At 52.1% G+C, this 68,554-nt stretch overlaps 4 protein-coding genes across 10 annotated transcripts in view; 2 read left to right on the forward strand and 2 right to left on the reverse strand.

Moving 5' to 3' along the window:
* The first annotated feature begins 3,158 nt into the window (after positions 1 to 3,158).
* TMEM151B (transmembrane protein 151B) lies at positions 3,159 to 23,120 on the forward strand. Of its 5 annotated transcripts, none has more exons than XR_007202185.1 (3): positions 3,159 to 3,313; positions 10,571 to 13,026; positions 17,915 to 23,120. XR_007202185.1 is itself a non-coding variant. In XM_048296714.1 (2 exons), exons 1-2 carry the CDS (start codon positions 3,221 to 3,223, stop codon positions 12,005 to 12,007), a joined length of 1,530 nt encoding a protein of 509 aa, XP_048152671.1. In that variant the 5' UTR covers positions 3,159 to 3,220; the 3' UTR covers positions 12,008 to 23,120. The 5 variants fall into 5 exon arrangements, 1 of the variants encoding a protein (XP_048152671.1); XR_007202187.1 differs by having other exon boundaries at positions 10,571 to 12,746; XR_007202186.1 differs by having other exon boundaries at positions 10,571 to 12,727.
* Positions 23,121 to 23,589: 469 nt separating this feature from the next.
* Positions 23,590 to 35,344, reverse strand: TCTE1 (t-complex-associated-testis-expressed 1). Its single transcript, XM_048296715.1, has 5 exons — positions 35,126 to 35,344; positions 30,799 to 31,057; positions 27,727 to 28,295; positions 26,205 to 26,654; positions 23,590 to 24,312 (listed from the first exon to the last, which is right to left on the reverse strand). Exons 2-5 carry the CDS (start codon positions 30,980 to 30,982, stop codon positions 24,136 to 24,138), a joined length of 1,380 nt encoding a protein of 459 aa, XP_048152672.1. The 5' UTR covers positions 30,983 to 31,057; positions 35,126 to 35,344; the 3' UTR covers positions 23,590 to 24,135.
* Positions 35,345 to 49,125: 13,781 nt separating this feature from the next.
* AARS2 (alanyl-tRNA synthetase 2, mitochondrial) lies at positions 49,126 to 67,625 on the reverse strand. 2 transcript variants are annotated; one of them, XM_048296710.1, is made up of 22 exons: positions 67,383 to 67,625; positions 66,815 to 67,003; positions 66,019 to 66,164; positions 65,058 to 65,252; positions 64,052 to 64,196; positions 63,472 to 63,617; positions 63,063 to 63,171; positions 62,720 to 62,758; positions 61,952 to 62,063; positions 60,913 to 61,040; positions 60,018 to 60,168; positions 58,046 to 58,215; positions 56,955 to 57,068; positions 56,423 to 56,563; positions 55,656 to 55,793; positions 55,141 to 55,250; positions 53,948 to 54,056; positions 52,334 to 52,456; positions 51,881 to 51,991; positions 50,273 to 50,356; positions 50,023 to 50,133; positions 49,126 to 49,647 (listed from the first exon to the last, which is right to left on the reverse strand). In XM_048296710.1, exons 1-22 carry the CDS (start codon positions 67,605 to 67,607, stop codon positions 49,483 to 49,485), a joined length of 2,961 nt encoding a protein of 986 aa, XP_048152667.1. In that variant the 5' UTR covers positions 67,608 to 67,625; the 3' UTR covers positions 49,126 to 49,482. The 2 variants fall into 2 exon arrangements, with proteins under 2 accessions (XP_048152667.1, XP_048152668.1); XM_048296711.1 differs by having other exon boundaries at positions 66,815 to 67,068; positions 67,383 to 67,465.
* The window catches only part of RNF8 (ring finger protein 8), a 12,538-nt gene continuing 11,601 nt past the window's right edge, over positions 67,618 to 68,554 (forward strand). For both annotated transcript variants that reach the window (XM_048296713.1, XM_048296712.1), the window contains exon 1: positions 67,618 to 67,970. In XM_048296713.1, coding sequence (XP_048152670.1) covers positions 67,623 to 67,970 — 348 coding nt within the window. In that variant the 5' untranslated portion in view covers positions 67,618 to 67,622. The remainder of the gene's footprint in view (positions 67,971 to 68,554) is intronic.

Here is a 68,554-nt window from a genome sequence, read left to right on the forward strand (position 1 = left end):
AATTTAATTGGAGTGACACATTCTGGAAGGCTCAGGCAGCCAGCACAAAGTATCCTTGAAATTTTTAAATTGAATAGGCATTAATTTCTGAGCGTAGAAAATCCTGCATCCTAACACGAGGGGATTCTCTGCGACACATCTTTTAAAGAGACAAAAAGCAGCACACCGCTAGGAATCATTGATTGCTTTGGAACAAAAGACTGAGTTTTGATCACACTTGGTCTACTGGAAAAAATAAAGCTAAACACAATGATATATGTATCTATATGATGCTGCAAAATCCTTTTTTATATTTAGGCTACAAATACCAGCACAAGGATAGGTTATCTGTGGCCATCTGGTTTAAAATGCAGCCTCCGTCAACATTTTTCTCGAAATTAAATGCAAATTTGCTGCATGGGTGAGAACTAAAACCATATTTAAGCAAGAACTAAAAGGCTATTTTCTGTAACTACCAGAGACAGAAGAGTGAGACCTTTTGCGGTTTGATGCATTATGGAAAGTGAACGAATCCTGCTAATATGATGTCATGCTTTATGCCTGCTTGGAACAGATATGAATGTCTCTGCAGGGTGGCAGATACAGGGTTTCTGGAGAACAAACCTATTGATATCCTGGTAAGGGCACCACCTCTACTTCTGTTGCTGTGTCTTCTTTAAAAGCCTCCCTGCTTCCTTCAACCATTTTGTCACATCAGAAAGGCCTCCATTCCAGAAATGTCCTGCTCTCCAACATGATTTTCCAGTAGAGCATCCTGAAACCTACAGGAATAACTGGAGAGAAATCTCACATATTTTTGTCTCTTGCTGCCAAGAGAAGGAGGGTTGAGTGGATTGGGCAGTGTGTTGTAGTTACAACTGCTGGGTTCTCCTTCTGATGATGACACAGAACACAATCTTGGATGCTGGCCATCTTGCTTTAGTTTCTGAAAGGCCTAAGCATCACGCAGTCTTATTTCTCCCATTCCTGGGAATCCTGTGCCCTTTGTAACACATTTTCAGCCATCCCTTTGGGTTACGACCCAAGGGTCGAAGTCTGCCACATGCCTGTTTTCCCCAGAAAGTGGCTGAGAACTTATACAACTTCAATTCAGACAAAGCAGAGCACATGACCTCTTTTGTGCCACCTCATCTCAAAAATAGCACAGCTGGTGATGTGTTTGGCAGTGTTGTCTCCAAGATATGCTGCCAGGACCAGTATCAAAGATGCCTGACACAAAAAACTCTTCCTCTGGTTCACCAGTTCGCCAGTGGACGATAAATTGCATTGTGGGTAGCTCCATAGGGATGGCAGCAGTCTGCTTTCCCAAGGGTTAATCCTAGTGGATAAAAAGCCCAAAATGGGCACACCAAAGGAAGCTCCTTGAGTCCATGGGTGTGCTGTGAAACTCCTTGCCACAGAATGCATGAAGCATCTACAAGTCCAAAATAAAAAAAAATTCAAAAGTGAATGGACAAATTCCTTGGATAAAGACACCATGGGCTATTATATGCAGAGACATAAACTTGTATCACCTTCCCCCCCCCCCCCCCCTTCACCCTTCTGCTTTGCTCTTTTTGTGTGATATTCACATATTTGAGGTAAAACCAGGGCTGTTCCTGGAGGGTGATCATCCCTCAGGCGCCTTTTGGTCTAGCTGAGGTCACATCCTATAAAAAGCAGAAATGCATATAGGAATGCAAATCATTTACAACTGTCTATTAGTGTGCGTGGAATAGCAGGCAGAGCTGCTACAGGAATTCTGGCAGCTCTGGGCTTGTGCCTCTTTGCCTTGCTCTGCCATGACACACATGCATCGGTGAGCTCTCCTTGGAGGCATGGGATCCATCACTTGAGGATGGGTCTGAAACCCTCAAGAACCAAAGTCTGCCGGGATAATTGGATAGGGGGTGTCTGAGTGGTAGGCAGCGAAATTCCAAGCAGGCTGCTCCTGCTTGCTGCTGTTCCCATGGAAACAGGGGAAAGGCGAGAGGAAACACATCCCCAGACTCTTTTGAAGATGAGCTCCTTCAGCAGCACCCCCGGCCATCACATCTATTCCCACAAGAAGCAGGGGTTGGCAATTCCCCTCGGATGCATCTCCTTGAGTGAGACCATCAAGCCTACACACTGTTTCTTCCTCATCCCAGGCAACAGTGAACAAGGGCATGCCAATCATCCCATCGCCAAGGCTGAGCCTCAGAACTCAGGAAAAGTGAAGCAGTTTCCAGCAAATTCTGCTGCTTATGTTTCTCTCCAGTTTGGATCTAGGGAAGCACCTGCAGAGACACCTGATTTCCTGACTGTCAAGGGAGCTGGGCCGTACCCGCAATATCTGGACCTCAGCAAATATGGAGCCTTCCCAAACTTTGTGTGTGTCCCTCCAGTGAGTTTAGATTGAGGGTCTGAAGAGACTTTTCCACTCATCCCTGTAACCAAGCGGGTTAGCTCTGTAGGTGAAATACGCTGCAGCTGGCTCTACAATAGCTAGCTGAGAACCTTTGAGTCCGGTGGAGACCATAGCAGGGAAGATCCTGCCAGCCTAAGGTTTTCCCTGAGTGCCAGCATCAGCACTGACGGTCACCACTACCCCACTTCCCCCGACCAGCTGGGGTGCCCGCAGATTAGAAAAGCGGGACACATGCAAAGTGCTCCTGGTTCTCCGGCTTCATCCCGAGGGAAGGAAAACCCACGGGACCCCTCGCCTCTCCATCAGCTGTCCGGCTGGGACTGAAGCCAGCCCGACGACCCCTCGGCGCGGCTGGGAGCAGGAGCTTTCCCCGACAGCGCCGGGCGGCAGCTCCGCTCCCGGTGGGGCGCGGGAGGGGCGGCTACACCGGGCTCCCTCCCTCCCTGCCTGCCTCCCTTTCTGCTGCCGGCCGGCGCTTCAAGGTCACCCACCGCTCCGCTCGGGCGGCCGCGGATCCCGCCGTACCTCCATCATCCCCATCCCCATCCCCATCCCCGCGCAGTTCCCCCCGCCTCCGCCGCGGCCCTCCCACCGCGGCTCTGCCCGCCCTCCGCCGCGTGTAGCGGCGCTGCGCTGCGGCGGGGCCGGGGCCGGGGCCGGCGGGCGGCCAGCGCTGCCGCCGAGCCGCGGCTGGGGGCGATGCCGCCGCGCCGCCCGCCCGCCGCGCCGCCCCGCCGCCCGCCCGGCGACCGGCGAGGCAGCGCCCGGCGGCGGGCGGGATAATGCGGCTGCCCAGCCCGCAGGCACCGCCAGCGGGGCGCCCCCGCCGCCATGTCCCCCCCGGCCTCGGCGGCCGCCGCCAGCGAGGGAGGCAGCAGCACGCCGGTGCCTCCGGAGGAGGAGGCGGAGGGGGCCCGAGAGGAGGTGAGGAGAGCGGCCGCACCCCCGCCCGGGGCTGCCCCCTACCACCCTCCCTCCCCGCCCGCTTTGCATGGCGCGTTCATTGACCGCCCCGCCGCGGGCCGGGCCGGGCTTTGCCCGCACAGGTACGGACCCGCTCGCTGAGAGCCCCTCTCGCCCCCCTCCGGCCCCGGGGATGCGGTGCGGGCCGGCGGGGCGGGGCGGGGGGGAGCTTTGGGGGGCGAGGATACCCTCCCGTCGGTCTCCGCAGCCGATGGGCTGCCCCGGCGCTTCTCCATCGCTCGCCCGTCACCTGGGCATCGCCGCGGAGCCTCCGGGGCTGGAAGGGAAGCAGCAGCCAGCGCCGTCCGGAGCGGGGGCCGGGGCCGGAGTGGCCGGGATGGAGGAGGAAGGGAGAAAATCACAAACGGGAAGCGCGGGGCACCGTTTGGGCTTACTGCCACGGGCAGAGCCTGTTATGCCTGGGAGAAGTGGACGTGGAGACCCCCTCCTTGCTGTGTGCTGGCTTCTGGGGGCATCCGGGATGTGGCACAGCTGCCTGGGGCACTGTGAGGGAAGACTCGGTGGGCAGCAGGGTAGAGGGCTTGGGGACATGGCAAAGTCAAGGGCTGTTGCTGGTGGCTGCTCCCACCTGGAGGTTATCTAGGGAAACTGGAAGGTGCAGGTTGGGGCAGGCCAGGTACAGCGCAGCCTGGCCTCCAGGTGTGCTGCAGTCTCCCTCACCAGATGACTTTTCTGGAGTCTAGGCAGTAGATGCCATACAGGGTCACGAGTGGGGTGTCCTGTGCCTCGGGAGCAGCACCGGGAGGCAGGTGTGCCAGCCCTTTTGTCTGCCTCTACAGCTCCTGCTTACAGCTAGGGCTTCCCAAGAAGAGAGCAACTGCACTGACTAGTGAGACTCACCTTATGCCATGGGGCTGCTGACCCATGGAGAGCAGCTAGGCAGTGTAGGAAGGGCAGCGTTCTCCTGGTGTGGTGGGCTGTCCTGTCTGGTGAGACCACAGCTCAAAGGGCAGCTTGGGGGGTACTCAGAAGCTGGTGCATCACTTCCCCTTCTGCTGTTGGGGAGCTGCAGTTTGTGAGTGCTGCATAATCCTGGTATTCTCTGCCTCCTTGGCTTGGGCAGAACATGCATACCCATGCACAGTTATTCTATATATACAGATTTATATTTAGATATAAATAATTGCATGAGAGGAATGCTGAAGTTCAAGGACTGTGAAGCTGTACAAATACTGTATACTCTGCTCTGTGTCTGTTCCTCTCTTCCTGCTTCCTTTCAACAACTGCTGATGACCTGAGCCCAGCTCTCCAAACAGATCCTGATGAGGGTAGCTAAACTGTGAGGTGCTTTTTTAGCACAAGGATATGCTTGTGCCATGCTGTGATGGGGTCTCTTACTGCTGCTGCTCTGGCAGTGCTGGTGCTACTTTGAAGACAGCACAGACTTTTCAGGGTGCCAGAGCAAGAGCCAGTTTGGGTGAAAGAAGTGTAGCACGGATAGCACCCAGATGAGTTTCCCTCACCTACAGTGCCCCATGGCTTGCAGGGATTATGAGATTGTCCAGGCTTCGGTTGGTCCGCGGTGGCTGCCCACTATGGTGTCAGTGTAATACTCCATGGGAGCAGGCAGAAAGGCTGTAGTCCATGACCTGCTCTGTTGAGGCTAAGGCCATCCTTCCTGTGGCCAGAAGCTATTGCAGACTTGCATGTAGCAGCTGACGGAGGAGAGGGAAGCTGCAGCCTCTCCTGACAGTGCCATGCTTGCTGGCATCTCATCTGATGCAATGAGGAGAGATTTTAGTGGCGAGCTCGGATTCATGGACTGACTAGTGCAATCCTCTTGTCTTCAGAACTATCAGGAGGGGAGAATGTTCCTCCTCCCCTCTAGTTCCTATGTAATGCCATACAGGCTGTGCAATGTCCTCATTTCCATCAGAACCAACTGCTGGTGCCAGCATTGCTGAATGTCCCTGCAGTGTGGCTGAATCCCACATGTCAGGGTCCATTGGCCAGGGTGAGTGGGAAGCCAGAAGAGATGTCTGGAAAATGGGAAATGTGCTCTGTCCTGTTTGAAGGTGCCTCATCTTGATATCTCAGGTTGCTGTGTCTAGGAGCCAGGAAGCCAGGCAGGGCTTCAGGTGCTCCTCAGCTTGTCCCAGCAAGGCAAGTAGCAAGAGCTACTAGCCAGAGGTGACTGAGCCCTTGTTCCCTCTTGGCATCACACGCCTACACCTACATTTAGTGGTGGTGAACTGAATTTTACTCATCAATTCGTACTTGGAGGGTAGGAAATGTCAAGGGACAAGGTCTTCAGCCTGGGAACAAGCAAAAATATGTCCTTGTCCTGCTGCTCAGGTGGGATCTGATAGAAGGAAGCAGTCCTCCTCCAAGTTGCTGTGTAAAATGGAGACCTTGGTACCACTGCAGGAGCTGACTGCTGGCAGGATTCCCTGGCTTGTAGATGCTCAGCCTTCCTCTGTCCTCTGCAGTTGGCAACACTGCCAGCCTGAGACTGAGCCACTTCTTTCTTCTAGGCAGGTAGTTCCTGAACCGGGGCTGTAGGCATGGGGTATGTGATGTGGGTATTTGCTGGGACCATCCTGGCCAGGAGTTGCCAGTGTTTGTCCAGAGCCTTGGAAGACAGTGGTAATTCCTAGAAATGACTGGATCCTCCCTACCTCCCTTATTCTGGGGATTTGAGGTCAAAGGGATCAGGGCTTACTCATTTCTTGTATGATGTAAGTGAATCCTAGGGAAGAGCCATGGAAACTGATGCTCAGGAGTCCCTCTGGAGTCCCCTGCAAGCTGCTGCCACCACCTGGCACTCGGGAGCTACCTGGGCCTTTGGGCTGCTGCTCTGGGGCTTTTTTTGGTTGTTTTTTCAGCCCTCTAGAGGGGCTGTCTCTAGGACACCTAACCCTCTGAACCCTAGGCCATCTCGGGAAATGAAGGATTAGCATTATGGGGATGAATCGGAGATTTCATGGAGGTCTCTGCAGGAAGAGGCGGGTGAGAGGCATGGGAGGTGATAGCATGGAAACACATGTTAAAAAAGGGGACAGTGGATGGGACCTGGGCCAGGCTGATGATACAGAGAGGAGCTTGAAGAACTTGAAGGGTTTCAGTATTCAAAGTTGCAGGGTCAAGGTTGCAGGGGTGATTAAGGGATTTTGACCCATGAGCTTGACCACTGGTGTGCTGGGCATGTTGGTCCCCTTGAGGCTGTTTTTTAAGAAGAGGATCCCCCATATCTCAAAGGAGTTTAGCACAAGCAATCATGAGGGTCCCCTCTTCTACCACCTCTGCCCTGTGCATTGAGAGTGTCTCCTTTTGCTTCACAGCTGGTTGTGAGTCGTCCCCTCCATCCCCTCCATCCCTCCCCATGCATCTCAAGCAGCAACTGCAGGTGTGAGCCTCCATCTCCATTCTCCTCAGGGGCAATGTCAGAGGCCAGTGCCAGGCAGGAGGGAGGGGAGGCCCTAGCAGCAGCCTACTTGCCTTTCCCGAGATGTGTCACAGTTAGCGCCTGCTAAGGGTTGCCCCGTGCATTCTGTGTGGTGAACTGAAGCACAGAGAAGGGAGCCGATTGAGATCCCACGACAGGTTCAGCCAAGCTATGGCCAGCTTTACCCCCTAGCACTGCAGGGATGTTTCAGTGCACCTGCAGTAGCAGATTTGCTTACCACTCTCCACTGCTGGAGCCTGAGCAGTGAGGGAGGCTCCGGTGATGGAGGGAAACCCTGTTTGCGGTGAAGTAGGACAAGTCTTTTGCCTCATTCCATCAGACTGCAGCAATGGCAAATGACGATGGCATTTATATCAGTGCCTGCTCTCTTCCTAGTGACACTGTTCTGAGACAGATTTCTCTTTCCTCAGCTTTTTCATCTGCTTGTTTGCTATGCTGGACTTATCCGAGGCTGGTTAAGAGCTCAAGGAGACAACCTTATTCAGCTGCTTCTGCGGGGGAATCTGTGGAGCTGGTTGTTTGCTCCTGTGAGCCCTATGCAGCCTGGGAGAGGAGCAGGGATGCTGCAGTTCCTATTGGGATTAGACTCTGCATCTGGCTCCTCCTCCGTCTCTGCTGTGGTTATATCCCGTCATTGGCACTTGATCAGCTTTTGGAAACCCCACCAGTGTCGCTGAGGTGTATGTGTTTCACCTCAAAAGCCTAGGACAAAACCGGGTTGTAAACAGTTTACAGCAGGGGTTAGTGTGACCCCGTAAAAGCACCGCAGTATCTAAGTACTGCGTAGTCCTAGGAGGAGACTAATGCGTGGACTAGAGCCCTGCTAACACAGTTCCTGGAACCAAGCCTGGGCTGCATCGTGCTCCCTGCCCTGGGTGGGTAACCGCAATGGGGCTTGCCTACATCTCTGCAGGGTGACAGCCAGCATCGCCCTTCTCCCGCAACACAGGCAGTGCGGAATGTGAAGGGCTGGGGAGTGACTGTGAGGTGGAATTTGCTTTTCTGAGACAGACGTGTCCAAAGACTTGTCATTCCGGTGCCCCTTCCTCAGCTGGAAAATGAATGAGCTGGATGCTTTGCTTTATTCCTTGTGCTCCGTTTGCAGAGCTGCGTCCTGAACAAGGTGCTGTTTCTCAGCATTTACACCCCACAGACACCCTGGGTTTGGTGTGTACCACTCCAAGGCCCCTGTTCAGACCCTCCCCACGCTCCTCCTTTGGCTGAGCAGCTCCTTTAGATCCTCACAGTCAGAGCTGCCGCTGCCAGGGAAAGCCTGCAACGCAGAAGGCAGCAGTGAGAGAGGAAACCTTTAGCTGCCTGGGTAGTGGTACAGTATTCCAGCATGGGAGAGCTGTGCTGCAACCAAGCAAAGACAGAGGGATCTGAGCTCGCTCCTGTAACTGCAGCATTGACCTCAGGAGGGAGAGCACAGCTCAGCTGGCTGGCTCTGTCTCCTGAAAGGCCCCCTCTTTTTCTCCTCACTCCTTTTTCTCTTAGCTGGGGTTCCCTTCTTGCCCCATGACTGTGAGGCTGCTGCAGTGGTCAGTTGCACTGGGAAGACTGGGCTGCACGTGTGTTCATTCCAGCACTGCCAGCAGAGCCACCCTGCACCTCTCTGAGTTGCCTGCAGACCAGCATGACCCCGTGTGCCAGCCCTGGGCTCTGTCTGTCTCCAGCTCTTGCTCTCAGCTGGTGGCTTCAAAGAGGGGAGCTCAGCTGATGCTCGGGACTGCCAGTGGGATGTACCACCGTTCCCCTTGCCAACAGTGGTTTCTCTGGATGTGCCACCTGCTTTTCTCATCACAGGCTGGCTGTTGGGTTGGGCAGGCAGGGGAGCTCCATGCTTCTAGGAGAGAAACCTCTGCTAGAGATTTGGGCTGGATCCAGCCCTGCTGAGTGCAGTGACAGAAGTCCCACTGGCAGGCTTTGACAAGGACAGGGAGGAAAGATTGGCCTGTGGGGCTCTAGAGCACCAAGCCAGGAATGAGGGGCTCTTCAGGAGAGCAAGATGCATTTCTTAAAGGAAAGAAGAGGCCCAGATCTGTCCCTAGACCTGCTGGTGGCCTTGTGATCTCTGGTTCTTGCTTTAATTTTCCTTTTCATGCCAGAGTGAAAGTGCCCCTCCCACTTTCTAACAGTGTGAGCCCATTCAGTTGTTTGGGATTCCTGGATGAGAGACCTCTCCAGCCCAGCGTGCTCAGGAGTGGAGAATAATGGAGCCAGGCTTGGACTGTAGCACCTTGAGTGGTGTCATTACAGCTGGTGTTGGCCCCTGCCACGGTGGAGGTGATCTCAGGAGCTGCTGCTGCCTGCAGGTGCAGAGGGAGAGCAAAGCTCAAAGCCTCTGAGTGAGTTTTGTGGCATCTGTGCAAGGCTGGGGTTCTTGACCCCCTCTCTCAGGTTGCACTTTTGGAGATTGCTGGATGAAATCTTTTGTGTAAGAAAGCAAATAGTTTCTTTGCTTCTTCTTTCTTTGGGTGAGATAATGTTACGTCTCACAGACAAAGCTGGGTCAATACTTGAGACTCAGAGTGTTGCAGAGAGACAGAGGTTTCCTTAACCAAGTTTTTTCGTGGATTTGTGTGAAACTCTGCACTGTTCCTATGGTAAAGGCACCAGTGCAATCCCTTTAAAAAGTCCTGTTGCTGAAGTTTTGCTTTTTCTTCACCATGAAAGACCTGAGAGCAGTTTTTTCAGAAGTGTGGGCTGTCACAGCTGAATCCCAGTGCAAGCAGGGATATTTGCCAGCAGCTGTGAGTGGCCTCTTGCCCTCCTTGCTGCTGCAGATTGGTATGATGCTCCTCTCTTCCAGCCTGGACACTTTTTAGGATGTTACTCCATATTTGCTTTCTCTCCTACCAGAGGTGACTGCATTTCAATCATGGAAAAGTACTTTCTCATTGGTGTGGTTTATGAAGCACTTGAGAAGCACTTCAGAGCTCCTTAGGCTGCCAAGTGTTGTAGTGGGAATTGTCATTACCAAACACAGACGTTCCCAGCTGCAGAAGGTCTGTTTCTCCATCTTACAAGCACCCCAGGCAGCTTGTGCTGCCCCGGTGGGAGAAATTGGAATGTTGCTGTTGGTCATTACTGGGAAGCAGGGGAGACACTTGTGCAGTGGGATGAGCTGTGGTGAGGGGTTTAGGTGGGATGACATCAGTTAGAGCTGGAGCCTCTGACATTGCCCCTGAGGAGAACGGAAATGGAGGCTCACACCTGCAGTTGCTGCTTGGGATGCATGGGGAGGGATGGAGGGGACGACTCATAACCAGCTGTGAAGCAAAAGGAGACATTCTCAATGCACAGGGCAGAGGCAGTAGAAGAGGGGACCCCCGTCACCCTGTGCTGGTGGGGTGGGTGCAAAAGCTGAGGAATGTGGAGGAGATCACCCAGGCTCTTTTCTTGTGCTCCATGACCTCTCCCTGGGAAGTGGCGATGGTAGGGGCTACTCCCTGTTGAAGAAGGGGGATGCCCAGGGTGTGGCTGACAGAGCTGTCCTCTGCCACTCTCCCCCATGTCCATCTGGGCTCCTTCTGTCTCCCAGGGAGGGGCAGAGCACCACAAAGGGAAGTGGGGGTGACAGTTGCCTGCACTGCATGACTGTCATCCTGTGAGAGATCTGGGCCTCTGCCCTGCCCGCCGAGGCCGGGAGCCCCACGGCATCTGCTGTTTGTTTGCAGAGCTATAGGTGCTACCTCAGCACCCTGCTGCCTGCTCCCCTTCCCCTGCCGCTGCAGCCTACTGACTCCTCTCTTGTTTTCTTTCTCCTTCTCCCTGGTCCCCCGGAGCAGCAGCGGCCGGTGAAGCAGTCTCTCAGCAAGTCCCTGTGCCGAGAGTCCCACTGGAAATGCCTGCTGCTGTCCCTCCTCATGTATGGCTGCATGGGAGCCATGACCTGGTGCCACGTCACCAAGGTGACCCGGCTGACCTTTGACAGTGCTTACAAGGGCAAGTCCATGATGTACCACGACAGCCCCTGTTCCAACGGCTACGTCTACATCCCCTTGGCTTTCCTGGTGATGCTCTATGTGGTGTACCTGGTGGAGTGCTGGCACTGCTACACACGCAACGAGCTGCAGTACAAGGTAGACGTGGAGAGTGTGCACGAGCGTGTGCAGCGGATGCAGCAGGCAACCCCCTGCATCTGGTGGAAGGCCATCAGCTACCACTACGTGCGCAGAACTCGGCAGGTTACCCGCTACCGCAACGGGGACGCCTACACCACCACCCAAGTGTACCACGAGCGGGTCAACACCCACGTGGCAGAGGCTGAGTTTGATTATTCCAACTGTGGAGTTAAGGACATCTCCAAGGACCTCATTGACCTGGAGAGCTACCCAGCCACACGGCTCCGCTTCACCAAGTGTTTCAGTTTTGCCAATGTGGAGTCCGAGAACTCCTATCTGACCCAGCGGGCCCGCTTCTTCACGGAAAACGAGGGCCTAGACGACTACATGGAGGCCAGGGAGGGGATGCACCTCAAAAATGTGGACTTCAAGGAATACATGGTGGCCTTTTCCGACCCAGACAACCTGCCTTGGTACGTATCTCACTACGTCTTCTGGGTGGCAGCTCTGCTGACCCTATCCTGGCCCCTGCGGGTGCTAAATGAGTACCGCACTTCCTATGTCCATTACCACGTGGAAAAACTCTTTGGGTTCGACTACGTGGCAGTGACACCGGCCGAGGAGCGCTCCTTCTGCCGGAGGATGCCCCGTGTCAACACGGTGGACAGCACCGAGCTGGAGTGGCACATACGATCCAACCAGCAGCTGGTGCCCAGCTACTCGGAAGCAGTCCTGATGGACTTGGTGGGGCTCTCCAGCTGCACCAGCTACTCTGCTTGCCGCTACGGGGGCTACCGGCAGAACTGCGAGCAGTGCCACAGGACTATAAGCAGCTCCTCCATCTTCTCCCGCAGTGCTCTGAGCATCTGCAATGGCAGTCCCAGGATTCCCTTCAGCAGCAGCCGCTTCTCCCTGGGCCGCCTGTACGGCTCGCGCCGCAGCTGCCTCTGGCAGAGCCGGAGTGGCAGCCTGAACGAGCAGAGCTGCCCCACCGAGCAGACACGCCTCTCCAGCCAGGTGACTGTGGAGGAGGAAGACCCCCCTCCTTATCAGGATGCCCTCTACTTCCCCGTCCTCATTGTACACCGCAACGAAGGCTGCCTGAACCACGACCACCGTCACCTCCATCGCAATGGGTCCTGCGTGGAGACCTCACTGTGAAAGCAGAAGGCGGTGAGATCTCATTGTCCATTGCCTGGCCTGAGCCAGTGCAGGATTTGGGGAGCAGAGCACAGGGGTGTAGCCTAGGAGGACATCAGGATGGAGTGGACATGGCATCCTGCTCCAGCAGCCAGCAAAAGCTTCTCCTGCTGTGGCTCTGACCTCCCAGAGGGCTGGATGCTGATGCTTCCCCTGACACGGCACAGAACTCTAGACCACATGCAAAAAAAAAAAAAATTTCAACCAAACCGACCGCAGAACCGTAATTCATGGTATCAAGACCCAAAGGGGGGAATAAAATGACAGGCCCGATGCAGGGAGGGGGTTGGCTTTGGCTCCCAGCCCTGGCTCCAGGCTGGCTCGTGCTCCAAGGAACCAGCAGCCACCAAAAAGCACCCCGCTGCACCTCTGCCCACCCTGCTTCCCACACTGGAGCAAGACCCCTCACAGAGGGGAGGAGAACGGGTCCCTGGGAGCAGGGTGTCGCTGCCTGTGACGGAAGGTCAGGGGTACCCAGGCGCATGGAGCTGAGCGGCAGGTTAGAGCAAAGGCTGAAAGCCACAAATCCAGCTCTTCCCCTTCCCCCCTGACCATTCCCCACCCTCCCCACTTTTTTTTTTAGACCATGCTCCGACTGTTACTTTGTTCTCACTGCTGGGAATGGCATTGCCTCCAGAGGATCCCAGGCTCAGCTCCTTAGGAAGCTTCGGCGTGCCAGCTGTGAGTCAGCATCCCCTCGGTAAAGGGTTTTGTGTTTGGGCATGCAGCACTGGGGAAGGGATGAATGTGCAAATCCAGATGGAGCAAAGAGCAAAGATCTGCAGTGCTGCTGGTGTGTTTGCTGGAGAAGGGCTCAGCTGGAAAGAGAAAATGGGAGGCCCCTGGTGAGCTGGGGAAGGGGAAGAGGATGGCACTGGGACAGACATCGTGGTATCAGGTGGCACATCAAGTGGCTGGGGACCCTTCCTGGCTTTGAAGTGAGTGCTAATTGGTTCAGCCAAGCATCAAGGAAGTCTCTGGTAGGTTCAGCTGCAGTTCACCTATTGATAATGGAGCAGCATGTTGGTGCATGTCTGCAGGAGTGAATTTTGCATGAGATCCAGCTGGGCCTGTGGCTGGGGTCTCTGAGCTGTAGGCTCCTGGAAGCCTCATTTTGGCAGAGAGTTCTGAGGGGATAGGAGGGACAAATGCAAAAGCATGCTGGAGCATTGGGAACCTGGGCTTGGGAAAGGAGGAGCAGCACAAGGATTCCCTTTCTGTGGGACCCCGCTATTGGTGCAGGACCTGTGCGGGAGGCATCTGCCAAGAGGGCTGCTCTGTAGAGCAGAGGCCAGGGATACATTAGAGGAGAACCTGATTAAAACTCAACATTTTGCATGACAGAGGTTTTTGCAGGGAGGTGTCAGGCTGTGAGAAGTGAGGTGACTTCTGTGTAGCTCATTAGCTACTGGATTCTTCTGCCTTGCTCTTGTCAGGGCAGGTTGCTCTGAGCTTTGTGCTGTCCCTTCCACCCTGCTGGAAAGGATCTCAGTGACATTGGGCAAAGAGCCCTTGTGTCACTGAAGCTGCATCAGTGTCTGCAGCATGCAGACACCCAGCTTTTCCTCCTTCAGCAACACATCCCCAGGTCTCGTGTCCTTGTTCTCAGAAAAGCTGTCTCCTTTCCAGTCAGCTCTTTGGGGGAGTGCATGCCAAATCGGGCAGCGATTTCTCCAGACAGCACTACTCCTCAGCCTCACCCCGCTTCCCTCATCAGCTGGGGCGAACAACAGCTAAGAGCAGCAGGTCTTGGGTGACAAGGGCAAGTCCATTGGCACCTGGGCATTTGAGCTTGGTGTCTGCCTCCCCATCTGTCGCAGAAGGGCAAACAGTGAGGCACTGTATTTTGTCCAGCCGTCTTCCTCCTGCCAGCTATTAATGAGGAGTCTGTCTCTCTCATCGTGCTGCTGTACTGCTTTGCCTCCCAGGTCTTGAGGAGGCTGCAAATGCACCCATGTACCACACTGGTCCTCTTCTGAAAGTCATGTCTTGCTGGCAAGCCTGGAGTGGTCAGCACCTGTGGGCGTTGTAGGGCTCCACTTGTCTTTTCCCCAGAGCAGTCTGTTCTGCTCTTCATGCCCTGCATATCCTGGTTAGTGTCTCTTGCCCTCCGAGTCACCTTGTCCTCCTGGATCTCAGGTGCTGAACTACAAACAGTGGTGGTTTGAAGTTCCTTAAAATCTCACTGTGTTTATGATTCTGTCTTAGCATCTGCCCGTACTTTCACTACCAGAGCTAGATGCTGGCTTAAAGAAGAGGGTCCCTTGGAGGACAGAGAAGCATAAGGTCTCTGGTGTGGGCACATCCCTCTCTGCGTTTTGTTCTCATTATTTTTGGCACAGATTCAGACTGGGCGAAAGCAGCCCTGGGATTTCCATGCTTAGTAATGACATTTGGCTTGCTGTGCACTCATGCTTCTCTCTCCAAGGGCCTAATGTAAGCCAAGGCCAATGCTCAGTGTTCTCGTGACTCTGGGGAGATAATGGCGTGTGCCTGTATGTCCCAGTGAATTGAGACAGTGGAGCTGCAACGGGTCATTAGTGAGGAATGAGATCCCCACATGTCCTTCCTGATGTGTTCTCTTTGAAGTCTCCTGCACATTGCTTAAATTAGGCTGTAATGGCTCATCTTTCTATCTCCAGCCTCCAAGGTGCCATGGACAGATGGATTTATCTAAGTTTTGGCAGGTCTTTTAGTTCCCTGGGGCAGACAGTCTTCACAATAGGGACAGATTAGCAGGGTCTCTGTGCCCCCCCGGCTTTTAGCACCTGCAGCAGAGTTTCAGGCACTGTGTCCTTGGCTCTTTCTGGGGCTTTCCATGGGAATGCCTTGCCTTGTTCCTCTGGCCCCATTTTCACCTATGAAATCTTATTCTGGAGGTGGTCTATCCAGGTGGATCTTTGAGGCACAGCTGCTGTTCTGACCTGAAGGATCCATACAGTCCTCCTGTTGCTGAACACCTTCCCCATGTACATGGTGCCAGCTGCAGCCAGGTCCCAGCTGTGGTCCCAGCTGTAGTCCCAATGCTGCTGTCTGTGGCTGTTCCAGACCCACAGTACCCTGAGAAGTGGGACCTCTCTAGCCAGTGTTCCCCACTGCATGCCAGGATTTCTCAGAGATCCCCTCCCTCATATTCTTGGCCCTGCTACCCCAATGCACCTGGTAGAGCTGCCCCCCTGGTCTATCCAATTCCATTCTCTCAAGGGGGAAGACATTTGTGCCCTGCATCAGGCTCAGGAAAGGGGGATGGTGCACTTGGACATGGTAGGGGAGCAGGACTGGGCAACAGGGACAGGAGCTGCCTGGTGGCTTGACATAGAAGTGGTGGAGCTGAAGAGGAGAGACTGAAACTAGGGTTCATCCTGGCATGTCTAGTCAGGCAGGAAAGTTCAGAGCAGAAAACTGGGCTCTCCCTTCTGTCTCCTGGCATGGGACACTGCTGGCAAAGAGGGTTTCCTCCTAAGGGTTGGTGAGAGACCGTAGTGCCCTGGGCCAAGGGCAGCTGCTATAATTCTCCTTATGGCTCAGGCTATGAGCACAGATACCCAGAGATGGCCTGTCCCTGTTCTGGCGCACAGCCTCTCCATGGTGGAGTGGTCCCATCTCCTGGCACATACACGTCACCCAGCACTGGTCAGGTGTCTGCTCTTCCTGAGACTTGTGTCTGCTCTCTGCTGTACCCGTGTTGGTGGTGATGATTCCTTTGGCAGGTCATTCGATGGCCCAATCTGCTCCTCTCAGGATAGCCTTCTCCCTTATATCTAACCTGAGTTCTCCCTGCTGTATCTTAATCCCATTACTTCTCCTCCTTTGACTGGTGAGTCTAATTTGCTCTGTTCTTTTTTCTCATGGCCTTCCTGACACAAGCAAGCCTATTATCTGTAGCCTTCTCTTCACCAATCCCAGAGTCTTGATCTCCCTCACCAGACCCTGGCTTGAGTGGTGATGCAGAAGTTTTCACTGTGTAGTGAGTATGTCATTCCTGCTCTGAGCCTGGCCCAGGCAAGGGGAGAGGACCAAAGGTGCAAGCAATGCCTTGGTCTGTCAGGGTGGCTGTGTCCTCATTTCTGGTGCAGAAGATCTCTCAAAGTGAGCGGAGTATACAGAGCTGCTGGCCTCTTACACAAGGAAAGCAGGGCAGCACACATCACCCTCTGGGAAGGTCAAAGCTGGATGCTTGTCAGTATGATGGGGGCAATAACTGGGAGGATCTCTGCAGTCAGATGGCTTTGTTTTTTTCCATACATCATTCAAACATTGCAGCTTTCCATGGGCTGAGAGTCACGCTCAGCACTGCATTCAGCAGCAGGCTTTCCTCACATACCAAAAGGGAGGCAGGAATGCTACCAGCTCCTCTTTGTGGCCCTTCACGGTGCTAATGCAACCCAGAAGAGGGCTGAGTCCTTACTGCTGCAAGGCTGGACAATGAGTGTGGGCTATTTGGTATTTCCAGTTGCTGTCGGTATACTTGTCAGGTACTTAAAAGCTCTCCAGCTTTTCTGAACTAGAGAAAAAGAGAGAGAGAGAGAAAGAGAGAGAGGAGTGTGTGAGAAGCTCTGGATTAGGTGATCATCAAGACACATCACCACCCATTTATCTATCTTTCAGCACCGTGGAAGCTTCCCAGATAGTGCCTAGCCCTTTGCTTGTGCAGAACCTGTCAATGACACCAACCAGCCAAGTGGTACTTCTTTGAGCCCACTGTGTGTCATGTCTCACTCCACACCAAGGAGGGAGGTTTCAGAGAGGCCTGTCAGGGTGAGCAGCTGTAGGGGCATTTGTTAGGGTGGGGAGAGGAGATCTGAGCCTATGGCCAAGGCCAGGCCTTCCAGGCAAATGCGCAGTATTAGGGCTGAGGAAGCTGCTGTTCATCTGTTGTCAAGCAAGTGCACCCCCCTTCCTTTCTACTCCCTATAAAATGCACATTAGGGATCCAGCTGGTCTCTGCCCTCTTTGTTGTCCATTCACTCAAGAGGCTGCAGAGATGTTTAATAACTGATGGATGCCCATGGAGAGAGAACTGCAGGTAAAGGTTTATTAAGTGGAAGTTTAAGAAAGTTATGTAGCATCCAATGCCAGTAAAACAGCACCTGCTGATTAGCAGGTGGGACGAATAATGCCTTTTAAGGTCTCCTTCCAGCCTTTCCAACCACAGCTTCAGTACTGCTGTCTAATGTCACCAGGGTGCTGCCTTTAGCAGCATACAGATTGCTGCAGTGTGCTCCTACTCTGCTGCAGTCGCTGTAGGGACTGGGTCTGAAATGCTACACCACCACCAAGATGTTGTGTTGCCAAAGAGTTGTAAGTCTCAAGTTGGGATGTGTCCTTCTGATCATGTTTCATTTATATTCAGTGGTTAGAATAAAGTCTGTAGCAATGTGATCTGGATCCAGGTAATGTCAGAAATGAGACACAGTTTAAGTGATAGCTCTGTCTGGTGCTGCTGCCTCCTGTGATGCACTTGGGCCTACACTCTCCACTGGACCAGGTATGCATGGGACCAAAGGCTGGTTCATAGGACCTGGGACTCCAGTGGGGACTTGAGGCTGAGCCTGCCCACGGTTGTTTTCCCTGTGGGCATTCTGGAAAAAGTGGAAAGAGGGCATAGTCGCACTTCAGGTAGAAATTAATGGCTATGTTCATTGCTAGTGTAATTTTACTGAAGCCAGTGGTACTATACTAATGTGAGGTTGGCTTAGCAGCTCCTCCGAGGGGTCCATCCTTGAGTCCAGAAAAATTGATCTGTCACAGTGTTGCTTTGATGCATAGAGTTTGTGTTGGGACTTAGCCAACACGAATGAATGTTGAATATCTGTAGTTTCTACAAGCAGTGGGTTGAATTGTTCTGCTCTACTGCCTCCATCACAGCTGCTCCACCAAGGGGAACGTTATGCCTATGGATGTGATCTCATCAACTCCCTCAAAAGCAAGCTAACAAGCAAATTGACCTCCACAGTACCTCCACAGCACTGGGAGAGGAGCCTTCTCCCACAGGACCGTAGCCTTTCCATCTCTGAGGGAAAAGAGGTCCCAAGGACAGAACTGAACCTGCAAGACCCATGGCCTCGTGGCTTGCCCTTCCTCCTTCCCTCCTTACCTCATGTCTGTCTTGGGGGAGGGACAGTTTCCCTGTGGAGTTCAACAAGCTCCTCTTCCTGCGGCTGGTAAACAGGCTCTACTAAAAGGTATATCATCCACCTATGCAACTCTTCCAGAAGCTGCCAGATTTTCAGGAGCCCATTACAATGTGCAGCATGGCCATCCAGCACTGAGAATAAGCACAGTGGCTGCTGGAAAGCTAAGTGGGTTTTATTCCTCCCCCATTCCCCAGGAAGACTCTTTTTGTTGGGCCATTTTGTTTGTTCATTTGTTTGGTTTTTATAAACTTCATTTGGGGGAAATGAAGCTTGTGAGAAATTGGTGCCCATCCTGAACCCTCCCCAGTCCTTCGAACTCTGTGAATGGATGGATCACCTACTGTGATTATAATTTAGTGGATTTTGTAGAACAAAATAACTTCACATACAGACACATGAGGTTCTTTCACTCTCCATCAGCACAAGCTGCTTCTGCGATCTTAGCTACTCACATTAGTGAAAGAAAAAGCCTAGCTAGAACGTGGTGAGGTGATGTAGTACTTTGTATCAGTCCCATGGTCCCAACGTCCATTAGCAGCGCCGTCAGCTGCCGTGACATGAATTCAGACTTTGGATGGCAGCCCATGGACCAGTCAGGGTGAAAGTTTGGGAAATCCCAAGCCTGAGTCTATGCACATTTCCAGAAGCAGATGCAGAGGGAGGATCAGCTGAAAGCAGGCATCACCTCCTGCTCAGCCCTGGCAGAAGCTGGTGGGCTCTGTTTGTGCTGCACCTGCCCCCAGGAAGAGCCTGTCCCCAGGGGCTGAGCACAGGGGAGTGAGAGTAGCAGTGTGTCTGATGGAGCAGCACTGCTCAGCTGACTGGGCAAACAGTGGTGACAACTAGACCCCAAAATAACAGGATTTCACTTTGGAAATGCCAACAGCTTTTTCAAACTGAAATGCAACTAGAAGGCCTTAACAGCTGCGAGACATTGCTCTTCCTTGCTTGAAAAAAAAAAGGATTTTTGGTGATAATGTGGGTTATCTGGGTTATCCATCTCTGTTAGTAATGTGCTGTGCTGGTAGAGAAGGAATGCTCAAGGCAGATCAGGATGGTGGCCCTGTGGCTTTGCAGTGGGGTAGGTTGGTCAGAAACAGACGCCGGAGTTTAAGATCTTTCTCTGCCCCTGGAGGTGTGACATGGCCATCCACCCGCATGTGACAGGGTGGGGTTCTGCGTGCTCCTGCACAGCTGGGATCTGTGGCCCTGCAGAGGGGTGATATGTTTGTGGCTTTGGTGTGGTGACACCCACCCAGCCTTGGGGCAAGGGCTTTTTCAGGGTGACAGAGCATTGCTTGTTCCTCGTGAGAGGAAACTCCCGACCTGGTTTCTGTGAAGAGATGGTGTGAAGTGTCACATTTGCTGCAGCGAGTGGCAGGGAGCAGGGATAAAAGCATGGAGCAAGCTATGTTTGAGAACAAGCTGATCCATTGCTGGCTGCCTGAAACTGGAGAGCTGCCGGATCTGCTCCCTGGACAATGCTTTCCAGCTCTTCTCACTCTCCCCAAACCCGATGTGCGAAGTGTCATTCCTCTGAGCTAGCCAAAGCACTCCCCTTGCCTGAACTCCTCTGAGGCTGTGCATTCACATCATTTTGGTCCCCTCCCTGCTGGGTGCCATGGGCCAGCCATGAAATGCCAGCAGATGCATGATGACCACAGGCATGCTGGTGGCCAGACCTCACCATACCCTGCCTGTTCACAGCCTTCCAGCAGTGCTCCCTGCCCTGGCATGCCCACCGCTTGCTTGGTGCAGAGCAACCACAGCACATCCTGGCTTCACTTTGGCATCACTTTTGCTTTCCCAGAGAATTTCACGGCACTTGTCTGAAGTGAGAAAACAGAAGGTCTTGATGTTTTGGTGGTCCTGGTCTCCAGACCAGGGAGGAGAGGAGAGACAGGTCAGCTATTGTGGCAGTGCAGGACAGGGGACAGCATCGTGGTGAAAGCAGCATGTCTGCTGGAGAACTCTCCAGACACGGGCTCTGTGCTTCTCTGCTGGGGCCGAGGGCAGCTGATAGAGGGCAGAATAGCATGTGAATGCTTGGCAAGACACGGGAAGAAGAGGGCTGGTTGAGAACAGCTGTAAAAGGCTTTGCAAAGGCAGTGGTTTTTACAGGAGACAGAAGGCAAAATGGGGCAGGAGGATGCGGTGCTGGAGCAACGGTGCTGCAAGGAGAGAGGGTGGGGAGGAAACGGAGCAGGGCATTTGATGGAGAAGCTCAGGAACAGAGTGGGCTTTCAAAGCAATCCGTGCAGGCTCTGGCTGAGGAGACGGGCAGGAGGTATTCCTAAGCTGAAGTGCCCAGGCCATGTCTCGCTGCACTGTTGGAGCAGCAATGTCGCCTCCAAGCCCAGCGCTGACAGCTCGAGCACGTGTCACCAACCACGATGGTAATGCAGCCACAAGGTGTAAATGTCACTAATGAATAAATTGCCTTGTGCCTTGGAGAGGCTAATCCATCACAGCCAGAGACAGGGCTCTGACAAGCCTGGCTATTTCAGGCATACCCTGTAGGGAGGAGGAGCGCTTCATTTCTGAGCCGTCCCCTCCACCTAGGGAAGCCGATGCAGGGCTTGGCTCTGCGCCACTTCCCGTCTTCCCAGCCACGTGAGGTTAGGCTTCATCCCTCTTCACTGCAACTGAAGAAGAATGAAAGGATCTAGGTTAGCCAAAAGTGCCCTGTCAGCAGGGTGGTACATGGGGCTAGCTGGTGATAGAGTTTGGAGGGAAGCTGCTGCACACCGGGCACGGGTGCTGTAGGGCTGATGAATACAGCGCTGGGTCCCCAGCGATCGGGAGAGCTTGTGTCACTTGTCTGGGTGTATTTCAGGCCAGGAGTGGTTGGCACTGTGTTTTAGAGGCGTGCTGTTTCCTCCTCACCCCACTATGCTGTCCCAGAGGCAGTGCACAGGACCCCCATTTTCCCCTGTGCTGTGGAACCCCATCCACCAGCACCTTGGCTGACTGTGCAGAGGACCAGCAGGTTCCAAACAGGCAGGGACAGCTCAGCCTGGACAAATCCAGCTCCATGGGAGCAAAGGGAGGCTGAACACAGCAACCATTTCTGTGCACAGCCTGTGCTCATCGTTGTGGCAGCCTGCTCCTCCTCCCCCAGTCGGTGCTGGAAATCAACCTGCCATCCTGTTTGTGACATATGCCAGTGTGACACCTTGCGAATCGATGCCTGCGTCTCTGTGAGCAGAAACCGCCAGGCTTGGGAAGCTGGCCACTGTCTCCTGCTGCCGTGTGCGCTCTGCTCAGAGCAGCAGAAGCCGGCCTCACCATCTGCTGCGGGAGGGAGCCAGCCGGGTGCCCCTGCTCCAGCCCAGTGGGACACCCACCGGCACAGCCCAAGTGCAAGCCCTCGTGTCATTCCCCCTCTTTACCTTCCGGCCACCCCGTCTCTCCTGGTCTCTCTGGCACAGACCCATGGGTGGGGGGATGCTCCCAGCTTGACTGGGGTCCCTCTTCTGAGTGTTGCTCATGCTGCGTTGGTGGGTGGTGGCACTACCCAAGCTCATTACCTCCTCTAGATGGAGGCCCACAAATGACCCCCCCCTCCTCAAAGCCTGCCAGTGCCCCTTGGAGATAAAGCTCATGGGAGAGCTAAGGGATCCATTCTGGCCCTGTACTCAGCACAGAGTTACCAGTTGCCCACCCTGTGGTAACTGGACCTGGAGCTGACAAGTGATGCACCAACAGCAGGAATGTTCACACTCCAACAATCTGTTGTTGCTGTCTGGCCAGAGTGCGTGGCGTTTGAAATGGTTTCAACCCTTGCAGACTGGCAGATAGTTGACTGTTGCTCTTGGGTGTGAGCAAGTGGTGCAGGCTGCTTGGTTTGGACTTTGCTTTTTGGCCAAGAGATTGATGGGAGAGAGGGCAAAGAGTTCTCCAGGCAACAGCTATCTGTCCAGGCATTCCTGTGTGTGGCAGCCCAGGAGTGGGTTTGAAGGGTGCTTAAGTGGTGTTAATAGTCTCAGCTGTTTGCAGGAAAACGAGCAGTGAATATCCTGGAAAGCAAGTCAGCAGTTTATCTGGTGATGACATGTTTTCCCAAGCTGTTTTCTTTCCTTCCCTTGTCCTGACTGGCTTTGGTGGCCAATTCCTCCTCATGTGTCTGCTAGCATGGCTGCAGGATCTCATTGCTGCCCTCCAAGCATGAGCTTTCATTGCACAACTGGCTGACCAGCTGCAGCCCTGTCCTTGGAGCTACAGGCAGGCTTGCCTAGGACCAGGCCATCCCCATTAAACCCCCACCCTCGCTGCTGGAGCTGTTGCTTCATCAGCCTGATGCTGATCTGGGTCGTTTCTGCTGTTTCTGAACATGAGTTCTCATCTCATTGAGGTGTGTCATCCAGTGAAAATATTTTGTAAATGCAAATAAAAATAAATTAAGTATATTCAATACCTCGGTCTCGAGGATGGGAAACAAGTAGTGGGAGATGCCCAGGTAGGGAGGTTTCACAGCTGCTACTGCTGGTTAGGAATTCTTCTGGACGTAGCCCCTGGAGCATCCATCAATAGTTGGGAAGGGAGCTACACAAACCTGTGAGGGCTTGGGGCTGAGCCCTGTCAGCACCCCTTGTGTGGCCCTTGCTGTCAGGGCAGCCTCGCACTCCATCCTTTCTGATCTATATGGGCGTGACACAGTGCAGGTAAAGGTCCTGTTGGCCAGGGGCCGGTGGCACTGTCGGTGTCTGTATCCATCAGGCAGGGCAAGGCAGAAGCGGGTACGTGGTGAATAAATTCTTTTGTGAACACTGGGAAACAGTTTTTACTTTTCAACTCTGTCAATATGATCTAGCTCTGTCTGTCTCTCTATATATGTACAAACAGTATATCACAATGTTGCCTTTTTTGTTGGAAATATCAAAGTACAAAGATTGTAAACCAAATCGGTGTAATAAAAGTTTCAGATGATTCACTGAGGTGGTTGCCAGCAGTGGGTCTGTGAGCACTGGTGTTGGGCCGGGCTGGGAGGCATGGGAAGCTCCTGCATTGCTCAGAGAGCAGGAGGGGATGGCAGTCAACCCACTTGCTTAATTCCCTGATATCTCCTGAGCAGGGTGGTCAAAGGACCGACTCAGTCAAGCATGTGCCTTGTCCCATCCTCAGGTGACCACAGCCTGTAGAGCAAAAGGAAGCTGCTCCGTTTTGCTCCAAGCCCAAGGAAGCTGCACTGTTTCAAACTTGTGAGCTATGTGGGCCAGCAGTCCTGAAAGGACCCCTCTAGCTTGAAGTTATGCAGAACAGAGATTGTTTTGGACAGGTTTGCACAGAAGAGCACTAGTAGGTAAGGTAAGCATCTGATTGTAAGGAATTCACCTGTTGCAAAGCAGGCTAGCACTGATCAAAAGCAGAGCAACCCAAAGCAGGAAACCATGGTGGTGAGACCTCTTGATTTATTGAATTTATTTCTATTTACTGTTCACCACCCATATCAGACTCCAGACAGATTTTACTATAAATACAAATAGATTATTGAGCAGAGCAATAGCCAGAAAAAGCTGCTGAGGAACTAGAAACAACATTCCCTCAATCCTCTGTGCCTCTCACATCCTCCTCAGCAAAACCTTAAAGTTAGGTCTGGACTAGACCATTTAGGTGGCAGAGACTTCATCTTAGCTGCTTTACAGGTGGAACAATATTCAGTTGCCTGAAGAAAGCTTGCTGCTGGAGCATATAAAAGCATCACAGGAGGTGAGATTTAGGGCGCAGTGAGAGAGAGGGCTTAAGGGGCAGATTGCTCTGTGGTGCCACTACAGTGTCTTGAGATCTAATGTCTGTCTCCAATTAAGTCTCAGGTTGGATGATGGGGGTCTGGGGAAGGCTGCTGTGGCAGCCACAAGTTAAGTGTTTCTTAGAAAAACAAAACCAAGACCCTGAAGTAAAGTATTTCCAAGACTGCACACCCAAAGTTCATTGCTCCCTGGAGCATTTTATTCAGAGGGGTTCAGCAGTGGGGTGCTGCAGAGATCCCAGCCTCGCTGCTTCCCGATTGGCCCACACAATTTGGTGAATGAGGAAACCAGTCTCCTGTTCCACCTCTGTGTGGCGGAGATCAAGCTTGGTCAAAGTCTTGTTGTTTGCCAGCCCTTCAAGCAGCTGCTTCCCACCATCCTGCAAAAAGATGAGAGGGGATGGTTAAAGGAGGACATCCAAAAAAGAAGTGTATTGCTCCTTTTCCCTCCTCCCCAGGGCAACTTCTGCTGCTGTCAGTTGGAAGTGCATGAGATGGTGCCAAAAGGGATAAAGGCCTTCACCCACGTCCAAAATGTTGCTCACAGAAGTGCAGAGGAGGAGTGTAACCTTATGTAGCTCTCTGTGATATGACACATGCTAATGAGTCCCTCTGGGTACGATGTCAGGAGTTCTCAGGCTCAGGCTGGTTAATAGCACGTCTGGCAATGATAACCTGAGAGGAGTCTGCTCCCCCAGCTTACTGCTGGCTGGGGACAAATGGATTAGAAGGCTGCTCCTCATCTTGGCAGTGGTGAGAGGCCCAGTACTGGCAGTTTTCTGCCTGGGTGCCATTTCCCAGGCTGGGTTGGCTTTCCTGAGGGGAATATCTCATGTAACTTAAGACCAGCCTGCATGGGACAGAAAATGTGATGTAGCCTTAAGGAGGCAACTCGCTCTGAGACATTCCCCCCCCCTTCCATGAAGCACTGTATTTAGGGATGTGACAATTTGAACTTTTTCCTGCTGTTGCTGTTCTCTTTCAGGTACCAAATACATCTCCTGCCCCATATCCTCCATCCAGATGGTCCCCTCATCCCAACACCCTGCCTCTTAGCCCTTTTGCCAAAAAGGGCAGAGCAGAAAGGACTGGGAAGAGGTCTCTTTTTCATGGGGTATGGAGGTCAGAATTGAATGCATCTCTAGCAAAACCCCCAATTCTCCCGAAGATAATACTACCAGCCAGCTTTTGGGCTGCCATGAAACTTCACAAATGGGTAACAGGAGAGCTCATCAGAAGGAAGATGCTAAACACAGAGATTATTATTTACTAAACAAAAGTCCTTCTATCCTTTCCAACCTTTGCCCCCTTGTATCATTAGACTCAAATGGTTTTCCACATCCCGGACCATAAAACTCAGAACTCACAAAAGGTTTTCTGCCATCAAATCCTTTTAAAACCCTTGTCAAACACATTGATGCCAATCTTCCTGCCAGCAGGGACAGCTGGTCTTGCTGTCTCTTTATTTGACAGTGAGAATAATTGAGGCAGCGCAGAAAGTTTAAAAGCCAGCATGATTGCTTTTGGCTGTCTAGTTTCAGATTTCTAAAGCTCTTTTTAATCAGCAGAAGAGAAGCGGTCTGGTTTGTGGGCATGTTGCATACTGCAGCTCTTAGGGATGTAGTAAGATCTGTGGATGCTCTTCTGTCTAGAAAATGTAAGCCTGTGTTTTAGGAGCCACTTACAAGCACACAGACACGACACCCCTGACCCACCGCACCGCTCCAGGGCCGCAGGGTGAGTTAGAGAAGCTCAACAACCAAGCCAATTTTCTAACAGTCTCCTCTGAGCGTGTGATGGACAGGAGAAATTCTGGGAAGGGTGACACTATCTGTGTGCTGCTGAGTGACAGATGGCACAGCAGATCCAAAGCACAGAGGATATGCGTGAGACCCTTATCTCATGCCGCCTATCATTAACTACGCTCATGTGTGCGAAGCGTCTGTGATTCTTCCCAGACATGCTTCCTGGTTTTCAGTTTCCTGGGGAGAAAACCCCTCTCTGCCCAAAAGCCCAAAGCCTCAAAGACAGATTCAGCCCTATGAACAGAGCTAGATGTAACGAGTGAGGTAAATGCATGTTCATGCACAGAAGATGTCCTTCTCCTTCCTCACATCTGCTAGTCTCTTCCCTGCTCACAACTGATTGTTATCCTAGCAAGAATGCAAAGTGAGGGATGCATTTGCCTCTGTGGCTTTGAGACAGGCTCAGCATCTGCTTTGCAAGGCCACCACGCAGGCTCACAGAGGGAGGGAGAAGAGGCTTCTCTTACCAGCCCCAGGTGGTTGCATGAGAAGTTGATGCTTGTCAGAGTGGTGTTCTGAGCCAGGACCTGGGAGAACACTGCAGTGGTTGGCTCTGACAGGTTATTACTTCCCAGATGGAGGGACTTCAGGCTGGTGTTGGTCAGCAGGGCACGGCCGATCGCCTCCCCGCCTTTGTCCTCCACGAAGTTGAGGCGCAGATTCAGGGAGGTCAGGGTGGAGCTCTCAGCCAGGCCTTGAGCAAGAGCCTGAGCTCCCAGGTGACAGATCTGGTTGTTACACAGATTGAGGGTTTCTAATCTGCTGTGGCTGATCAGCTTGCCGAGAGCTTGTGCCCCGTTGTCCCTGATGAGATTGTGGGACAAGTCCAGCTCCAACAGGCAAGGATGATCCAGCAAGTTACGGGCCAGGAGCTTGATCTTGTCATCATCCACTTTGCTTCGTGTCAGCTTGAAAACCTGTGGGCATAAAACCCAGGGTCACTAAAGCACTTGCTTTGGACTGAGCTTTGTCCCTAACCCTCAGGGAGCTAAACCTATGGTCCACCAGACAGGATTCATCTCCCTTCACTTCAGACACCTTTAGCTAGCAGGCTCAAGTAGTTGCTTTCCTAGTGGGGAGATACTTCCAGCAAGCAGGGCATGCCACTGATGTCCCATGCCTATTCTAGGGAAAAAGGATTTGTCTCCTGGAAATGCGTGTTCCCCTCCTCTGACTGCAAAAGATCTCTCACTGGGGCCTAAATTAAAGCAAGATAAAGCTGTCCAAATGCTTGCAGCAACTAGCAGCAGAACCCACTCCAGTTCACAGTCAAACCTGTCTGAATGAACATGTGCACCAGTGGTAACCACAGTGCAATGTCCTGTGTGGCCAGGGCATCTTAATAGTCACAAGAGAGGTAATTTCTCTTCTGGAAGCCGTGAAGACATATTTCCCAAAGCCTGCTGATCTGTGGGGAGTACATGCAGCTCACTCTGGCTCCACTCTGGATAGCAATGCCCGTTGCTGTTTTGGGGGGGCTGAGTATCTGCACTGCAGTTCCCACAGAGCTGAAGATATTGTTAGTGCTTAGGAGGAAAATCCCTCATTGCTCTAAGGTAAGTGTGAGTGTTTCCCCATGCTCTTCTTGGGGGTCTTTGCTCCTCTGGGAGAGGCTGACATGTATTTACTGAGCAAAACTACCAAAAATTCCTTATGAAAGGCTCCCTCTGGACTTTTCCTCTCCTCCCTCCCAGAACTACATGAGGAGTTAGCACAGTGGAGTGCTGCTGTCCCTTATGCTACAAGCAACAAGTTTTGTGGGAGCAAGTATTTTTCTCACTGATCCTCTGACAACCTGTTCTAACAAGGACATGGCAGAACAAGATACTCAGCACCAGGCCAGCAGGTTAACATCTCTGCACTCTGACAGACTCTGTAACTTGCAAAAGGAAGGGTGTTACCAGCAAGCAAAACTGGTCCCTGTATTTCTATGCACAGGCAATTTGAAGATCTAGCTGAGGGAGTTAGGTTCAGTTTGGGGTATATTACTTTCAAGTTATGGCACATCTTCACGGCAGCAGCCAAGCTGAAGCAGTCCTGCTCAGTGAAGTTAAAGAGGCTCCACTCAAAGTTCATGCCACAGCTCTTCACACCATAAGTGAGATGAAGCTCGTCAAGGTGAGGGAGAGCAGTAATGAGATCTTTCAGGTCGTAGTGATGCGTGTAGGCCTCATTAAAGTTAGCATCCTCCTCTGTGTCAGCGAGGTCATTGCTCTCCTCCTTTTCATCCACCCGCACAGGTGGCAGGAACTGATCAATCTCCAGTTTCCGCACATAGCCTTTGCAGAGCGGGACGAGCTCTAGGACCTTTTTGGGGTCCGTGGTGCTGGGGATGAAAAACTTCAGAATGTTCTCCAGGTGACGTTCAAAGAACATCCGTTTCCAGCTGTCTCCATAGTTGGAGACATCACACACTTGCCAGCGCTCGATACAGCACCTCTTCCAGTAGTCCTCATGGCTTACTATGTTGGCAGTCACAGTGAGTGGAAGGCTGGTGGAGAGCCTGTCCACCACCTTCCTTTGGTGCTCAGGCAGAAGATAGTTCAAAATAGGGTTCTCTGGAAGGGATAAAAAGAATGAGAGGTTAGTCTGGGTGTAGGAACAATTGCTGGCACTATGGTTCTGCCCGGGCCCCTAGCTGTGTGGCCATGCCCTCCCCTCTGCTGATACTGGCTCTCTTCTCGGCTGCCAGAGGCTGGAGTATAGAGCTAAGCTGGCAGAAGACATGCAGGATTCATTTGTACATCTCCATATACGATTTCTAACTTTTACAATGAAACATCAGCGTAATTGAGTTTACTCTCATAATATTTGGGAACTGCGCCAGAAACCGAGCTCCCTATTTAAACTTAGTTTGAATGCAGTTTGTATTCAGAGCAGGAATTCTGCTCCCAAGAGAACTAATTCAGCCTTACAGAGATAGGAGAGCTTGGCCTGCCATTTGCTGAACTTTCTCCCTTTTGATTTCTAAGCATATTGAAGAGCAGTATTTGAAAACAACTGTGTGCTTTGCATGCAGGTCCTTGTGCCTATTTATCTTAACTAAAGCATTGGTCTCATCTCAAATTGATTCCTGTTCCTTTTTGCTGAGGCATACTCCTAGCTTTTAGGTCCCCCTTGTTTAAATAAAAGTTCTGTTTTCCCAGGTACTCTTTCCCCTGAGTCTCTTTCCCAGTGCTTGCCCTAAATCTCAGATGTCTTTTCTGGTAGAAGTTCTTTGTGACAAGAAATGCCAGAGAAAAGCCACTTGTACTCACACCATGAATATCTGGTTACGTATACACAGTTGTGTTGAGTAACAGAAATCATCAGTGGAGAGACCTGTCTGTGCATGGGAAACCAGATTATGAAACACAAAGTGGGGTTAGCTTTATATTTCCTCTGTTTCTGTGGCATTCCCTTCCTAAGAACACTGACAGTTTTACCACAGCCTCTTCCTGGAGTCTATTTTTCAGTGTCCTACAGCTGACACTGCAGTGACCTTCTCTGCTGAGTCCCACGACACAAGCAGAGGTGGGACACATATGGGCAGGGCTGGACTAGCTTCACTCGGGCTCCCTCAGGCCACACTGTGGGCAAGGTGCAGCCTCACAGCTCAGGTAACAGCACGAGGGTCCCCATGACAATGAGCACACTGCTTTTATGCGTGCACAATGCAGGTCCCATGCATTTGGCATTAAACTGAATGATCAGGCTGATAGGGCTGCAAGGGTGTCCCAGCTCAGACCTGTTGCTTCCAAGGAGACCGGGGGATGGGCAACCCGGTGTGCCACGACCTTCCTAGAAAGCGTGTCCTGCAAGGAACAACTCTTCCAGGAGCAGTGTCCTGCAAGGAACAACTCTTCCAGGAGTGGTGGCAGGCCTCCCTGGGCAGCAGGTGATTTCAGCAAGTGTAGCGATTTCTCAGCTACAAGTGATTCCAGCTCTTGTGATTCAGCTCTTTGTGAAATCACCGAAGGCGAACTCGGGGACAGAGAGACAGGAGCCTTTTACAGCAGTTCCCCAGAGGTAGCCTTTATTGTCCAGCAGCCCCTGTGAAGGGGTGGCTAGGGACAAGGCTGCCTACATCAGGGCTAGGGGGCAGAGGTTATATGGGGTAGGCAGGGGGTGGGGTAGAAATCAACTAGTCAACTGGGTTCAGGCTATCACCATATAGAAACAAGGCATGCTGGGGGTGGTTCACTTTCTCGCCATGACCCAGAGGAAGGTTGCTTATCTCTGGGGAAGATCATCTTGCCCTCAGACCTCTCTTCTCCAAGGGAGAGCAGAGGGCTCTTGTGCTAAGGGCTCCCAGCCCTCCACACAGACCCTCAAGTACCATCAGCTCCTGGCATAAGGCAGCACTGAGCTCCTCTGTACTGTCTTACAGTCCCAGTGTGGACATTGCCTTAAAACTATCTTTGGTCTTTGCTGCCACTTCACTGAGTCAGCCAAAAAGACAGGTAGGCCCTTTTTTCCCCCTCCCAGTCAGTTCTCAGACGAGATATGCTTCTTCTGTTTTGCTGTGTTTCATCAGTCCACCTGCTTCAAAAGCACATTCCCTGCCTGAGGATATAACTTGTCACATCACCACCAAAAGCCATGGAGGAGGGCTGAGCCTGTGAGTACAGTACTGAGATGATAGCTCCTCTGGGCAGGGAGCAATTCTCCATCTCTTTGTACAGCACTCAGTACAGGGCTCCATCCTCGAGCGCTGCCCTAATGTGTATATGAATCAAGAGCAGGAAACAGCAACTCCACAGCCCTGGTCATGGTTGAGGTGAGTCCAAAAGAGCATGGATGGAAGAAGATGTGATAGAACAAGGTCAGGACAGAGTCCCATCCTGGACAGCAGCCCAGAGGACTACAGCCATCACTGGAGTATACAAGTGCATACTTAGCAACTAAACAGTTTGTTTAACTGGCTGCCCAAGGGGATATTTCTCCCCATCTGTTCCTTTGGCAGGGCTGGGTGCCACACTCTGCCTTTCAGATGCATCTGCCTGCCTTGTTGACCCTCTGCTCTCTGGGACTGACCCTCTCTCTCTCCATGTGCCCTAGAGTAAATGTGCTCCCACTTACTTTCGAAATTGTGAATGATGTGCTGGATGCAGAGCTCAGTGAGGTGGGGGACAGTGACCAGGGACCAACTGGGATCCTCAGTGATGCAGCGGCGTGTATAGAATGAGCCATCAGTGAGGTTGGCCTGAGGTGGACATGATGGGGGAATGGCTGTGCTCTTGTCACCAGCTGCTGGCTGCTGCATCCTGCTCAGGACGTAGTTCTCCTTCAGGAGAAGCGAGGGGAAAATTCCTTGAGAGAGTCACCACCACGTGTCTGCCTGCAAAAGAAAAAGGCAGCTTTAGAAAGAAGCCAGCAATAAGAATGGTCAGCTCACACTGCTGTCCTGTAACGCACTTGACCTTTGCCTGCCTCCTCTGCTTTGGGCTGGAAGCACTGCAGCCAAACAACTATTACTCAGCCTCATCTTTATACCCTGCCCTGTGCAAAGAGGTCTCTAGGCACCACATGCAATAAGGAGATAATAACGTGGTGCTAATTCAGAGTATTGTTGAAGAGGATGGACGGGAATTGATTGTTTACTGTCTTTCCAATAAAAGTAATAGGGGAAGATGGCAGGAGCTGGGTGTAAAGCAAAGGGTTCTTCATACAGGCTGCAGCTGAACTGGGGAATTCCTTGCCACAGGATGTTGTGGATGCTAGGAGTCTGTGCAGACTCTAGGAAAAGTCCATGCAAGAGAAACCCTTTGAGAAGGATGAAATGCACAGAAGTCATGTGGCTCAGAGTGAGCAGCTGAACACAGCCGGAGGTGGGGAGAGTGCTGGAGGAAAGAACACACACTTGCATTGCTTTTCTACTCTTCTCTAGGTGTCTGTTTCTAGCCACTGTCAGACATGGGTGTTTGGGCCAGCTATCCCCTGCTTTGATCCAGTATGCCTGTTCTAATGACTCTCTAAAGACAGATGCTTTACAGGTGAATACATTATAAGTGTATTCTTTTCCTGCTTTCTTCATTATTCTCCAGCTGAACTCCTTCCAAATATCCATTAACTGATGAGATGGCTCAGACCTGTTCAGACCACACTGAGCCTAAGCAGATATGAGCTAAAAGCCTGGAGCAGAAGGAAGGATGCCTGGTCCTATTAACTTTGCAGAGCTTTCCCAGACCAAAGTTTTCCATTTGCTGTTTCCTATTGCAGCCTCAAGGCCTGCACTCTCAGACATCAGAATCCCACATGTGTGGTTATTGCCTGGAAGTCCTAATGGTTCTCTAACCAGCCAGTCTGAAAGAGGCAGAAAAGACACCAGGAAGGAATCATCCACGTGAGTTCTGGGTTCCACAAGAGCATTTAGGTCTGGTGAGCATCCCCCAGGGCATACAGACCCACACTGATCCTTACTGGGACTAACTGGACTTAACATGGCTGCAGCACAGGGCTGGGCAGTTCACCAGAGCTGCCCTGCCCTGCCGCAGGAGACCTAAAAGAATCATGAGACAGAGGTGGATGGCAATGTCAGAGGTGAGAACACCTTCCTGAAAGACCAAGAGGATTCCTCAGGGCAGTGGTGGCCTTGCACCACCACAGGGTCAAAGGATCCTGTGGAAGGATAACTGCCATGTAGTATCTTTGGCCACCATATCCCTCACCTGAAGGATGGTTTGATCCCAACCAGCTCCTTTGTGAGGGATGTGACCCACACAGTGGTCCCTAGACGAACCATTTTAGTCCTTCCTTCTCCTGCACAAGGTTGCTCCCTTCACCTCTGCCTTCCCAGCTTCTGTCAGCACTGCCCTCTCTCTCCCTGAAAGCTTTGGAGCTGGCTTTGCTAGTGTTATTCCCTCTGCTCCTTCCCCCTCCAAAAGGCGTCTGAGGAAGGGCCTGCAAAAGAAGAAAGAGAGGAGATCTGTGAAATGCTGAGGTCTAGAGGAGAGGAGCAAATGATTCATGCTGCAAATATGTCAGCAAAGGCTTCTTGAAATGCACTTGAGGCAGGCCTGAGAGTGACAGTCAGGAAAGGGTGGAGATGGCAGTGGCAGGGCATTCTCTGGCCTAGAGCAGGAGGAGGAAGGGTGCCAAGGGCAGGGAGGCTGTATTTCCTGGGAGGCAGTGGTGTACAGATGACAAAGGTAAAGGCTGTAGAAAAAGGGAGCCTGATCTGAAGAAGGGTGGATGTGGAAGGAGAAGGAATGAGTGATAGGCAGCTGTGAGGATAGACTGGGAGTCCTTTCCCTGCAAAGCTCCTCATGCCCTAAGGAAGGTGCTACGACGATGGGCCACCTTTCAGGGGGAAGAGAAGAGGCCTGATTCTCCACAGCACATTAACACAGCTGAAAACCAGCTCCTGGTGCTTGATGGACTTCAGTGGAAGGGCAAAACACAGCTAGAAGGCAGTGAGGTGGCATTAATAGAAGTGACTGGGAAAATTGTTTTCTCCTTGCTCAGTCCTTTGTCCTATTCAAAAAGCATCTGTATCATTTTGTCCCCCAGGCCAATCACAGCTAATTGGAGCTTCTGATGGCTTTCCTGACCTTTTGGAAACAATCACTAAAGGCCAGCTGTTGGGGGGAGCCAGTGCAGCATTGGTGGCCTAGGATTATTCCCTGTCTGTTCCAGCAGATGATCCGATTGCCTGCTTACTGAAGGCAGGTTGATTTTCAGAGGGTAGGTAACCCATGGCACATGCAGAGCTGCTGAGTGGGCTCCAAGAGTCAAGGCAGGAGACACAGCTGCCCTGAGGCAGAGCTGTCCAGGCTGCTGAGAAGCTTTCCCTTGATCTGAGCCCCAGAACAAGCCAGCTCAGCTGACTCCACCATCCCTACTTGTCATTCACTATAAGGCCAACAGGAACAAGGCTGCAAAGCATCCAGATCAACCCCATGCCTGTGGTGCCAAGTCTGACACTGAGCCACTGCTCCCAGTATATCCATTGCCACCACGCCAGCATGGTGAACACACCTGCCAGGTGCCCTCACCACCAGTGGAAGGGCCTCCTTCACTGCACACCCTCTCTGCCTTGGCTGCAGGAGTCTCACCCAGCCAGAGCTGACACACCAAGCCAGTTTCCAGAGCCAGGTTTGCTAAGCACGTATTTAAACACCGGGAAGCACTGTAATTCACTGTCAATAAACCAAGCCAACAGCGTTAACGCACGCTCCTTCCCACCTGCTCTATCAGTCACCTATCCTAAAAAAGATTTATTAGATGATATACAATGAATGGAACCATGTAGTAAATTCCCAGGTTTTGTCATTTAACACCCAGATCAGACTGAAAAGTAAATAATGCTAGAACTTCTTAAAAAAATAAAGGAAATCACACTTCCTTTCCCCAGGAGGAACTGACTGAACAGAAACTGAACAGAACTGAACAGAAACCTACTGACACAATCAAATTATGCTGCTACTAACATGCCTAACAAACCTTCTTCAGCTGAACTTGTTTTGATCTGGAACTAAAAGATTTTTGCTCTTTTCATTAACACCAAATCCCAGAGAGACCAAAAAAGAAGAGCTGCATGGAAACTGGTGACCTTTGGCTGATGCTCCTACCAGCATTACAGAGACCCAATAAATGGAACAACTGTAAACACTGTGTTTACTGGAGAGTTTGTAAGAGCAGGATAAATTATTTCTGAGGGTGGTTATGCTCCAGCCAAGATTGCATTTGCACTGAAGCTCCATCTGCCCATTAATTGAGGAAGCTCTTATGCCGCTGCAGCAGCACCCTGAAAATGCCAGTTGTTCTGCAGGTGTGCTGGCCTTTGTGCTGTTACCTGCAGTCCAGGCAAGCCAGCCTGAGTCTGGCTAACACCACTGATCCCACTGACACCTGTGGGGACTTGCCATGCTCTGTGGCACTTCCAAAGCCTAATGCTAAGTGTGCATTAGGACACCATGTTGCAGGCTAATCCAGGGGTTGAGACACTGCAATGAGCTTTAAGTGAGTTAAAAAAAAAAAAAAAAAAAAAGGACCAAATGAGGAATCTATTTAGCTTCAGATATAATGAAATTTGTCTGTAATGGGAGATTGGGCAGAGTGAGGCCAGCTGGCCATTTGGGAATTTGGTTAATGTCACTGCTGTAATCCAGGCGGTGTGAAGGGCCAAAACTGGTCCTGGATCTATCTCTCTTAGCATGATCTGGGAAGAGCCACTGCCTCAGTGGGATGTCAGAAAAACGAAAGCCCTTTCGGGCCTGAGCACTGCCCACCGCCCCGGCCGCGGAGAACGCCTGGATGCTGCTGAACGCCGCGGCCCCCGCCAGCCCCCCCAGCCCAGCTCCATGGGATGCGGGCCCTGCGCTCCCCCCTGCCAGCCAAGCTCTTCTCCAGAGACCCCGAGAGGGAAGAAAACCCCTTAGCGCGGCCGCTTCGTTACGAATCAGACCTGCGAACTGCCGGGGGAAGAGCCCGGCCACCGGCACTGGGTGCCCCCAGCCCCGGCAACGCGGCGAGAGCACCGGGGCGTCAAACGCGAGGGTCCCTCCCGACCCCTGGGCCTGGGGACTCGGCTGCCGGCTCTGTCCTGCTGCTGCGGGGCAGGGAACGGGACCAGGGCCAGCCCGGCCCCCGCGCTCGCCACCGCCGCTGTCTCCACGGACGCGGCCGTTGCCGGGGCGGGGCTCGTGGCGAGCGGGGCTCGTGGCGAGCGGGGCTCGTGGCGAGCGGGGCTCGTGGCGAGCGGGGCTCGTGGCGAGCGGGGCTCGTGGCGAGCGGGGCTCGTGGCGAGCGGGGCTCGTGGCGAGCGGGGCTCGTGGCGAGCGGGGCTCGTGGCGAGCGGGGCTCGTGGCGAGCGGGGCTCGTGGCGAGCGGGGCTCGTGGCCGGGTCCGGGCCAAGCCTACGCAGGGCGCGGTGCTCCGCGGCCGCTGCCACACGGCCTGCCCACTGCCAGGGCTTGCGGGGCGGCAAGAACCGCCAGGAAGGCAGAGGGACGGGATTTGGGATGGCGCAGCCCGTCACCACGCCCCGCTGCAGCTGCTGAGAGTTAGTGCCGGCTCCCTTTTCCAGCACGGAGGAGATGTGTGAGCTCACCACCACGCTCCACGAGTGCTGGGCGGGGTGGGGGGGCACTTGCCGAAGTCCCGGACGCTCCTGCAGCAACAGCAGCTGCTGTGACACCATGGCATCATGGAAAGAATGGGGCAAGGTATGTATTGTGAATGGTTCGGTACCAGGCAGTGTTCAAAGGGTGAATACATCGTTGTCCTCGAGATACCTGTTTCCTTGCATGTTTGTATTGCTAAAGGTACGCTGTCTGTGCCTAAAATGGGCTTGCTTCAAGGCCTCATATTTTGTGGCAGAATGATATCATAGGCAGGTCTGAGGGGGAGGAAAGCAAATCTGAGAACTCCACTGATGGCAAGAAGATCTTGGTCCATCTGCTGCATGTTTGTCTCTTCTCCTTGACCTGTTTTTTTTTTCATTCTGCCATTGAGCATCCTCTACAGAGGTGGGGAAAGACCAGAACCTTCATCAAGGCACATACCGTGCTGTGGAATATACAGAGTAAACAAAGGGATGAAAACATGCATCTCCTCTTTCCCATATCTAAGCACTGTAGTATTTGCCAGCCTGAAACGTGTCTTTCTTCTACTTCTTTGGAATGCTGATGCACTCAGTAGCGGGCACAAGAGGAGTGCAGCCAGCCTGTGCCCTGTGGGAGCATACATAACACTGGTGCCAGCTCTCATGATAGTCCTGCAAGTCCCATAATAGCTGGCAGTTTTAGGAAGCTGTGCTGACTTTCATATAAAATTTACCTCCTGGTCATGAAGAAGATATTAAAAACATGATCCCAGATCACCCAAAAGGCTCAGCAACAAAACAGTAAATGCAAAGAGGCATAGATTGAAAACAAAAAGGGTCAAGACTCTGAGGCTTCCTTTGTGAGTTTCAAAGATGGGAAGTTAGACCTTGGCAGCAATGTACTTCTTTTTCTAGGTGTGGCCTGATTCTGTCACTCAGCTCCCCAGAAGACAGTGACAGCACCTGTGAGTCAAGCTGGTGTTGAACACAGTGGGGGTGTCAGAAGCCTTGTAAAGCCCTTCACAAACGCTGGCCTCACACTGGCCACGTTACTCCTGGGAACACATCTCCAGGGCTTTTGAGACCTTGAAAAGCAGAAATGAGAGCAACATAAAACTAGATATATTTTCTCTTGCAGTGATTTCCATGTACACATTTGGCCAGACTCCTGAACTGCAAAGGAGATAGCCAACCCAGATCCAGAGAAATAGCCCCCCTGAGTTGCCTGCATAACAATGATCAATTTCTGAGCTGAGCCTTCAGCAAACCATCAACACTGAGGTTTTTAGCCCACCTCACAGCTAATATAATGCAAATGTCATGTTTTGGACACTTCATGGTCCCATGGAGTCTGCCCAGTCATTGATTCCCAGAGACAACAGTGCCCAATATTATGGTCTGTTGTCACAAGGAGTGTAGACATCAGTGCTGTTCCCAGTGGGGTGTGCAGTGGCAGCTGCTCCTTAAATGCTGTGGAGTAGGGATGCAGCGTAAAACACTGCATCCATTCCTATCCCCACTGCTGACATCTGAGAGTGGGATGAGGGAAGGTGCTGCTTCCTGGTCCTAGTGACTAAAGCAATGTCCTACCAGCAGACCCCAGGTGCCCTCCGTATCCCTCCAGCTGCCAGGTCTCAGATTTCCCCCAGAGAGCACCTGTGATGGTGTTGTGCATTATCAGCTCTGCCAGCTTTGCCTGGAGTCGGAAGACAGTGTAACAACAGTCAAACCTCATATCACAACAAATAAATTGGACAGAAGCCAGGTCCTGCAGTGCCTTGTGTCGGAGGAACATATCCCACAGGGCATCTTCTGCTGCTAATGTGAAGGTTCAGGTGCTGTTTTGGAAACAGAGCTATGGCTGTAGGGTGACAACCTTTTTTAGTGTCCCAGCATGATGGGCTAGAAACGTTATCCTCCCTGGCTTTGCCCAGCCACCAACACACCCTGCAGCCAAGCACTTCTCTTCTCCCTCTCCTTCTCCCTCTCCCTCTCCCTCTCTCTTTCCCTCTCTCTCTCCCTCTTCTTCTCTCCTTCTCTCCCTCTCTTCTTCTCTCCAGTGGCACCAGCACCAGCTGTCTCCTCAGGGACTGCAGGAACATGTCTGGTGAGCTTTCTGCCCACAGCAAGTAGCAGGCTGTTTGTTTGCAGTGGCAGCTGGAGGTAGAAGGAGTGGAAAAAACCCCTCTCTGTGCACATGTCCTCCTGGTCAGCTCTGCTAGAGCATCTCCTGCAGCCCCCTGTGTCCTCACATCACACCATGATGGCCAGAAGTCACCAAACCAGTCCAGGATGTAATTTCATTTGAGTCCTGTACTCCATGTGGGGCAGCCTCTCTAGCTGATGCCCCTAGCAAGGTAACCTCCATCTGTCAGATGTGGTTCATCTCTCCGTGGGGAAGAACCATGGGCACAGCTGAAGGTCAGGTTTGAGAGGAGCCCATTGGTGTTTGATGTCTGCCTGACACCAAAGGGATTCATTAGGGTAGGAGCCAAGGTTTGTCCTTGGCACTGGTGGAGTCCTCTTTCATGAATGGCTTCTACCCTTTCAATGAGGAGCACAGAAATTGCCAAAACTGGGCGCGACTCAGAAAATTGAGCATGCTGAGGAGCAGGAACTGGCTCCAAAGCTCTATTTCCAGGCCTTCCTCTGGCTGGCTCCCTGCAGCTCTTGCTGAAAAACACTGCTTACAAGCAGCTAGCAGTTCCTGAAGTCCTGGGGGAAGCAGCAAAACAAATCACATCCTGGAAGGAGGAAAACTGCCCCTGTACAGCCAGTGCTGAAGGATGGGTGAGAAGGATGCTCTCTGTGCTGCTGCTCTCCCAAAGCTTTCTGCTCTCCCTGGGTCCCAGCAGGAACCATGCAGCTGCTGACAGCTATTAATAGATGGGGAGAACGTGGGCTCTTTTTCCTACTGCTTCCTGGGATGAATGGTAATTACCCTTAATGAGACTGGATTTGGTTCTACCTCCTACCTTCCAGCCCCCTTGCCTGTGCTGGCAGGGAGAGACCAACCCATCTGCTGCCTGCACTGGTTCTGTGGGGAGCAAAGATTGACAGCAGGAGTGGAGGATCATCTCCCCGGGACATCCCACCAGCCTTGCTTGTGGATGCTGGGCACAGGGCAGGAGGCAGAGCCCACCAGCTGACAGGCTGCAGCAGCTCCCCTCAGCCTGGCCTTTCCAGTGGCACACAGGAGCCCCGTGGGGGGTGAGATAAAGGATCCCACCCCAGGCTGAGGGTGCGGGTGGCTTGGATGCTCTCTCTTTGAGATTAATTAAAGAAACAAAACGGGGGAATAATCAGGGGATTTGGCCTGTGCTATGGTTGGCATCCCCATCATCGTGCATCACCCCAAGGTTTGTGAAAAGAGGTATCCTTCCTCCCTTGCTGGTGTAAAACCAGTCCCAGAATATTCCTCGACTTTGCCCCCATCTCCCACAGGGCACAGTCTAGCTGCCGTAGGGTCAATCAGGATATGATCTGCACGAGGGGGGTGGTTTTGTTCTTCTCACACCACTGCACCTCTGGCCTGAACTCTAAAGGTGGAAGGTTTCCTCCATTCAGGTTACTTCAAAAACACTGCATAAATAGTGCAGGAGGTCTTCTCCATCTACTGGGAGACTGTGCCTCCTAGGAATCACCTCCAAGTAGATGGAAGCAAATGTAGATGGCTGTTAAATCTTTCTTGTACGTCCCAGACTCTGGCTCTGGGCAGGACATCCTCTGCATTAGTGTTTGCCCAAGATGCTTGCTAAGGCTGCACTTCACTAACCCCACCTCTGTGCTGTCCTGCCCACCTGAACAGCCACAGTGCCTCAGTGTATCCGTACTGCTCCCTGAAAACTTAGATTTTTCCTCACTTGGTTCGGCTTAGCAGCTGGTAACACTGTCCACCATGGGAACCCCTTCCCTTCACTGACCCTTGCTGCTTGCAGCAGGGAGAGAGGAAAAAGGCTGTGCCATCTTGCCAAGCTGAAACTTCCCAGGCAAGACAGTTTATTTGCCTCTTAGTTTTTAATTATTTTTTTTTTCCAGATCATATGTTTTCTTGACTGAATCAAAAAAAGCTTCCTGCAGGCAGGATCTGTGCCCACGGTCCTACTGGTTCCCATTTGCAAACCCCTGCCCCTTGCTTCTGGAGCCCTTTCTTTTTCCCTCTCTCTGAGATCCCTCCAACGTCAGACCAGAAGTTCCAAGTCCCTCTGCTGACTCCCACTCAGCCCCTTGTGTTACATCCAAGTGCCAGATGGCCCTCTAGGCTCAGGAAGGAGCTGTGCCAGGCTCCCCTCCCTTTCTCTCCACCCTTCAATCTACGGAAAAGAGACAGAGAACCAGCACTGCCAGATTTCAGGCTGCCGTGTTTGTGCCAGCTTCTGTGGTCTTCAGCCCCAGTTGTGGTGGGATTGACATGGGACATCCTGGCACAACCCTGGAGCAAGGGGTGCCAGGGAAGAGAGGACCTACTCTGAAGCTCCTCTCTGTGCCCAGCTCTGTGTTATAACTAACAACCGATGCCGGGGACACAGCCACAGCCACTGCTTCCTCCATGCTCCCCTGGCCCTGCTTCCGTCCTTTCTTGTTGGAAAATTTCTTGTTTGTCTGGGGTTGCTCACCAGCACTGGGTAACTGGCTGCAAGGGTAGGTGCAGGTCTGCAGGTCTGAAAGTTTAGCAAGCTCCTCTTGGGCAGGACAAGTGCCCAGGCCCCCTATATTGAAATGAGGAGGAGGAGGGGAAAAGCAGAGCAACTCTCCTACCAGAAAGTGGGTCACAGAGGCTGTGGGCAGCAGAAACACCCTGTTTGTGAGCTCTGCTGGGAGCATGGGGCTGTGTTTGGACAGCAAAAGGAACTTGGGAAGGATGTGCTCAGATATTCCCAGCCTTTCTGCTTCAGATAGCTGCATTAGCACAGTGTCTGCTGCTTTTGGCTCAGAACTGGCTGGCCCCTTGAGTAATCCCTCCTTTCCTGGAGGGACTCTGGCACTTTTTCCTGGTTCTTCTTGATACTCAGGGATGGGCATCTCCATTAGCAATGCCTGGGCTCTAGGGTCTCTGCTGTCACTACTGTGTCACAGCAATCCCCACAGGTCCTGTCTCTGGAGCATGTGTCTCCTCACTGCCAGGTTGCTGTCGCTCAGCTCCTCGGAGGGGATGTGGAAGACACATCCCTTAGCAGAGTCCAGGAGGAGACATGCACGGAAGATATGAGATGCATCATGCTGCAAGAGGGCAGGTCATGAGGGAGGTAGTTAATACAGAAACGCCAAGATGTTGCTAGCCCTCCTCCTCAATTCCTGGTGGATGGGGTGCTGTTGTGTCCTTGCTGTGGCCAGCTTCCCTCAGTTGTGCTGGTCACATTCTGCCCTGCCCTGTCCACATGGCTGCTGGCTGCAGGGCTCTGTGACATGGAGGCATCAGCACTCGACAAACCTGGCAGCGGGCGCGTGAGCCAGGCTGGGGTGCCATGCGGGAGAGGAGAGCTGGCTGCATATTTGATTGGAGGAGGGAAAGCTTCTAGTTAGTGAGTTCTATTCCTGTCTGGGCTTGTTGCAGACTTCACGACATTCAGAGCAGGTGTGAAGCTTTTCCCTTACCAGGCTGGGGATGAGAGTTAGTGGGAGGCTGTTTCCCAGCACTCTCATGGAGATGATCCATTGGTTTTGCATGGTCCCTTTTTTCCACAGGATGGTCCATGATTTGCATTTTAACTTGTGACTCTGTGTCATTCCCTTCCCTACCCCAATTTCCACCTCTCCTTTTTGTGCTGTATTTAGATAAATCCAAGTGCTCGTGAGCCTGTAGGTGCTCTAGAGGGATGTGAAGCAGGATCGGGTCCTACAGCACAGGCAGTGCACATGAAAACCCCAGGGCAGGCAGTGCAGCCTCCTTCCATTGTGTGTCCACCAGAAAGCAGCTCAGAGGTCTATGGTCCTGGTTATATTTGAAATGAGGGCAACATCCCTGCTTGCCTTATTTACCTCCAAGGCCAGCTTGGCTGTGATATCCCGTGCAGAGAGACAACCAACATGCCTCACAGGTAGAGACCCCTTCCCTTGGAGCTGGGGATGCTCCCTGGATCCTGACCCACAGAAGGAGAGGAGTGGGAAGGGGATCAGCTGGGCTGTGTGGGCTGGGGAGGTGGGGGCACCTGGGGAAGGAGGCACATTTTCCATCTCTCAGAGCCTTGGTGTGCCCCAGGAGCAGCTCCATGTATCTTGTATCAGGAGCTGCAGGGCCTGGTGTAGGGCAACTTGCAGGAGCAGGAGGGGGCCCTGTTCACTCCATCACAGCGAGAACAATGTCGGGGCGGTCGCTGTGGTGGGAGCTGGACGCTGATGGGGTAGGACAGCCAAGGGCTGCTGAGTCGGCACTGTCCTTTGGTGCCCTCTTCCCAACCCAGCGGAGCCCAGCACCGGTGGAGCTGTGGAGCTGCCAGCTGCCATCACTTTCCCTCCGGAGCCATGCTCTGTGACAGATCTGCTTCCTGCTGCTGCACCCAGCTCCCGGGCACTCCCTGGCCTCACTGCAGGGGCTGGGGGCCATGGCAGAGCCACAGTCCCCTTGGTGTTCCCTTTCAGGGCGAGGCTGGTGGAGCAGGGCCCCAAAGCATCTTGCTGTGTGCTGTGGGGAGCTGGGTGCCCGCTGCCAGATGCCCCCTGCTCCAACTCTCTGCCACTGCCTCCCTGAAAGTCTCTGCCGTGTCCAGCAGCACTGCAGGGCAGCTCAGGGAGAACCACTGCGCTTCCCTCTTGTGCCCCATCGCTGCATCCGGATTACACTGGCAAAGGAGCTGGGCTGACATGCTGCAGGCTGTGCCTGCAGCTGCTGAACCAGGCTGTCTGGAAACCCTGCATCTGAGGATTTGTTCAGGGGTCAGAGATTGCCTGATGCCTGCAGGGTGCTTTTGAACCCACAAGGAACAACCTGGAGTGTTCCCAAGGGCTTCTGCAGTGCCAGCAATGTGCCAAGCCCAGCTGCTGCCTCTGTGCCTCGTCTGTCCCTGGGTTATGCCTTGTGGTGCTTCCTCCCTCCTTTCCATCCCTGCTTCTAAGTCCAGCTGTCCCCCTCTACTGCAAGGCCTGTGGCTCTGCCTGCTAGGGCCAACTCATCCTGCTCAGCTGTGGTTTTTGGCTGCACTGCTTGGTGGGTCTCTTCTTCTTCCATCTCCCTGGCTGAGTGCCCGGGGTGATGCTGCTCCCCCAGGGCAGGAACCCCAGCTGCAGAGCCCTCACTTGCTGTCTTTTCAACAAAGAAATGCCAGTGTGCGAGCTCCATGGCCCTCAGATGTGGACAGGGGGGTCTCTTCTCCCAGACCCTCCCTCTGGCAGGGAGTGGTGGTGCCCATGGTGGGGACACCCCAGACATCCCAGCTCATCCTGCTGCTGCAGTGCTGTGAAAGCCAGCAACTCTTGGGTCACTCTTGGGGCAAGCAGCTCCAGCAGGAAACTCTCCTGGCTCTCTGGATGTCCGGTCTGTTCCAGGTGGGTGATTCCTGTGCTTCTAACAAGGCAGGGGAAGAAAATTAAAAGCCCAAGTGAGCAAAGCAGCCAGGCTGAGCCAGGAAATGTCAGAAATGCCTCTGTCAACACTGCAGCTGAAACAAGCAGGCAGGCAGGCAGCTTCTTAATTATTGATGGTGCTTATAAATAAATGCTGGGACAGGGAGGAGAAGGTTATAACAGAGCAGAGAAGCCACTTCTGGGTGGGGGAGGGAACCTGAGAACTTGCTTGTTTTAAAGGTCATTTAGTTTTGCCTCTGTTTCCCCTTTTTTCTGTGAAACTCAGTGATATTTGAGTCGGTGGATTATCTTCCTTGGGCGTCTTCTTCTTGCACCTGCCTAACCTGGCCAGCCAGGAGGAGGAGAGAGGAAAGACAGCAGTGAGAGAACGAAGGGGGAGGGAGGAAGGGAGGAAACACTGTGTGGAATGTGGGACAAACAGGCAAACGAGGAGACAACAAAATTAGTAGAGCAGCAAATCCCAACCCGAGTGTAAATAATTTTTCACCATGTGAAAAGAAGGTCTACGTAGGCTCAGATTTATCTTCCTGTTCCTGGAGCTCAAGCCCAGGCAACCTCTGATGCAAAGCAAGAGGAAAGTGCGTGACATGAGGCTGGGCAGGGACTAGAAGGAGATGCAGGGATCTTGGTTGGGGACTGGAATAGTAACCCAGTGTCTGCATAGCCTCAGGGACTTTTGCAGCAGGCTCAGGGTGGAGTGTCCCAGAAAAACCAGACCATCTGATGGCAATAGTTCTGGGATAGGGATCCCACAGCCAGCTGAAAACACAGGAGGGGTTTTGGGTTAGGATTTTGGACTGGAATTACAGCAGTACTTTGAGACTGACAGCCCCCATGGGAGTTTTAAGTGACTGTATGGTAGGGCTTCACAACTCTGGAAACTCCCCAGCTTACAAAAGTGAACACACAGGCACTGGGTGCAATAGGGACTCAGGCACAATGGAGCTCCTTCTAGTCTACACCACAGCAGACCCTACAGGGTCACCTTCCACCCCCCACCCAGTCTCAAGGGAGCCATTACATGTGGTGGGCAGCAGCACCCCAGTGCCTGGGGTGGGTTGTGGGTATAGCTTTGGGTATAGCTTTGCTCATCTTTCCACTGGGGCCTGCCATGGTTGCACACCTGCAGGATGAGCAGCTCTGCAGTGCACAGGAGATGCAGCAGCACGTGGCTCTCTGGATGCAGACTGGGTAATACCATGGCAGCCTCTCTGCATTCCCTCTGTGCTGACACCCTGGGACCCTGCAGCCACCCTCCAGTGACGCAGAATGACATCAATAAATCAAAATTGAGGCCTCGATGGAAATGGGCTGCTCCCTGTCAGGAGGGCGGGCTCAGTAGCAGGGTGCTCCTGACAACAGTTGGGGTGGTGATGGGGAGCAGATGTAGGAGGAAGCAGAAGCATTCTCCCAGCCCTGTGGGTTTACCTGGTGCTTTCTGGAGGAGAGAGGAGGTTTGGGATGCAGCTGAGCAAGTCACGCCTCTCTGCAAGTGGCATGGAAACGCCAGCTGCAATCCAGGCTGAGGAGCTGAATGCAAAGTGCCAGTGCTCTCATGCAGGGAACCAGCTGGCCGTGAAGGGCACGCTGCAAAGGCGGGCTGCTGGGATTCCCCAGGAAATGCCTCTCCTGCCTCCTTGGGCACTCAGCATGTGGCTGTGGACAGCGTTCTCCTGCAGTGGAAACTTCCTTCTCCCCAAAAATGCTCCCCAGAAGCTGGGGACCCAGGGTTGGAGAGGTAATTCAGCCATGGGCCTGTCCCTGCCCAGCCCATGGTGCCTGTCCCACAGCTGAATTCCTCTAGCACAGAGCCATTCCCTCCTTTCCCAAGCATCTGGGATGTGGAAGATGAGCAGCAGCACCAGCTCTACGTAGCCCTGAGCTGCTCCCAAGGGATGGGAACTCTCGCCTCACCGTGGGTGCCAAGTCCATGGCTCCCCTCTGCAGCCTCGTGTGTGCTGTGCAGGAGCTGCCCACGAGTGGGTGCTGGCTGCTGCAGGAGCAGGGAGCTCACAGTGCAGGGCAGCGTGAGGGTGAGAGCCTGCAAACATAACCCAGAATCCCACAGATACGTGGATGTGTGGCTTCCTGGATTACACGTGTACATGTGGGATGTGACCAGCTCAGTGCACACTACCACTACGCAGGCAGAATCACAGAATCATAGAACAGTTTGGGTTGGGAAGAACCTTTAAAGGTCACCTCTGGTTCCCTGCCCCTGCAGTGCTCTCTCTCCCTGCAGGGCTCAGCTTGGACACGCTACATTACGTTCGGTGTCTCTGGGAGATGGCTCAGCTCCAGCTGTGAGGGACCAAGCCCCACAGCTTTTGAGCCCGTGGCTCAGCAAGCTGTTAACATGGCTCAGCCCTGATACTACCACCACAATCCCAGGACCTTCCTGAAGGGAGTCCTATGGCACCCAAGGTGCAGCATGTCAAGGCCCTTGGGACAAGCAGCTTGTCCCAGGGCTTGGGGTGGCAGAGGTGCCTAGAGAGAGCTGGGCTTCTCCCAGACACTGTGTGCCAACCTCCCACTCTTCAGCCCAGGCTACTGAGAGTGAAGCTCCTGGACCAAGTGCATGAGAAGAGACGTGCAAGTACTTTCTGCTCCCCTTTTGCCAATGTCAGGTAGTTGCTTGGGGTTGAGGCTGGCAAGCCCTTGCATTGCAGGTGCCCTTAAGGGACCTCGGGGTCCATCTGGCCTTATGAAGGTGTTGCCAACCTGACAGCACACACTCACAGCAAAAACCCCATCATCTTTTAATTAGTTTCCCACTTCCTGCTGTCCCTTCTGTCTGCACTGTGTTTGGAGGTGCAAATGTATGCCCAGGATGCTGCTTGCACCTTAGCTCTTTGATGTTTGTAAGGGAATGCAGGCTGCAATTTTGGCCAGAGAACTCTATTTCAAACTTGTTTCACTTCCTGAAGCCTTCCCAGCTGAGCATTGCCTGCCCTGCTGCTGACATACAGGGCACGCCAGACACAAATGTGGCAGCTCCTGCAGCTGCAGCACAGGATGTCAATGTCTTGTCCTCCTGCAGCAGGGAAAGAGGATGGGATGTAAGTCTGCACACTGGGACTTCACTGGGAGAACGACAGGAAATGGCCTTTCCTAGGATCAGCAGCAGCCTGGCACGGCTGCAGCACAAACGCCAGCGTTTCTACTGCAGCGAACCACTTTACCAGCCTGAGATGATATGGGCACCACGGATGCCTCCACAGAATCACTCTTTGGTAGGATAAGATCCATTTTCTCCTTCAATTCCAGAGCAGTTTTAGTGCTACTGGACTTACAGAATCAGGATTTGGTTATGCTGTGATGTCATTGATTCTTGCAAGCTCAGAAAGGATACGGGAAATACTAAATTTCATGTCTATAAAAGCCAAGAGCAGCAAAAGAGGAGGAAGAAAATTGGGTTCCCAAGACTGCCCCAGGTGAGGCAGAAGAGCACCATTGCAGCAGCTGCATCCCTGCTTACGGACCAGGTGGTTTTTAAGGTTTATAGGAAGGTGGTGCAGAGGATGCAGCAGCCCTGGGTGTGTTAGGTGCTGAGGCTGCTGCAAATACCCTGGGAACAGAGAGTCATTTTCCCATGGAACACAGGAGGGGACAAACAGACCTGGAGTGCCAAGGCATCAGGTCTTTGCTGTTCACTCACCACACAGTGCTGAGAGCTCAGCAGCTCCCACAGTGGACATGGATCTCCTTCCAACAGCTCTAAGAGCCACCGCTCTGTGGCACCTCCAGCAGCAGCCCTTGGCCTTCCAGGGGAGTGATGTCAGGGGCTCAGTAAGGGCAGCACCCAGACCTCTGCCCCTTAAGGGGTTGGGCAAAAGTCTATGAGGTCAGTGGCTTTTAAGCTAACAATCAAGCCAAAGCGGGTTAATTCCACAAGGCTGCTGCTGGCAAGCTCAGGCTCTGCTTTTGGAGCATCATGCAGGAGCAGCTCAAGCCAGCATTCCTCTCCTCCTCCTCACACCTACTCTCCAACACCTAGAGGAGACATCATCTCCTGTAGCAACTATTAATACAGTAACACAACAGCACACGGGGAAAGCGCTTTCTCAGTAACACAGAGCGCCCTTTCCCACCCCCTCCTGGTGCTGCTGTGGCCTGAGTCAAACACAGGAACTGTGCAACACCGGGCACCGATGCTGCTTTCAGCTGATGGCATGAGCCATCCTCTGGGACTCCACACACCCTCTCCAGCACCCTACCAGCCTTGTCACAAGGGACCCAAAGCATTGGGCTAGGTGTTCCAGCTCTGCCCAGTGCTCAGATGCAGGGATGTTAAGAGCACCAGTAGCACCACTGCATCCAGAAATGGAAAGAAATTTGAGAAGACACCAAGCTGCTCTGCCACAGTGGAATGCAGGCAGGCTCTGGGATGAGCAGCAACCTGCCCCACTTGCAGTGATGAAAGAAAGGGGCCTATGCACCCCTCTAATGGCTGAACTCTTGGCAGCAGGGGCAGATGCCCTGAGACCTTGGCTCACAGATCCCTTTGCAATAAGCCCTGCTTTAAGCTTCCTGTCTGGAAGCAGCATTTACTGATCCAAAGGCTTAAGGTCTGCACTCTTGCTGTAGCTGTCAGTGATTTGGGGGAGAAGGGGAGGACAGCTGGGAGCACCACCAGCCCCTAAAGGCTCCGCATTCCTTCTGCCTTTGAGCCCTCACACTTGTATCTGGCACTTTCCAATGCAAAACCAGCTGCTGGCACTTGGCAAAGATGAGTAGGAGCCACATTAAGCCATAGGGACCACATATGAGATTTTGGGCTGGACAACCACTGAGATATTGAAGAAAACCCCTTCTCTGCTAAGGATGCCCCACAAAGTCCACGTTCCTTTTTCCCCTGAGGTAAGCTGTTCACTGAAGAGAAGGGAAATGAGGCTCTGCTCACAGCAGCTGTTCACCCTCCCTCAGGCAGACAGTTAAGCGGGAAGCCTCTCATTCGGACATGGCCATTCCCCACTACCTCCTCTTCACTAATCTCTATCTGTGTGACAGCCATTTCCTGCTACCCATCCATCAGCATCACTGTGCTTCTTGCCCTCCTCCCTCTCTCTCTCTAAAAGCAGGCAGCTACTGGTCCTCCACCTCCCTTCACAGTGACAGGCAACCCTACCTGCTGGTGGAATTCATCTGTGTCAGGCTGCTGTTGCTGCTCACAGGGTGAAAACCTGCTTGTATTACTATACCGTTGCACTTTTGCCTCAGCTACGATTTGTGATCTCTATTTAGGTCAATACTGTATCTGAAATAATGATGCTTCAGCCAAGAGCTCTGACCATCACTCTAACACTGAAGTCTGAAATGTCTTTGTGAATTGAATTTACTGGGTCCACCACTGCTTGTGAAGAATAACCAGTTTATGAGACCTGCTCACCTCAAGACAAAGCGTCCTGCTGCAGGCACTTCCATGCTGCAACACAGCAACAGTTCCCATTCTCACAACTCGTAAGATCAGTTGTTGGTTTTTAGGTAGGAGCTGGTAAGAAGCCAGAAGAAAGGACTTACAAGGGAGTGGCAGGAAGAAACTGAAATAAGAACATTCATCCAAAGCAAAGAGGTGGAGAGGGCGACAATTTTGTTCCCTCCGTGCTAAGGACTGGCTTCAGCACTACCCACTGCATAGCCTAACAAGCCTGAGCCCACAAGCAAGGTGGGATTTCTCTTTCCATTTCTAAATTAGAGTAGCATTTCTGATCAGAGGGGTGCCCTGAGTTCTGCAGTAGGACGGAACTGCTTAGACAAGAGTATGTGCTGACTTCTGCTGCAGGGGCAGAATGAACCCCTCTGGCAGAGCAGAAAAAAAAAGGTGCAGCTAACAAGAAACATCAGGTGAATGGATACTCTCTACCCTTTAATGGCTTTAGGATAACACTGTGCCAGCTCCCCATGTTCTCACAAAATCTCAGTGCTGATCCTGTGGCAAGACTTGCGCTGTTCCACAAGAAGCAGGATGCGCTGTTGCAACTAGTGCTTTCCAAGGCTCCATCCCCATGTGCTTGTGCTGGGAACAAGCAGTATCATTCTGTCAGTGGGGTCTCTGCTGATCCTGGATGGTCAGAAGTCAAGTGCTCCAAAGCAGTGGTTGCAGCAATGTTCAGCTGCTAATCCTTTCAGAGGGGCAGAGTATATGCTTGGTATCGAGTGTCCAGCTGGGTGCATACAGCTGTCCTGGCACTAAAGCATCACAGTTTGCTCTGAGCGAACTCCAGTGCAGTAGTCAGGGCTCCCTGCATGCCTTTGGCATTTCCACTGCCCTTAGCAACGATGGGAGAGCCTCCTGCCTTCCCTTCCATCTGCGTACAGACAGCCACGGCCCAGTCAGCAGCAGAGAACGTGGGGAGGCAGTTCTGGGGAAGAGACACAGACAAGTTATTTGTACTGTGCATTATCTGCAGTCTATGAATAAAGAAAGGTAACAGCACCCTCTCCTCACCCAGCCTGAGGCAGTCATGACTGTGAGGACCATAAAGGCTGAGCTTACATGTTAATGCTGTACTTTGCCCCTGGGAAAACACAGCCTGGAGGATCCAGGGATATCCGTGCCCAGCAGAGACTGAAAGCACATTTGGTCCTGCTACAGTCATCTCAGGTTCTGCCCCTGTGTGATTAACCACCAACACTGGACAAAGCCCCAGGAAAAGCCTCAAGCAGGACCTGCTGAGCAGTGGGTCCAGCCCCCTTGGCAGGCAGGTTCCCCTTGTCTCTACCAGGGTTCTGCTTACCTTGGACACCTGACAGGCACAGAGCACCTCACCCGAAGCCTGAGGGCTGAGCAGCAGGACTGATGTGCCAGGAGACTTGTGACACAGCTGGTTCACTACTTTCATTAGGATCTAAGAGAGGCAGGGAGAAGACAGGTCAGGCAACAGCAAAGGAGACTAGCATCCAGCAGCAAATGTGCCCAGCAATTCCCTCTTGCTGTTTGCAGCACCTGAGGTATTGCTGGGCCAACAAAGAATGTGGATCACTCACAGAGAGGGAATCAGCTGGGACAGTATCAATGATGACAGGCTGGTTGCAGTATTTTGCTAGCAAGATTTGCGCCTTCTTCTCAGCCTGGAGGGAGAAAAACAGCACTTTGAAGGGCTACAGGTGGCACGGGGGGGCTGGATGGGTGTTGCGGTGACCCCCCCCACTGCGGGGCTGGGGCAGCGTGATGCCAATCAATCCCAGCCGCTCCCCTGGATCGAGTTTCCTGAAGAGGCAGACTCAGAGGGTGGGTCGATGGGTGGCTCAGAAGCCTAAGCCGCACCCCCTGGGCGGTGCCCGGGTCCAAGCCGCCTCCCCTGGTTCAGGAAAATTCCTGGTTACTCGGTTGTTCATTGGTTCTCTGTTAGAACTCCCGCCTCTCGGTTTACCCCAGTGGTTCTTGTTAAATTGTATCCTCCCCCTGGCCTGTAACTCATTGGTTGTTTTCCCCTTTCACCGCGGTTTTCAAATTCCCTATAAAACTGAGGACAAGCCTCGGGGGAGGATCCCATCGCATTCCATCCCTTCCGAGCTTGTTCGGGTTGTGAAACTTCTGACAATAAACCTGTTAGGAGCCAGACCAGAACAGCCTCTCTCTTCCTCTGTCTCCGAGCTAACGTGAGCCGGTCCCATCGGCTCCTGCCGTGTTCCCTCTGCAAAGAAGCCAGCTAGCTAGCCCAGCCAGCAGCACCCATCCTGATGCCAAAGTCGCTTCAGCAACGCACAGAAGAACGTAGCTGGACTCTCTCTGACCGGGGGCACGCCAGAGCTCGTGCCTCGAGCACAAGAACTGCGTTAGATGGGGATATATGCATGCAATATACACACAAAAGGAATGCCAAGCGCTGCTCTGTGGGACAGATGGGAGATGTTTGATAGCAGAAGTCAAAGTAAGACTGGTGGACTGAAATCTCCATGTGGACACCTGTACAGCCCTCCTTCCCCAAATGCAAGCAGAGATGAACCTCTGTCAAAAGTGGAATAGAGAATGATTCATTCAGTCCCCAGCCTCTTTCCTGGACCTATACAGCGCCACATGTCTCTGGAAGGCTTCTGTGGCAAGATGTTCCTACTTTAAGAAAGGGATAGTTCTTCCTGAGATCTCTAAGTTACCAATAAGCATTTCTAATCTCTTTTCATGTAAATTGGCAGAACACAGACACATGCGGGAAGCACAGCAATATCCATGTAGCTGAAGGAAAGATTCTGTCCCGTCACTGTCTGACTGTATAACTTTGTTAAGCCCACTGTGAGGACCATCTCATCCTCTCCATGCCTAAACAAGGAGGTGATGCCCATCTGCCTACTGGTATTGGCCAAAAATGCTTGTATGGGTAGGTCTCTGTTCTCACAGGCAGGAAGACACGGAAATTCTGCAGGTGCTAAAAGCCCAGCCACTCATTCTGTGCATTTTAAACAATGGCCCCGGATAATGCCAGTGAAATCAACCCAACACAGGGCTTGTGTTGCACTGTGTGTGACTGTATGGGCTTTCTTCAGCCTTCTAATGAGACCCTAGTAACTGAGTGGCTGTGAAGTGTGACAGAGACACCAGGTGCCCTGGTGTGTGCTATCAGCTGGCTGCAAGTCAGCGTGCTGCTGCCTCAGTACCTGCTGCAGCTCCAGTTTTTTGATAGCTGTGTTGGCCGTTCGCTGCAGTGCTTTCAGGATGGTCTGTAGTTCTTTTCTTTGCCACTGGGGCATTACAGTGCTGGCCACCACCTGCAAGACAAACTGCTCTGTAAGAACATTAAACTGTACCTAGACATAGAGTGCTAGTTCTCTGGGAGGTCAGGCTGGAGCATGGCCTCTTCACAGACCCTGCTTTAACCCATGTGATCAGGGCAGCCAGTCACTGTGGTGAGCAGCTTTCTCTTTTCAGCTCGCCATCTGCAACACAGACACCTGGACACTGGCAAAAATCCTTATGACCAAAGAGGCAACAGCAGGGAGCAACTTGCCCTTGCTATTGACCATGGTAAGATGTGAACCTGGTAGGGAGAAAGTGTCTCAAGTGGATAAAGCCCATACTGGACTCTTTCTATATAGGACTGTAATCCTTACTTGGGTCAACTGGCCCACTTCCTTGGAGAGGTTCTGCATCTCAGGAATAGAGGTGATCCTCTGCTGCATTCGTAGAGAGACAGAATCCACTTCCATAGCCAAGCACTGGCCTACTTCCCGGGCCTGCAGAGATGGAAGGAATGCATGCTTCAAATGCAGCAACAGAGACAATCCACAGGGATGGAGAAAGGGGGGAGACAGCAGAGTCATGAGCACTGAAATGCTGCTCAGAATCCAGTAAGAAGACACTTACAGATGGTTTAGGAATGACTGTTCCCACAAGACTCTGAAATACAACATTCCTCTCTAGATTTGCAACCAGCACTAGATAGTCACACTCACGAGGACCAAGCTGTCGAGCTTTTTGTGGTATTTACGGTCAAAATTCATGTTTCCTTAAAAATTTGCACCAAAATCATCAGGATTTCACTGAGGAAAAACTGGGGAGCTCTGTGGAGCATTTTAGAGCTTTTTTCATTAGCAAATGCAATCTTGAAACAAGAGAAACACTAAAGCTGAAAGAAACCTCATCAGCTGTTCAAGCATATTTCCTGAGTTTAGGTATCCTGGTATATTTGTTATTGTTTTCACCAACAATGCTACTATTAATAAGTTTTTAAAAAGCTATTACAAGCCTTTTTCACCAGTGCCAATCCTTATGGTTTGGAGCATTTCCTCCCTGCCAGATGTCTGTGCCCAGGATGGTCCTGTGAGATTTTAGAGCAGGACAGCAGAGGACTGCTCTGCCTAGCTAGGATACACAACCCTTATTTCAAGTAATTCTCTCATGCTTGCAGCCTCCCTTGTCTCATTAACACTTGCACAGAGCTCCTCTCGAGGGCTCTCCAGGTCAGCACTTCCAGCAAAGCATGCAGATGTGCCCTGCAGCTTTTTGTTCTTCTGCATGAAGAAAAGCTTCTCTGGGACACAGATGCACAGGGGACGGCCAGCCAAAAAGTAACAGATTTGCAGGGGTGGGCTTTGCCTTCAGTGTTTCCAATTCCACTGACTATGAGTCACTCTCCTCTGACAGCAGCCTTAAAGGAAGAGCGAAGGCTTACGGGGCACCTGACACTTCCAAATACTCAAAGGACAGAGTGATCTCACAAACTCAATAGTAGGTTGCTTACTTTTTATACACACCCAGCCAGACCAGAATCACAGTTTAGCAGGAGAAGGACTAAAGAAAGGAAGCAAAAGGGCTGTAAGAATGAGGCCAAAGCCCTGTAATCATCAAGTGCAAATCCAGCTGTGATAGGCAGGAGGTGAAATCAATGCACAAAGAATTACACCTTTAAATACCTACTGGGGGATTGAAATTTATAGACCAGAGGCTTCCTGATATTTTGTGCCAAGTTTTTATCTTGCAAAAGAGGGTCTGAAGGGAGAAATGAAGGTCAAGGAGACAGAGAACTAGGATGGGAGGGAAAGGAGGTGAATAGTGAGGTTCAGTAGCAGAGCTGAGTCTAAGGGTGAAGCAGGAAGCCAGATGAGGCACAGCAGGGAGGCTCCAACCAAAGCAGTTGGAGCTAATTGTCTATGAGGAACCTACAAAGTTTGGTCTTTCTGGCATTGCCTTGACATGGGCAGAAATCTCAGTTCCCTCTTTCTTACCTCTTTGGCTTGTCCCCCTGTCACTGCAATGACACGGCTAATCCCTCTGACAAGCTGGCGCTCGCTGACGATGGCCAGATCTTCCACAGATCCTGTTCGGAGAAGGTGCCTAAAAAGTCAGCGGAGAATAGGAAAGAAAGCACATTGCTCTTCACAAACAGAAATCAGGAAGTTTGCTTTGTTTTTAGAAAACTCTAAAGTCCACCAGCTCTTTCCTAATCCCAATACCTTGACTCTTTTCCCATCCCTAAAATCCTGATGGTACCCTGTTAGGCAAGAGATAGCAGGGTTGAAGCTACTCCAGAGGAACCTCTGTGCTACCTGCCCAGCAGGCTCCAGTCAAATGGTGCAGCCAAGTTTTGTCCTCCTTTCCTCTCCTTCAGCAGTGAGATGAATTGGCATTTTTCTCTTCTACTCAGCTGCTACTCCACCACTTTTTTGTCAGGCCAGCTCACAGCCCGGCCAGTAGACTCCAGACAAAGGATAGTTGTGCAGTCTCAGGACACTGACAACCTCCCTTTTCCTTCTTGTTTATTCAACACTGGGTATGAAAACTACAGTGTCTTGGGTTCTGTTACCACAAGTAATCATTCCAGACAGCTTCACAAGAACTGATCATCTCTTCTCCCATGCAGTTTCTTGTCCCACCACTCCCAACAAGATCTCACGGCTAGAAAATTGCTCATTTTCAGCTCTGTCTGCTCTAAGACCAGTTTGTTCCTTCTTTTCTTTTTGTGTCAGCACTGTCCTAAGATTGATTAACTTTTCTTCTACTCTCATTACTGCTAAAAGCAGAAGAGGGTGAAGATAATTAATTAAAATAATCAGAGCAGTCTCAAGTTCTCACAGCTGAATGGGAGTCTCCAGCTGGGTCCCCAGCCCTCCTACAACCCCAAAGGCAAAGCACCACAACCCTGGTGTGACAGGTCACACACACCTTTCCCACACTCTGCTGGTGCTGTGGCTTCCAGGTTGCTTTCAGACTATGAAGTAAGGAAAAATGCTGTGCATTTCATTAAAGTTTGCTCACCCTGGAACTTCCAAAGCTTCGTAACTAGCCCTGTCCTCACAATATTTTTTCAGTGAGGAAACTTAGTTTCACAGTGACAGGGAGTTGAGCTTGTAGTGATGCTTCTATCTCAGCCACCAGTGCCCAAAAACATGCCTTCTGGCTGCAAGTAAAAGTCACTTACGTCCCACAGCAGAGCTCCACAGAGGCCTGCATTGCAGCCTTGGAGTCACAGGTCAGCACATTCTCCACAGGGACCCCCAGGGACACTATCCTCACTGGATCTGGATACCCCTGACAGAGGAGATAGGGATCAGCAGCTAACAACATGGTCGTTCAGGGGCACTTACAGACTGACTACATGGCTTCAGGTGTCTGCCTCATTTTTCCCCTATTCTAGAGCAGCCCCTGAGTCAGGGGTGGCACTACTTCTCCTCCACAACCAGCCACCAATGGGGAGAAGAAACAATTGGTGACATGACAGGCTTTTGGTCCACAGGCATAAACAGAAAGCCTGTGCATCACCAGTCTCCATGTTCTACAACACAGTGTCCTGAATCTCATCTCTGTCCTATTTTCCCTTAGGAGTTTTGGGAGACAATTCCCTTGCAGAAATATGTTATGTCAACATCTCGTGTCCCAGCTGATTCCTGCTGAAGGAGAAGGCTCACGAAGATGTGTGCTGCCATCCTGTCATACCTCATCCACTGCCCGGAGCCCCCGAACTCTTCTTGCCAGTGTGAGGGGCACTTCAGCCATATGCACCACCTCGTTTTTTTTGATCAGATCCTGGACCACTTGCTCCACTTGCTGCAGCTGCTCCACGGTCACATGGCCCTGAGGAAATCAGCCACACTCAGGAGAAGGCTCCTGAGAGGTAGAGAACGAAGGAGGGAGAACTGGGGCAGAGCCACCAGATGACTCAGCTTGGGCACACCACTCTTCCCCTGCATCTCATCTTCTCTGCTTGTAAAAAGGAACTGTGAACATCATGGCCCTCCCACCCTCTCCTCCCATGACAGATAAGGATTTTTGATGCAAGAGCATCAGCCAAAGCCCTCAAGAGAGATACTGGAATGAGTGACAGGTTACCAGGGCCAGCACTCAGCCTGACCCAAAGCTTCACAAATGCTCTCGCCTGAATGTCTGACATCAGATATGTGCCACAGCCAAGCACCATCTCTGAAAGACCCCTTTACACTATTTCGTGTCAGTCCCATGACCACTGGCCTTGCTAAGTCCTTTCCCTTCTGACCCCCATTCATCCCCTCAGCAAGCCCTGCTCAGGGCCAGGACAACGCAAAGCGGACGCAGTCACATCCAGAGGACCAAGCTTCATTACTCAGATAAAATGTGACTTGTCTCTGAAGGAGTGATTATGGCAAGAGGGGAAAAATCCCTGGAGAGAAGAGCAATACTGGAATGGTGGTACTGCTGAGAACTAGGAAACTGGATTTCAGAGTCACCTTGGTATCAAAGTCGAAGCGCAGCCGCTCTGCTGTCACATGGGAGCCCCGCTGCTCGGCGCTGTCACCCAGGACGTGGCGGAGCGCGAAGTTCAGCAGGTGCGTGGCGGTGTGGTTCGTCATGCAGGCCAGGCGCTGCGCCTGAAAGCACACACCAGTCAGCAGGAGTGCTGGTTCTCCACAGCTCAGGGGAGCAGGGCACGGCACAAAGAGATAAGGAAAAGGCTGCATGTGAGGGGATAGGAGAAGATGGAGGAAAACCAACGGGTAGCACAGCTGTCAGATGAGTTACATGACAGGGCAGATCTAACTTCTTTTTCCATGGGATCATCTTTGAAAAACAGTAAAGGGTAGGCTGGATACTTTTGGACAGACCAATGGCTCGCAAAGATTAGAGAGTCAGTTGTGATGTCTCCTTCCCACTGCACACTACAATGAAGAACAGTGTCAAGAATACAATGGACAAAGACCTGCAATGCCCGGGTTACTCAGGACATCACAAGGAAAAGGTTAAGAGCAGTTAGCTTATCACCTCATCCACAAAGAGCTGCACTTGGTCACCAACACGCAGGGTTTCCACAGCAGTGACCTCATGGATCACGTAGCCACCACAGAGATGAACTGACTCTACAGGGAAGAGTACATCCTGAGAAAAGAGACAGAAAGATGAGTTAGGACACAGGGAAGATCCAAATACCTGTGCTATGTATCTGCTTGACCCAAACACAATTCCCACCAATCCCTAAAAGAGAGGGATGGGTGGGAAAAGCAGAGAGAAGCTTACTGCAAACATAACCAAAGTGTCTCAGACCTTCCATGTACCCAGCCACTCACTACACACATACATTGAGGTTGCCAGCTTGCAGTGGAGGGGCACTAATGCCACCCGTGCTGATGAATTTTCTTAGCAAGTATGCTCATCCATGAGAAAATGGACAGCATCTCCCAAGGCACCTGTCTCTGGCATCCAAGGTACCATTTCTGCCTCAATGGGATGGAAACAAAAACTGGACCACCACTTTGGCTTGGGGGGAAGTGCTGAGCAAGGCACTGTCACATTCTGCAAGGCTAAAAAGGCCCAGGGGTGATTATCAAGAGCTGGAATGGGGAAAGGAGAAAAAGCTGCACCTCATGTAACTTCCCAGGACAGGGTCAAAGCTCTCCCTCTGGCAAGGCTGAAGGAACATGCTGCAGAAGTGGAGGTCCTCCTTGATGCTCTTGGGGGGAATATGAGTTTTTGCACTGGATGTCAGGTTAGGCACTGCTTGCAGCTGTCCAGGACTGACCAGAGGTAAGTTACTTAAGTCACAGACTTTGTGGTCAATGACTGCCTTCTCTCAGCATTACAACCCCAGCTGGCAAGAATGCAGCACATTGAAGGAAGACCTGAGAAGACTTTAGTTTTCCTCAGCAAGATGAAATGCAAAGAGCTGTGAGAGACAACCAGAGCAGCAAGTACACCTCTGTGAAGTTACTGCTGATTCTACCTCACCCCACCTTGATGCCAAGGGAACTGTCAAGAGACAGCAGCTTGCGAATGAACACAGTAAACCCATCACTTGGGGAATTGTGCCTGGCCTCAGAACCCGTAGCAGCCTTGGGTTAGGCAGCAAAGGGCCTTACCTGCTGTCCTAAACGTATCATGTAGCCTTGGTCAGAATCTTGCCCACCCTGCTCTGCATAGAAGTTAGTCCTGTCCAAGATGACACCACAGCGCTGCCCTGCCCCAACCTCCTTCTGGAGAGACTGATCTCTGTACAGCATCAGGACAGTGGCCTGGCATGGACTGAACTCTGTCAGGGGAAAGAAGACAGCAGCAATTAGTGCACACATCCTGTCAGATTGCAACAGGAAAGGAGGGATCACTTCCCCATGCCAACCCTGCCAACACCCGGGCTATACTGAAAGCTGGCACTTTGCCTTGGTAGGAGAGGAACAGCTACTGGTAGAAAGGACAAAGGACTAGAACTACTTCACCCCTCACTTACCTAATGACAGAACTGCTGAGTAGCAGCTAAGCAGGCAGGGACACCCAATCCGGCTCCACATGAGCCTGGTAGAAGAAAATGTGGCACAGACACATCTGCATCTTGCTACACTGCAAGCTTGGCAAACCTGACTTTTATGAAGAGATGACAGACATTGTGGATATGGGACAGCAGGGATGTCACCTTCCTGGACGCAGCAAGCTTCTAACATGCTCTCCCATAGGATCCTTGAACCCAAACTTGGGCACTATGGACAAGTGGACCATAAGGTGGGTGTGTAACTGGCTGGGCAGGGGGCCCCAGAGAGAATTGCTCAGTAGTTCAGTGTTCAATGATATTCAGCTACTAGTAGAGCTACTTGGTGGCTGTAAGGGACAACACCACTCAACATCTTCCTTAATGACTATCCCTGACAAAATGGGATGTACCCATATCCCACTTAATTGGCAGGGACTAGCTGATACATTGAAGAACTGGACTGCTTTACAGAGGTATCTGAGCAGTCTACAGAAATGGACTGACAGAAATCTTAGGCTCTCAGGAGCAAGCTGAACATAAACCAGCAGGGTGCCCTTGCAGCAAGGAAGGCTGCCTGCCTGCTGGGCTGTATGAACACAAACATAGCCAGCAGGTCAAAGAAAGAGGTTATTCATCCCTATTTAGCATTTGGGAGACTACATCTAGAGTACAGAAAATTCTGGCTGTGTGTAAAGAAAAAAAAACTTTACACTCTAAGAGTGATAAAGAACAGGGAACAGAGAGGCTGTGAGATCTCTGTTCCCGAAGATACTGAAAACTTAAATGGACAAGGCTCTGAGCAAGGTGATACAACTGTGAAACTGATGTTACTTTTATCAAGAAATTGGACATCCAGAGATCCCCTTCAACCTGAATTATTCCATAATTCAGAAGCTGAGAAGGTGGGACAGTTCTAGCTTGGAGATTTCAGCCAATGTCACTGCTAGGCTTTTTTCCTCTGTTGTGCTCTTGCTGTAGTATATATAGCTTGAATTGCCTCGCTTTCTGCTTAGCGTGGGCTGCCACCGGCACACTGGGTAAAAGGGAGTTGGCTGTACACAGCCATCTCTAATTGTCTGTGACAGCCACACCACCTCTTGCTCCCCGTGGCTTAACTTCATGCCTTCCATAGAGCATCAGCAACCTCAGTTACCCCGAATGCCAAAAAGCCTGCGCTGGCACCTAGTGGTGTGCCACGGAAACAGCAGGGGCATGGTTTCACACAACTACATAATCCCTTTGCGTAATTACCCTTCTTTCTCCCGAGCGCACACACCCAGAAGCCTAATTGTTGGAGACAGACTTTTCTCCGGAAGAAATCAACAGTCCCTGTTTCACCACTGCACCCAGGTGGTGCCAATGCAGAGCTCAGCCTTGTTACCAGCCCAGAGCCTTCCTAGGGACATACCAACAGCACTAAGAAAAGCACCTAGTTTGGGATGAGCTACAGCGGTAGGGAAAAGCTGCGGCAGCAAGGTGGACAGGTTTGTACCACGAAGTACACGTTGTGCATGCATGAGGTTAGGCAGCAAAAGCAGTCATGTGAGGGACTGCAGCAGAGCTTGCCTTGCAGGACGCCAGGCACTCACCATAGTGCCCGTGCCGCCCCAGCGTGTAGGCGTACTTCGGGGAGTCGTCGGTAGCAGGCACGCTGCTGCTCCGCAGCTGAGCCAGCGAGTGCACATCCAGCTGGGTGTTTGTGTTGCCTGGCTGTCCTGCCTGTGGGCCACCAGCCTTCCGCTGCAGCAGAGCAAAGGCACGGTTAGATGGGAGATACCTGGGGGCAAGCAAACGTAACTGGAGCTACAAGGCTAGGAATGATTTCTTCCACCTTCATGGAAAAGGCTTGTTCAGATCCAGGCTGATGTAGGCTACTGCTAACCAACCCCATCCCTTCAAACCTCACAAGCACTCAATACCACTTGTGCTAGCCTTGAGCCAGGCCATACACAACTGTTAACACATTCCTCCTGGCACAGCTTGCTGTGTAGCTGTGAAGCTCCCAGGTCATTAAAGCTCAGGACAGCAAGGCCTCAAACCAATTACTGCACTGGGGGGTGGTGGTGGTTGGTGGGCAGTGCAAGTATTTCAGCACTACAGAGACCAAGGAGGTTTTGTAAACTCTTCACAAATAATTTGCTTCTTGGGCTGTCTAAGCTGGTTCTACCTTGTGTGAGAAGTTAGACTACATGACCGACAGAGGAGTCTCCTAACCTATATAAGTATTTTATAACCTTCACTCCAGCAACAGTCAGCATCATAAAATACCTGAAGAAAAATCGCCAGCCAGTACTTCAGTCCCACATTCAGAAACAAGAGGATTGTGATGACACTGCTATTTCAGACTCATTTCCCCTTCAGCGAGAAGGTATGTAGTCCTGTGGTGCTCCAAAGAGCCTCAGCAGTGAAAGGGAGCCTGCTTCCATGTTCACAGGAGATAGGTAAGGCTTTGAATGACTCGGACAAGGCAGGTCTCCCTCTTACCTTTGCATCTTCCAGAGCAAGTTCGTTAAAAGCAGCTGAATCCAAACTGATTCCCTTCTCTTCAAGCATCAAGTCAATCAGATCCCGAGGGAATCCCAAACTCCCATAGAGAGACCAGGCTACTTCAGCTGTAAGACAAAAAGAAGGACAAGAACTCTGTGTGAACACAGAAGGCAAAGGCATCTCAAGATTTGTCTGGATGGGACCAATCTAGTGTGTGCTTTGGTAACTGGATCCACCTGTACTGTGTGCAAAAGTTAAAGGGGAAGAGAAGCCATGCAGTTCTTCTTGCATGGGACTGAGTACTAAGGATGCTCTACAGCCCCGTTCCTGCTAAAATTCAGTGCAGCACATCTAGACAGGCAGCTGCCCTGGTTGGGTCTTGTGCTACTCCTCTCAGCTGTGTGTTGTAAGGACCTAGTTATCAGTCAATAAAACAGCAAGGGTGTCGCTGTTGCGCACAGGGACAGTGAAAAACAACATAGATTCAGGTCAGAGAAGTATGGTCGAAGCCGACCCCTTTAATGCCAAAACCCCATCTTTTTATAGCATGGGTCGCAAAAGAGAAATTACGTGACTGGCCCCTTGGCTAGCCACCCACCAAAGTGAGTGGCTAAGCAGTATAACCACCCATTTCAAAATATTATTCCCAGTGAACCAAAAAACAATTCCGCTATGTTCTCACAACAGCCCTGCACCTGGAAATGTTTACCAAATAGCAAACCGTCAGACAGCTAGCTTGCGTGAGAACGGAGACTTTCACATGAGACAGTAAAAAGCGGAGAATTTTTCTCTGCTAGCCTTCTCAGCATCTACACAAGGGCATGTTTCTAACTTGCCTGATGCCTAGTTGTTGTGAGAACAAAGTACTAGAAAACAACTGCAATCTGGAGAAAGGAACATCTGCTGCTCTGTCTGGGGCTAGACAGTCACAGAAAATGCAGGGGAGACAAGACACCAACCAGTTTTGACTGCCATGCTTGTGAGGACCTGGAGCAAACTGTCTCTAAGTGCAGCTTGTCAGAGGAGGGACCCTCACCTGGGAAATTTGTGGAGGGCTCCATCTGCTGCACTGTCCGCTCGATGATTCGCCTCCCACGCTCCAGGGAGGACAGAAACGCGGCCTCGTTCTCATTGATGATATCCTTGATCTGCCCAAGGATCAGAAGAAGGGTTAGCCACAACATTTCAGGGAGTTCCCCAGCTCAGCTCAGCCCTGCTCAGTCAGCTCAAAGCATATCAACTGCCCTTTGTGTTCTGCAAGTATCCATCACAACATGGCTCTGATGCATTATTGAACAGTGCCAAAGTCATTGTGCCTCCTGTCACCATTCCTGTCAAGGAAATATTGACCATCCACGTGGGGGAGGCTTTAAGCTGACAAATGTTCCCTATTGGGCATTCTTATCTGTGACCCAATTACAACTGTATGTCTGGAACAGCCAGAGAAGTTGCTGTCAGTGGAACCAAGCAGGGACTAGCCTTAAACCATCACTCCACTTTAGACAAAGAGTATGCAGGCAAGGACAGGCTGTACTTGCACTCAACAAAAAAAGCTACTGGAGCTTTTTTAGCGCAACAGCTTACACAGGACATGCAGTCCCTGGTAAGGATCTAGTGGAGCTCCCACATGGAAATCTGCCACAGATACTTCTTGTGCCCAGCACATCTCAGCCCACCCACGAGAACGTGGTTACAGAGGAGGCGATGCAAACTCCTCCAGCTAAGTCCCAAGGGCGAGCTGATTTCTGGCCCTGAGAGCAGTGCCTCACAAAGATAATGAGAGGGGGGATTCCACATTGCTCACCTGGTTGGCATTCCTCGTCAGCTCTGGATAAGCATCTCCCTGTGAAAGTGAGCCTCAGTTAGTGATAACATCCTCAGCATCTTCCTCAGGGGATCTCACAGCATGTCACAAACATTATAGAGGTTACTTGCATACACTTACACATGCTTGTGCTGACTGTACCATTGATGACACTAGGCCCCCTCCCTCCCAAGTGATACGGGGACAAGAGGTTTTTAATGCTGGAATGCACATCATCAGGTACACCTTCCTGACTGACTCCTGACAGTGTGCAGACAAGGGACACGGGGCTGAATAGGACATGTGTGATGACCTTTTTCCCCAAGACAGCAGTTTTACTCACCAGCACTTCCACTACAGTAGGCACCAGGGAGGCCAGGAGCCCAGGTGGAGCCTGCAGAACTTCAGAGCAAAAGCGTACAGCCCTGCGCAGGATCCGACGCAGCACCAGTCTGAAAACAGGGCAGGATTCCTCAGACAGCCTTGTGAGCATCCCTGTCCAGCTCCCACATCCAGCATCTCCCAGCTCCTCTGGTCTGATTTATCAACACAGGCCAGCTGCTCCCAACACTCTACACCCATCCAAGGGGAAGTCAGCAGATTGGAACCCCCTCCCGGCTCTCATCTTCCTGCCTCCCCAAAAGCTCATGCGCTCCCTATCTTGGGCCCGCACCAGAACCTCCTCCCTGGCTGTTCATATTCCTTCCTAGACCTAACTCCCTTCACCCCATGACATTTCCTTCTGTCCTTACTCTGCTCCAGAGAAGCCTGGGTAGATGCCATCAGTGATGCACACGCACAGGGTGCGCACGTGATCTGCCACCACGCGGTAGGCCATGTTCACATGCCCAACATCAGCATCCCCAACCAAACCTTGGTATCTGGGTGCCCTGCAGCCCTAAAAGAGAAAGTAGGGAGACAGATCAGCAGAAATTAATGGCTGCAGAAGAAGTTTCAGTGCAAGAGGCAACCAGCCATGCCTGACACCATGTTTCTCAACTACCTCTGAACCTAAGATGTACTCCTTAAATCCTTCCACACCACTACAGACCAAGACTTCTGTACCTTACACAGGTCAGCCAATGCCCTGGCACTGAGAAATTTAAGACACTTTGAAGGAAAAACGAATCAGCAGTGCCAATATTCCAGCGGATTTCCAACCTGGAATTCTCCCTTTTTTCTAGAACGCTGCACTGGACCTGGAAGGACATAATCTCCTGTCTCAAAACACTGCTCAGTAACATGCAGAGAAGGCTGTACTATGGTACCCAGCAAACAGTCTGTGTGCAAGGAGCTTTTGCTGGGTGGTGACTCTGAGGGAAGCACCATCACCTTGTGAATGGCATCCAAGATGGGAGTGAAGAGATCTGTGTCATAGTTGGAGCGTTTGTTCTGCAGAACTGTCACCAGCCTTTCCAGACCCATTCCTGTATCCACATGGTGCTGCGGCAAGGGAAGGAGATTCCCCTCCACCTCTCTGTCAGCCAGGCAGGGGAAAAAAAAAGGTAAAAGAGAAGCAAGGATCAGTTCATGGGCAAAAATAAGGAACAGGTGAATCAAAGAGAATGGGAAACTGACAGGGGATGGAAACAGTGGGTGACCCAGCACAAGGAAGCTCAGGGACAAGACTGCCTGCCTTGGCCCTATCAGGCAGCCAGGATCTGACTGTCACATAGTCAGGATAGGCTGCAATGTTAAGGAAAAAGGCCTTCCCTAATAGGGCCAAAGGCCTTTTCCTCCTCCTCCAGGCTGCTGCAGACCTCAAGAGATCTCTGGAATGCAGCATTAAGGGAGAATAGGCAGTGTGTGGATACAAAAATGCTGTTAGCAAGAAATTTTCCTGCTTCTTTCTAGGCCCGTGGGATACTTTTCTCTCTCACGAAGATATTTGCAGAGTTCTGTAAACCATGAACACCTGCGACCTTGTAGGACTATGTTTATGGTACAGTAGAAAAATATTTTGACAATGGATGTTTTAGGATTCTAGCCAATCACCCCAGGGGGTGGCTGATCCTTTGACCAATTAGACTATGAAGAAAAAAGTCTATAAAAGAGTTTGTAAAATAATTAAATAAATCAATCTTGCTGCACAATTCCTGCCTGCTGGATCTCTCTCCTCCTCCCTAGAGCTACAGGATACAGTACTAGCAGTGAAGGTTGAAGAAGACAGGGAAATAAAGCAAAGAGGACCAAGAGCCATGCTCAAATCCCCATAGCTTCTCTCTTGCTCCTGGTATTGCCAGCTCCTGGAAAACAGTGGTAAGTCTGAGAATATACACATGATTTTGGAGTCAGGCTAGGGAGAAAGGCTCTGGAGTTCAGATGAGATGCCTGGTACCTGCTGTACTGCATGAAGACCAAGTTCCAGATCTCCACTACATCGGGGTTGCCCTGGTTCACCAGTGCTGCAGCATTTCTGCCACCACCCACGTGGTCATAGTGGATCTCTGTGCAGGGACCGCAGGGACCTGTGTCCCCCATCTCCCAGAAGTTGTCCTTCAATGAGAAAGGAAGCACGTGACTGGCAGGCACCCTGGAAAGGCAAACAACAGAGGTGGCAGTGCTGAGGCATATACACAAATCACACAGAAGCCTAGATCACAGAGAAAGTTGGAAGAAAGGAATCCTTTCTTCCTACTACAGACTCAATAAGCAAACACATTAGAATTCCTCTGCTTCTGTTCACAGAGAATTACTCTCCTTAGCAAGATTAAGTGGGCCAAAGCAGACAGGACCCTAGCCTCAGCCCAGAATGACTGGCAAACACAGCCTGGCCCCTGCTGACCGAGACAGGCTCCCCACTAGGTCTGTGGAGCACCTTGCTCCTTGGAGCAGAGGCAAGACCTGAACACCATCAGTGGCACAGAGCTGGCTGTCTTGGGTTCAAAGCAGCCTTGGGTACATGCAGCCTGGAACAAGCTCCCAAAGCACAGCAGTGCTCTCTGCAACGGCTGCACCCTCTCACTGAAGCAACCATTGCTAGCTTTCAGAGGAGAATGTACTCTCACCATGCAGAGGAAGCAAAGGACTGGAGATCCTGTATGCACTTCATCCACGCCAGCCAGTTTTAGGCACATACCCATCCCCACCGATACTATCTGAGAATGAACCAAAAGTTCAAGAGACCCAGTGAGCTCAGAGCCCAGCTGCCTTCTAACAGCCCAAAGAAACCAGAAACAAAATGGGTTTAAAACATAATCTCTGGCCCCTATAGCTGATGAACTAAAGAGCAAATGCAAAACTGTGGAAAGTGAAATGTCAGCACCTGCTGCTCAGAACCTCTTCTCTAACACGCTTACCCCAGGCGGAGCCACACATCCCTGCACTCTTCATCTGCGCTCAGCCCCAGCGAGGGGTCTCCACCAAAATAGGTGACGTAGAGACGATCTCTGGGGATCTCATAGACCTCTGTCAAGAGCTCCCAGGCCATGCTACATGCCTCCTCCTGAGCAGGTAGGGAACATAAACGAAGCACAGTAATTCAGGAAGAGTCTTTAGAATGGGAGTCAAACAACAAAGACGTTAATTTCAGCTGTTTCTCTCCTTTTCTAATTTTCAAGTGTATTTCAAAGAGCAGGATGAGGGTCAGGACAGTGAGACAGATCATTGCTGCCAGCAGAAAACTGACATTCCTAAAATGTTATGAGACCTTCAGCATGGTGTGCATCTATGTGCTCACCAGCAGAGTTACATGGATATTTTTTTTTTTCACAGAAAAAATGTATTCATTCGCCAGCTAAAAAACCTAGCATCCTTTATTCTTCTTCCCTTTTCAAACTTACTAGTAATAAGCATCAAATGAACTGGTAACATCTTTTCACCATATTAAATGGTCAACACTGGCATTCTCACAGAAAACCTTGATTTTTATGTGTTGGTCACAGCTTTAACAGGCTGAGTGCTTTGAGAGTCTGCAGGGCACATTTAGTGACAGAGCCCATCAGCTCACCATCTCTGCTCCAGGCCACAGAGCTCCCAGGAAGTAATTTGGACCTTACCAAAACACCTTCTGCACACATTCCTATGGCACTACAGCACAACTCCAAAAGAAAGGTTGCGTTTTCCCCTAGAAAGGGTTCACTCCTATCACCTCACCTTAAAGTAATCCCCAAAGGACCAATTCCCCAGCATCTCGAAGAACGTGTGATGGTAAGTATCTCGGCCCACATCCTCCAGATCGTTGTGCTTCCCTCCGGCACGCACACACTTCTGGCTGTTCACCACCCGCCGGTGCTGGGCCAGCTCGCTCCGGGGGTGCACCGTGCCCAGGAAAATGGGCTTGAACTGGAAATGAGAGGCATCCGCTATTGACAGATGCCACCCAGCGCAGGGGGCTGCGCCTGGGGCTCCTGAAACACAGAATGGGTCACGCTGGAAGGGACCACAGTGGGTCATCTGGTCCAACCTCCCTGCTTAAGCAAGTTCGTTCCAGAACACATGGCACAGGATTGTGTTCAGACAGTTCTTAACTACAGCCAGTGAGGGAGACTCCCACAGCACTACGGCACTACGAGAGGCGTCCGGGAGGACGGCGGCGCGGGGAGCCCAAAGCACCACCGGAGACCTCCTTGGTAGGGGACACCCCAAGCCGGGCCGCGCTCCTCTGGAGACGCGGAAGCGCCGGGGAGCCGGAGGAGGGGAGGAGCGGGAGCGGGGAGAGCACCTGGTTCATGCCCGCGTTGACGAAGAGAAGGCGCGGGTCGCCGCGGGGCCGCACGGGGGCCGAGGGCAGGCGGCGGTGGCCGTGGCGCTCCTCGAAGAAGCGCAGGAAGGCGGCGCGGATCTGCCCCGCCGACGGGCAGGCGGCACCGCCGCGGCAGGGGCTGCAGCGCCAGCGCCACGGCACCGCCAGCAGCAGCCGCCGCCGCAACCGGGCGGCCGCAGCCATGGCGGCCCACGGCGGATGGCAGCGCCGGGACGCCCGGAAGGGGCGGTGCGAGTGGAAGGCGGGACACGCAGGAGGGCGGCGGGACTGCGGAGGGGCATCGCGGGACAGTGGGAAAGCGCCGCGCCATCGTCCCAGCGGGCTGCTGCGGCGCACGCGCGGGCTCCCGTCGCGGCCCGGGCTCAGTCAGGGGCGGCCGCCCCGTCCCGCCCCGTCCCCGCCGCCTCCGCAGCAGCAGCGATCGCTCCGGCCGGTCGCGGTGGGCGGGCGGGCGCCATGGCGGTGCGCGGGGTGCCGCGCCTGGCCTGGTGCCTCCGCCGCGTCGGGGCCAGCTGCGACTGGCTGCTGCTGGAGGCCGGCACGCAGGTGAGCCGCGCCGGGCTCCGGCTCCTCGGAGCGGGCGGGTGGGCACGGCTCTCGGGACGCAGTTTCGGGGGTCTCCTTGTTTCTTACAGCGCTTCCCAGGAGGAAGAAGCACCGCCTCGTCCCGCTTAAGGAGCAGCCGCCGTTCGTGGCCGTTCGGAGGGGCCGCCCGGCCTCCCCGCCGGTAACGCCCCGGTAACGCCCGAGGGTGCTGGGGTCGCCTTGGCCAAGCCTTCGCTTGTTTATATCTTTAAACTGTGTCGCATTTAGATAGAGTTGTTCGTGTGACGGTAACGTAAGTGAGAAGGAAGGGAGTCTGTAGCCTAAGTAACAAGGCGATGCTTTGGCGAGGTTAACAGTACATAAGGCGTAAGGCATTCAGGTGTAAACGAGGTCACGTTTAAATTGTTTGGTTATGTTTTGGTGCGGTACAGAAATAGCCGTTTTTTCAGCGATCGCGTTTTTTAATTGAAAAACGGGCCCCGGTATTCTTCCCTGAAACCCAGCAGGCAAAGACATGTGGTGAGGTTGGGGCAGTGTAAAAGGATTGCTCTTCTGGTGGTCAAAACCAGATAGGTAGTTAGGTG

The sequence above is a fragment of the Corvus hawaiiensis genome, chromosome 3 (assembly GCF_020740725.1).
Source record: "Corvus hawaiiensis isolate bCorHaw1 chromosome 3, bCorHaw1.pri.cur, whole genome shotgun sequence".
Lineage (NCBI taxonomy): Eukaryota > Metazoa > Chordata > Aves > Passeriformes > Corvidae > Corvus > Corvus hawaiiensis.

What these genes read in the sequence shown, in the direction of transcription:
- TMEM151B (XM_048296714.1), top strand. Translation starts at nt 3,221, where the DNA reads ATGTCCCCCCCGGCCTCGGCGGCCGCCGCCAGCGAGGGAGGCAGCAGC. An exon ending in CGGAGGGGGCCCGAGAGGAG is followed by an intron (nt 3,314 to 10,570) that starts GTGAGGAGAGCG and finishes CCCCCGGAGCAG; the next exon opens with CAGCGGCCGGTGAAGCAGTC.
- AARS2 (XM_048296710.1), bottom strand. Translation starts at nt 67,607, where the DNA reads ATGGCTGCGGCCGCCCGGTTGCGGCGGCGGCTGCTGCTGGCGGTGCCG. An exon ending in TGCAGCTCTTTGTGGATGAG is followed by an intron (nt 56,564 to 56,954) that starts GTGATAAGCTAA and finishes GTGTGCTTTCAG; the next exon opens with GCGCAGCGCCTGGCCTGCAT. An exon ending in GTGGAGCTCTGCTGTGGGAC is followed by an intron (nt 54,057 to 55,140) that starts GTAAGTGACTTT and finishes CTGACTTTTTAG; the next exon opens with GCACCTTCTCCGAACAGGAT.
- TCTE1 (XM_048296715.1), bottom strand. Translation starts at nt 30,982, where the DNA reads ATGCAGCAGCCAGCAGCTGGTGACAAGAGCACAGCCATTCCCCCATCA. An exon ending in CATCATTCACAATTTCGAAA is followed by an intron (nt 28,296 to 30,798) that starts GTAAGTGGGAGC and finishes TATCCCTTCCAG; the next exon opens with AGAACCCTATTTTGAACTAT. An exon ending in AGATGTGCCATAACTTGAAA is followed by an intron (nt 26,655 to 27,726) that starts GTAATATACCCC and finishes TTATGCCCACAG; the next exon opens with GTTTTCAAGCTGACACGAAG.